General features: G+C 34.0%; 1 pseudogene; it reads left to right on the top strand.

Moving 5' to 3' along the window:
- Nucleotides 1–12,652: 12,652 nt before the first annotated feature.
- On the top strand, nucleotides 12,653–48,559 carry LOC148947960 (protein adenylyltransferase Fic pseudogene; annotated as a pseudogene).
- The last annotated feature ends 23,530 nt before the right edge of the window (nucleotides 48,560–72,089 follow it).

Below are 72,089 nucleotides of genomic sequence, written 5' to 3'. Positions count from 1 at the left end.
TATTTTACCGATTATCAACTAATAACCATATATGACGTAATAAGTGACATGACGTAATATCTAAAACCTATTGTGTACTAATAACCATATATGACTTAATTAGCGACGTGACGTCAAAATTGAAAAAATTAATTTTTATTTTATTTTCGTTTTTAGTTCAGAATCGCTAAAGTTATAAACTGCAAAAATAATTATGGTGTCTGAACAATAGATTTAATCTTTTAATTTAGACTAGAAAAATACCTGAAAATTTAAAAATTAGTTTAATTTTTTGTTAGGTTCTTGATACTTGATACGTGACATAAAAACATTCCACTAATGGTTACATAATGGTTTCAATCAAGCAAGCTATACGCAAGTTAAAAAACAGTACTACCAAAAAAACAGAGATAGCATCTTGAAAAGAAAAAAGCAAAGGTATTCAACCGACCAGGCGTATCGAGAAGTAATAATTGATAGTGACAAACAGCGTTATTATAATGATGTAGTTTATTATAATACCTAGTAAGAGATACCTAGTAAGAGACGATCACGTCCAATGTTAAGAAATATAAAAACCCAAAACTCCTAAGAAAAGAGTCCGATCAAAACAAAAAGTACACCATTAGAATCGCCTTGTCCGAAATTTCTATAAGGGAAACTTACCGCCCTTTGGCTTGAATACCAAAGAAAATATATTGGCTTGAAAATCAAGAAAATTGACTTTTACCACGTTATTCTCCACAAAGGGGATATTTTTTTCTTTCTTCTTCTTTTCCACAGATAGCTTGGCACTGGAACATCGTAGAGAGTTGTTCAATGGCTCATTTTAAAGGAAATTAATGGCGTTAAAAACTTTTTGTAATTAAAACAATGTATTTTTAAAATAGAATCAGTTTTTTACGAAAATCCGGGTTGCAGCGGTAGCTAGCAACCTAGTAAGAGACGATCACGTCCAATGTTAAGAAATATAAAAACCCATAGTTCTTAAAAAAAAGAGTCAGATCAAAACAAAAAGTACACCATTAGAACCGCCTTGTCCGAAACCCCTGCATAGTAAAATTTCTGTCCCTTGGCTTGAACAGCAAGGGAAATATATTGGCTTGAAAATCAAGAAAAGTGGCAGCTACTACAACATTCTGCCTAAACGGGATATTTTTTTCTTTTTTTTTTTGTTTTTTTTTCTTTTTTTGTATCCAGAGATAGCTTGGCACTGGAACATCGTGGAGGGTTGTTCAATAGCTCATTTTAAAGGAAATTAATTGGGTTGAAAATCTATAGTAACTAAAATAAATTATTTCTAAAAGAGAATAAATTTTTCCACCAAAAACTGCATTTTGATGTCTTTTCACACTGCAGTCTTTCAAACATAATCGTATACCAGCGGCAAGAATTGAACCCACGCCTCTGAAGAGACTGGTGGCTAACACCAGTGCCTTGGACCACTCGGCCAGGCTGCCTCTCATAAATAAATATATATGTGAATTTGGGTTGCAGCAGTAGCTAGCAACCTAGTAAGAGACGATCAGTCCAATGCTAAGAAATATAAAAACCCAAAACTCCTAAAAATAGAGTCAGATCAAAACAAAAGTACATCATTAGAAATACCTTGTCTGAAACCCTATTACAATAAGGAGCGAACTTTAACCCATACTAACTTAAGTATTAAATCAAACGGTTCGTTGTCATAGTAAAGAGCTGTGTAATGGCTCATTTTAAAGGAAACTGCTGTATATAGAAACCTTTTGTAATTAAAAAAATTAATTATTATTATAAAACAAATTATTACGATGTGGTAAAGAACTAACTCTAGGCGATAGCAACTAATTTAATTTTGAAAAGAAAGAATTACAGCAGAAACCTAAATGGTAGTATAAGTAAACTACATTTAATAACAACCGTCCACCAGGATTTGAACTCAGATCGCAGGATTCAAAGTCTTAAGTGCTAACCACTACACCAAGAAATGTTCATATAAGAAAGAATTTTAACAGTATATGATAACTTAAAGACCAAACTCTATCCATCAGTATTGTCTATCAGATCGTTTTAACGAACTTTATAGCAATTTTATACATTAAAAGACGATCATTGGAATAAGAAATTATTGCATACATTGGACTTAGTTAGCTACCTGATCGTTTGAGGTTCGTCTCTTACTATTTCAAAGAAGAAAAAGCCGTAGGCTTTTTCCTGTTTGTAATATCCGGGTTGCAGCGGTAGCTAGCAACCTAGTAAGAGACGATCACGTCAAATGTTAAGAAATATAAAAACCCATAGTTACAATAATTACAATAAAGAGCGTGTATGGGCGTGAGGAGTGGTTATATCATCATAGTAGTAGCTATAGCTGCAAATCTAGTAAAAGTCCAATTGCCAAAGCCAAAAGCGGTGGCGTAATCTTGTGAAAGTTCAGGGTTGCAGCGGTAGCTAGCAACCTAGTAAGAGACGTTCACATCCCGTAGTAAAAACAAAATAGCCCATAACTCCTAAAACTACAGTCAGATCAAAAAAGAAGTCCAAAATTAGAATTGCTTTTTCCAACACCCTTATTTAGGAAAATAACAGCCCTTGGCTTGAATAACAAGGAAAATATATTGGTTTGAAAATCAAGAAAGTGGCTGTAACCACGATATTCGGCATCTAGAGCATCTTTTTTTCTGTTATTTTTTCACCCAGATAGCTGGGCACTGGAAAATCATAAAGAGCTGTTTAATAGCTCATCTTAAAAGAAATTGCTACTTTTAGTACCTTTTGTAATTAAAAAACAAAAAGTTTTTAAAATAGTATAATAAAGATCGAACTCTTCCCTATACTAACTTGCATACGCAACTTCACTATAGTTAAGATTACAGTATTTATATTATACATCATTATAGATTATAAAAGGTTCAAATGTTCGAAGATTATAGAGTTAAAAATTTTCCCACACCGGGAATCGAACCCGAGCCTGTTAAGTGAAAGTTAACTATCCTAGCCACTAGACCATATGGAACCATAGAGAAGCATGATTTAAGAGCCATATGCATATTATTATTTCACCATACCTACAATAAAGAACGAACTGTAGTCCATAGTAACTGAATCAGGGTTGCAGCGGTAGCTAGCAACCTAGTAAGAGTACAATAAAGAACGAACTGTAGTCCATAGTAACTGAAGTATTCTAAGGAATCGTTATATAGATGGTAAATTTTCCTTAAGAAATCATCAGAGGTAAAAAATATCTCTTACCGGGAATCGAACTCGGGTCAACTAGGTGACCCGATTGCCCATGGCAAATGAAAAATTTTACTTTAAAGAACGAACTGTAGTCCGTTATAACTGAAGTGCTATAAGGAATAAAATTACATTAAAAGACGATCCCTTAAATAACAAACCATTCCATACGTTAGACTTAGTTTGCTACTTGATTGTTTAAGTTTCGTCTCTAACTATTTAAAAAAAGAAAAAGCCGTAGGCTTTTTCCTGTTTTTATTTATAGTTAAAAAACGAACTCAAGCCCAAAGAAACTGAACCATATGGTTCATTCATATTATCTCCATTATTTTAGTTAGGATTTAAATAAACAAGTTTCTTTTTTAAATTTTAAATTTAAAAGATATTTATAATAAAGAACGACCTCTTGCCTATACTAAATTTTATAGGCCACTTATATAGTATAGGTAAGGAAAGCTTACATAAAGTTACATTAAAAGACGATCATTGGAATAATCCGGGCTGCAGTGGTAGCTAGCAACCTAGTTAGAGACGATCACGTCCAATGTTAAGAAATATAAAAACCCATAACTCCTAAAAAAAAGTCAGATCAAAACAAAAGTACACTATTAGAACCACCATGTCTGAAACCCCTGTATAGGAAACTTTCCGTCATTTGGCTTGAAAAGCAAGGGTAATATATTGGCTTTAAAGTAATCCGGGTTGCAGCGGTAGCTAGCAACCTAGTAAGAGACGATCACGTCCAATGTTAAGAAATGTAAAAACCCATAGTTCGTAAAAAAGGAGTCAGATCAAAACAAAAAGTACACCCTTAGAACCGCCTTGTCCGAAACCCCTGTATAGGAAACTTTCTGTCATTTGGCTTGAACAGCAAGGGAAATATATTGGCTTGAAAATCAAGAAAAGTGGCAGCTACTACAACATTCTACCTAAACGGGATATTTTTTTCTTTCTTGTTATCCAGAGATAGCTTTGTACTGGAACATCGTAGAAAGTTGTTCAATGGCTCATTTTAAAGGAAATTAATTGGGTTAAAAACCTTTTGTAACTAAAACAAATTAAAACAGGATAAATTTTTCCACTAAAAAATGTATTTTTGATGTCTTTCCATACTGCTGTCTTTTCAAAGACATTTGATTTTTTTTTTTTTTGAAGCAATAAAAAAGTTCGTGGTAAGGTTGTATTTTAAACTTTATATTCCATAGATAGCTTAGCACTGGAACATCGTAGAGAGTTGTTCAATGCATCATTTTAAATTATAATAAAGAACGAATATTTTACCGATTATCTACTAATAACCATATATGACGTAATAAGTGACATGACGTAATATCTAAAACCTATTGTGTACTAATAACCATATATGACTTAATTAGCGAAGTGACGTAAAAATTGAAAAAATTAATTTTTATTTTATTTTCGTTTTTAGTTCAGAATCGCTAAAGTTATAAACTGCAAAAATCCGAAACCCCTGCATAGTAAAATTTCTGTCCCTTGGCTTGAACAGCAAGGGAAATATATTGGCTTGAAAATCAAGAAAAGTGGCAGCTACTACAACATTCTGCCTAAACGGGATATTTTTTTCTTTTTTTTTTCTTTTTTTTCTTTTTCTTTTCTACAGATAGCTTGGCACTGGAACATCGTAAAGGGTTGTTCAATAGCGCATTTTCAAGGAAATTAATTGGGTTAAAAATCTATAGTAACTAAAATAAATTATTTCTAAAAGAGAATAAATTTTTCCACCAAAAACTGCATTTTTGATGTCTTTTCACACTGCAGTCTTTCAAACATAATCGTATACCAGCGGTAAGAATTGAACCCACGCCTCTGAAGAGACTGGTGGCTAACACCAGTGCCTTGGACCACTCGGCCAGGCTGCCTCTCATAAATAAATATATATGTGAATTTGGGTTGCAGCAGTAGCTAGCAACCTAGTAATAGACGATCAGTCCAATGCTAAGAAATATAAAAACCCAAAACTCCTAAAAATAGAGTCAGATCAAAACAAAAGTACATCATTAGAAATACCTTGTCTGAAACCCTACTAGATAAATAATGAACGTCATCATAGTTTTATATTAGAGCTATGACGTGAATAGAGTGACGTCATAATTAGTATATAAGGAAAGTCAAAACTGAAAATTCTCTCATTCTTGATTAGAATAATGGTTAGATCGAAGCAAGCTATACGCAATTTGAAGAAAGAGTACTACACAAACAACAGAGCTAGTAACCCAAAACTCCTAAGAAAAGAGTCCGATCAAAACAAAAAGTACACCATTAGAATCGCCTTGTCCGAAATTTCTATAAGGGAAACTTACCGCCCTTTGGCTTGAATAACAAAGAAAATATATTGGCTTGAAAATCAAGAAAATTGACTTTAACCACGTTATTCTCCTCAAAGGGGATATTTTTTTCTTTCTTCTTCTTTTCCACAGATAGCTTGGCACTGGAACATCGTAGAGAGTTGTTCAATGGCTCATTTTAAAGGAAATTAATGGCGTTAAAAACTTTTTGCACTTAAAACAATGTATTTTTAAAATAGAATCAGTTTTTTACGAAAATCCGGGTTGCAGCGGTAGCTAGCAACCTAGTAAGAGACGATCAAGTCCAATGTTAAGAAATATAAAAACCCATAGTTCTTAAAAAAAAGAGTCAGATCAAAACAAAAAGTACACCATTAGAACCGCCTTGTCCAAAACCCCTGCATAGTAAAATTTCTGTCCCTTGGCTTGAACAGCAAAGGAAATATATTGGCTTGAAAATCAAGAAAAGTGGCAGCTACTACAACATTCTGCCTAAACGGGATATTTTTTTCTTTTTTTTTTCTTTTTTTTCTTTTTTTGTATCCAGAGATAGCTTGGCACTGGAACATCGTAGAGGGTTGTTCAATAGCTCATTTTAAAGGAAATTAATTGGGTTAAAAATCTATAGTAACTAAAATAAATTATTTCTAAAAGAGAATAAATTTTTCCACCAAAAACTGCATTTTGATGTCTTTTCACACTGCAGTCTTTCAAACATAATCGTATACCAGCGGTAAGAATTGAACCCACGCCTCTGAAGAGACTGGTGGCTAACACCAGTGCCTTGGACCACTCGGCCAGGCTGCCTCTCATAAATAAATATATATGTGAATTTGGGTTGCAGCAGTAGCTAGCAACCTAGTAAGAGACGATCAGTCCAATGCTAAGAAATATAAAAACCCAAAACTCCTAAAAATAGAGTCAGATCAAAACAAAAGTACATCATTAGAAATACCTTGTCTGAAACCCTATCCGGGTTGCAGCGGTAGCTAGCAGCCTAGTAAGAGACGATCACGTCCAATGTTAAGAAATATAAAAACCCATAGCTCCTAAAAAAGGAGTCAGATCAAAACAAAAAGTACACCATTAGAACCGCCTTGTCCGAAACCCCTGTATAGGAAACTTTCTGTCCCTTGGCTTGAACAGCAATGGAAATATATGGGCTTGAAAATAAATAAAATTGACTTTAACCACGTTATTCTCGTCAAAAGGGATATTTTTTTCTTTTTTTTTTGTATCCAGAGATAGCTTGGCACTGGAACATCGTAGAGGGTTGTTCAATTGCTCATTTTAAAGGAAATTAATTGGGTTAAAAATCTATAGTAAATAAAATAAATTATTTCTAAAAGAGAATAAATTTTTCCATCAAAAACTGCATTTTTGATGTCTTTTCACACTGCAGTCTTTCAAACATAATCGTATACCAGCGTCATAATCATAGTTTGTAGCCAGGTCGTCTCTTACTATTCCAATTAAGAAAAAGCCATAGGCTTTTTCCTGTTTGTAATTTCACATAAGAAAAAGAAGAGACTTCATCCGGGTTGCAGCGGTAGCTAGCAACCTAGTAAGAGACAATCACACTCCGGGCTGCAGCGGTAGCTGGCAACCTAGTAAGAGACGATCACGTCCAATGTAAAGAAGTATGAAAACCCATAGTTCCTAAAAAAGGAGTCAGTTCAAAACAAAAAGTACAACATTAGAACCGCCTTGTCCGAAACCCCTGTATAGGAAACTTTCTGTCCCTTGGCTTGAACAGCAAGGGAAATATATTGGCCTAAAAATCAAGAAAAGCGGCAGCTATTACAACATTCTGTGTAAACGGCATATTTTTTCTTTTTTCTTTCTTGTATAATAAAGAAGTACCTCTTGCCTTTGCTAAATTTTATACGTCACTTAATTATAGTATAGGTTAGTAATTCCACAGATACCTTGGCACTGGAACATCGCAGAGAGTTGTTCAATGGCTCATTTTAAAGGAAGTTAATTGTTAAATATTATAATAAAGAACGACTTCTTGCCTATACTATATTTTATACGCCACTTAATTATAGTATAGGTTAATAATTCTACAGATAGATTTGCACTGGAACATCGTAGAGAGTTGTTCAATGGTTACATCAAAAGACGATCATTGTAATAAAATACCACTGCATACATTGAACTTAGTTAGTTACATAAAGGATTGAGATGGTTCATTATAATCTGGGTTGCAGTGGTAGCTAGCAACCTAGTAAGAGACGATCACGTCCAATGTTAATAAATATAAAAACCCATAGCTCCTTAAAAAAGGAGTCAGATCTAAACAAAAAGTACACCATTAGAACCGCCTTGTCAGAAAGCCCTGCATAGAAAACTTTCTGTCATTTGGGTTGAACAGCAAGGGAAATATATTGGCTTGAAAATTATATAATAAAGGACGACCTCTTGCCTATACTAAATTTTATATACCACTTAATTATAGTATAGGTTAGTAATTCAACAGATAGCATGGCACTTGAATATTGTAGAGAGTTGTTCAATGGCTCATTTTAAAGGAAATTAATCGGGTTAAAAACCTTTTGTAATTAAAACAAATTATTTTTATTACATTAAGGAATTTTAATTATGTTCCTTAAGAAATCATCACAAGTAAAAATTTCTCATATACATAAAGGACCGATATAGCTCATCATAAATGGTGTTTGTCAATTATTAGATTAAAATTACATTAAAGAACAAACTGTAGTACATAGTAACTGTGGTATTACAGTAAAGAACGACAAGACCATGCTAACTGAAATAATCTATTTTTACATTAAAAGACCATCATTAGAATAATAAACCATTGCATACATTCAACTGAGTTGGCTACTTTATTGTTTGAGGTTTACATTAAAGAACGAACTTTCGTCCATAGTTAATGAAGTATTATAAGAAATCATTATATAGATGATGAATTTTCCTTAATGATTAATATTAGACATAAATTAAAATCTTGTTTAGTAGTTACATAAAGGACCGATATAGTTCATCATCAATGATGTTTGTCAATACAGTTTTTCTTATATAATTGGCTAGTATTATGTAAAATGCAGTAATTTTGGGGGAATTTTAACAAAACTTTTATTTGCTAACTGAAACTAGGATAATTCCTGAAAATTTTAAATAAAATAATGTTATTTAACTGCAAACTGCAAAATTATTTGTGAAATCTGAGCAATAATTTTAATTTTTTAATTCAAACCAGAAAATACCTGATTACATTAAAAGACGATCATTGGAATTACATTAAAGAACGAACTTTAGTCCATAGTTTATATTAAAGTTACATTAAATAGCGATCTACTACAACATTCAGCCTAAACGGCATATTTTTTTCTTTTTTCTTTTTTTGGTTTTCCACAGATAGCTTGGCACTGGAACATCGTATTTATAATAAAAAACAACCTCTTGCCTATACTGAATTTTATACGCCGCTTAATTATAGTATAGGTTAGTAATTCAACACGTAGCTTGCCACTGAAACATCGTAGAGATCATTTTAAAGAAATTAATGGGGTTAAAAACTTCTTGTAATTAAAAAAAATTATTTTTATTACATTAAGAAATTTTAATTATGTTCCTTAAAATATCATCATAAGTTAATATTTACAGTAAAGGACGATCTCTCTCCATAGCTCATCATAAATGGTGTTTGTCAATTATCCGGGTCGCAGCGGTAGTATAATAAAGAACGACATCTCCCCTATACTAAATTTTTATGCCACTTAATTATGGTATATGTTAGTAAAGTTTACATCAAGGACCGATATAGTTCATCATAAATAGTGTTTGTTAATACGGTTTTATTTTATATAATTATCCATTATTATTTAAAATGCAGTAATGTTTGGGGGGTTTAAACCAAAAATTTATTCGTTAACTGAAACTAGAATAATACATAAAGGATCAATATAGTTCATTATATATTTTATTCGGGTTGCAGCGGTAGCTAGCAACCTAGTAAGAGACGATCACGTCGAATGTTAAGAAATAAAAAAACCCATAGCTCCTAAAAAAAGCCGTCAGATCAAAACAAAAAGTACACCATTAGAACCGCCTTGTCCGAAACCCCTGTATAGGAAACTTTCTGTCATTTGGCTTGAACAGCAAGGGAAATATATTGGCTTGAAAATCAAGAAAATTGACTTTAACCACGTTATTCTCCACAAACGGGATATTTTTTTTTTCTTTTGTTTCCAGAGATAGCTTGGCACGGGAACATCGTAGAGAGTTGTTCAATAGCTCATTTTAAAGGAAATCTCTAGATCTAGCACCTTTTGCACTTATTTTTTTTTTAATTAATTATTTTTTACGAAAAACTTAATTTTTTATATACAATATTGATCAATGACGTCATAGTCATTGGATGTAGTTAGTATTACATAAAGGCTCGATCATCGAATTTAAGCTGAAACTAAGTAAAGGACAATTATGCCTCCATATATTCACAGTGATGTATAAGATTTCCCATTATATCTGTAAACTGTTCCACAGTTGCCGGTCCATACCTTAGAAGCTTTTCACTAAACATGCAACATTTCTTTTGGATATTACTATGAAGTTTTGCGAAAGCATCTCTAGCTGACTTTTCAACAAAATCTATTCTTTCAGAGATAATTTTAATCTTTAATTTTGAATATTTTTCGTAATCCCGGTAAAACATTCGTAAAATTTTTCTCAATTTTCAAAGATCAGCCTCTGTGTTCTTTACAGCTTGTGTAAACTGCAAAAATATCCATGGTATCCGAGCAATAGTTCGAATATTTCAATTCAAGCTAGAAAAATACCTTAAAATGTTAAAATTAGTTTTATTTTTGGCTAGGTTCTAACTACCCGATGTGGGATTGACTATGTAGTTTCAGACCAAAAAATTCCATTTTTTAATATATATTTTATTTTTCAGTTTAGAATCCGGGTTGCAGCGGTAGCTAGCAACCTAGTAAGAGACGATCACGTCCAATGTTAAGAAATATAAAAACCCATAGTTCCTAACAAAGGAGTCAGATCAAAACAAAAAGTACACCATTAGAATCGCCTTGTCCGAAACCCCTGTATAGGAAACTTTCTGTCCCTTGGCTTGAACAGCAAGGGAAATATATTGGCTTGAAAATCAAGCAAATTGACTTTTACCACGTTATTCTCCCCAAACGGGATATTTTTTTCTTTTTTCTTTCTTTTCCAGAGATAGCTTGGCACTGGAACATCGTAGAGGGTTGTTCAATAGCTCATTTTAAAGGAAATTAATTGGGTTAAAAACCTTTTGTAACTAAAATAAATTATTTCTAAAAGAGAATAAATTTTTCCAATAAAAACTGTATTTTTGATGCAGTGACGTCATAATTACTATATAAGAAACGTCAAAACTGTAAATGGTCTCATTCATGAATATCACAATAAGAGACGATAACGTCCAATGCTAACATAACAATAAAGAACGAACTCTAATTAAATTTTGTTATTATTATAATAAAGATCGAACTCTTCCCTATACTAACTTGCATATGCAACTTCACTATAGTTAAGATTACAGTATTTATATTATACATCATTATAGATTATAAAAGGTTCAAATGTTCGAAGATTATAGAGTTAAAAATTTTCCCACACCGGGAATCGAACCCGAGCCTGTTAAGTGAAAGTTAACTATCCTAGCCACTAGACCATATGGAACCATAAAGAATTACAAAAAGACGATCATTAGGATATCATACATAAGGCATTATAGTATGGTAAAGATCGACCTCTAGCCTATTTAAATTTTTACTATAGAGTTCATTACCATGAACTGTTTGATTGGTTCAAAATTCATATATCTTTGAAAAGACTGCAGCATGAAAATACATCAAAAATGTAGTTTTTTGAAAAAATTGATTCTACTTTAAAAACTATTTTATTTTTAATTACAAATGGCACTAGATGTGATAATTTCCTTTAAAATTAGCTATTATATAGCTCTCTATGATTTTTCAGTGCCCAGCTAGCTGAGGAGAAAAAAAGCGGAAAAAAAGATGCCGTTTGTGGAGAATATCGTGGTTAAAATCAATTTTCTTGATTTTCAAGCCAATATATTTTCTTTGTTATTCATTATAATAAAGAACGAACTCTTGCCTATAATAGATTAGATACTCAACTTAATTATAGTTAATGATATAGTAATGATAGGGTTTTATTGATAGCTGAACTACAAATTAAAAGAAAAAGACACCAGCTGGATTTGTTACATTAAAATATAATAAAGATCGAACTCTTCCCTATACTAACTTGCATACGCAACTTCACTATAGTTAAGATTACAGTATTTATATTATACATCATTATAGATTATAAAAGGTTCAAATGTTCGAAGATTATATTACATTAAGGAACAATCTGTAGCCCATAGTAAATGAAATAATAGAAAGAATCATTATATATATGATTATTTTAATTATATTTGTTAAGAAATCAAAATAAGTAAAAATTTCCCATGCTAGGAATTAAACTTGAGTCAACTAGGTGAGAGTTAGCTATCCCAAAACACTAGACCATGTAGGATATATTAGATTATCTGATTAATGAAATTCATGGTAGAGTGACATAAAATGCATTAATTTTTGGGGGTTTGAAAAAAATCTGATTTTTCAACTGAAACTAGATCAATTCCTTAAAATTGTAAGCAAAATAATTTTTTTAACAGCAAACTGCAAAAAAATTTCTCATATTTGAACAATAATTTTGATTTTTTAATTCGAACCAGAAAAATAGCCGAGAATTTGAAAATTGTCTTTTTTTTGGGTTCTAACTACTTGATTTTACATAAGCAATAATAAAGAAAATTCTAAAATACATTACATGTCCAAATCGTATGAAGAAGATGAAAGATCTGTTGCATCTTTTGATTTAAGTTCACTCATCGACACAGACGAATATTTAGAAATCAGAGAAAGAAAACTAGAAAATAAACCTACGAACAAAACATCAAAATTCAATAATGAAGATGATATTTCTATTTTATCTTTTAGTTTAGATTCACTAAATGACAAAGAACAATATTTAGAATGCAAAGAAAAAAAGTTAGAAAATATCTCTTGCAGCAAAAAAACTGAAGAAATGCTTATGATAAAATCGAATCAAATGAATCACTACAGAGTATGACGGAGGATAAAAAAAACGAACAAGCTGAAAACAAGATTGTAAAAGCGAAAACAGTAAAAAGGATGGACATAAGAAAGAGCAAGTCAAAAAGAAAAGATAAAGCTGAAACTGATAACGATGAAACGATTAATCCTTGTACAGAAACAGGAAAAATTAATTTAAAACAGAAAAAAACACGTTGGTACCATAATCTGAATCCTTTCTATTATTACAAAAAAGTGCTAGCAAAAGATAAGAAAGTTCAGAAGGGTGGAGAATCTAAAGGATTGCAAACAGCTGAAGTAACTGTATGGCTTGGGGATTTATATCAAATAAACGACAAAATTTATTTTTCACCTGCAATATCACAAAACAAAGATATTAAATCAGAAAATGATGAAATTAGTTCAACTACAAACGAAAATATGCAAAATCATGGAAAGCAAATTAAACAGTTAGAACCAATTGGTATAAGAAGTGACATTTAAAAGTAAAATAAAACGACCACTCAGTCAAATGATGATATCATCCCCTCGAAGGAAAAAAAGCGGAGAAATGTAATTTCTAACAACGATTTTCACTAAGCTGAAAACTTTTGGTTTTACTGTTAAAGGTTTTTGAAATGTTATAATGCCTTGTTAAAATAAATACAAATATTTTTGCAATTATCCATTTTTTGCTATTTCCAAATTTCAATGTCTATTCACACGCAGTTCATTCAAAGATATTTGATTATTACAGCAAATCTGATTTCTTACTCCGATTTCTACTAAGCTTCAAAGCTTTGTTTTTCTTTTTAAGGTTTTGGAATTGTTGTAATTCCTTGTTAAAATATTTACAGGGGTGTTCCAAAAGAAACAGTGCAGAAGGAATATGCTAATAACCCAAAGAAACAAAACTTACAAAAACATACTATATATTGCAAATATTCACAAATCTAATACCTTATCAACTAAAGTACGATTGAGGATTGACTCGTGCAGTAAGATATGATCTACAATAACTGTTGAAAGTGTGCGCCATTCACCTGCAGACATAAACGAGCGCGACGCTGCATGTTTTGAAAAACACATTCAAGTTCACCATGTTTGATGTTTTGAATAACACTTGTTGTTTTCTGCTTCAGTTCATCCGTAGTTCGAGGATTGTCTGCACACACTGAGCCTTTCAATTTCCCTCACAAATAAAAGTCAGGAGGTGTTAAATCCGGTGATCGAGGTGGCCACAAACCACGAGAGATCACACGATCCCTAAAGACATAACCAACTGCAGCCATACTGACACGAGCCGTATGTGCAGTTGCACCATTTTGCTGGAACCAGCCTTGTTGCTTTTCTTGCTCCGTCAGTTGATCAAAAAATGGCTCCAGGATGTTATGAATTTAACAATCAGATCTGATGGTGTTTTCAAAAAAGATATGTCCAATTATACGCCGCCTTGACAAAGCACACCAAACACCAACTTTTTGATCGTGGAGTGGCTTCTGAAACAGAGCATGAGGATTTATTGTAGACCACACTCTAGAGTTCTGACTGTTCATGTACCCGGACAAATGGAACCATGCTTCATCACTGAAGAATGTATGGTTTAAAATGTGTTCACCTTTCTCTAGAATAAAATTTTCAAACCACCGACAGAAGAGTACGCGTTTTTCTGAATCCTGAGGCTTCAGTTCATGAACAACATGCACTTTATATGGAAACAATTCAAAATTATCTAAATATAATATTTAAAATCTTTTGGGAAAACATTTTCACCTACATTTAAACATTTTAAATGTATAAATATCCTTTCTTGTGTTCAGTGCACAGTTTCTTTTGGAACGCCCTACCTTCTTGTCATTTTTGACCAAGGCCGTATCCAAGTGGGGGGGGGGGGGGTTAACTGGTTTGACCCCCCCCCCCCGAAATTTTTGACCGAGTCGAAAATTAGTCTTAAAAGTACCTGTAAAGACAAAACCACGGGATGTTAGACAAAGTCAATGTAAAAAATCGGATAAAACCCCCGGAACAAAAATCCTGGATCCGCTCTTGCTTTTAACCCTAAAAAAATTCCTAATTTTAAAAATCATATACAAAACAAATGCAATGATAATATTGACCTCAAAGAAAATAAAATAAATATATAAAACATAATTCTTTGTGACCCGTGGGATTAAGCCATGGCACACTAAAATAGCTGCACAGCCTTATCCAGAACTCTATCACCAGGTACATAGTGTTTTGATTTATCTTATATGTTGTTCACATACTTTTGACAAGGGAATTATAGTGACTGAAACAAAATTGTCTCTTAGTTTATAGCGGAGTAAATACAAGAATCAACACTCAAACATACAAAAGCACAAATACTTTTGCCATAACAAAATAAAATATTGCAGAGAAGTTATACCGCTAAAATTAAAATATCTGACTTGACCACCTCCGGTTTTTAGGCTGCTTGAATTGGTATATATGTAACAAGAAACTGTAAGTTGAACTTTTTTCAGTGTCACTAGTGTCAAATCGTTAGTGCTAAATAGTTTTTTTTTGTTATTATTGCGATAGGCCTATGACAAATGGTAGTACAATTACTTGAAAAATGATTAGCCTGAATTCTATGCCTTGTTATGAGTAAATGTTCTAGGCACAAATTGAATTTATGCCCATACATTGTAGTCACTTGTGGATAAAATCAAGTTTATGGCCATAACGCCAATTATGTACTCTGCGTGTAATCTAGTGAGCTGATAATGTTTCAATGATTGAATCATTTCAACCATCTAAATGATTTTATGTTATGCTCCGGTGGTATGGTAAGGTTTTCATGGAAACCGGGTTGCAGCGGTAGATAGCAACCTAGTAAGAGACGATCACGGCCAATGTTAAGAAATATAATAACCCATATCTCCTAAAAATAGAGTCAGATCAAAACAAAAAGTACACCATTAGAACCGCCATGTCAAAAAGTTCAATACAGAAAATTTTCTGTCCCTCGGCTTGAACAGTAAGGGAAATATATTGGCTTAAAAATCAAGAAAAGTGGTAGCTACTACAGCATTCTGTCTAAACGGAATCTTTTTTCTACAGATAGCTTGGCACTGGAACATCGTAGAGAGTTGTTCAATGACTCATTTTAAAGGAAATTAATGGGGTTAAAAATATTTTGTAATTAAAACAATTTTTTTTAATATAATTAGAGGTAACACTATCGCGTTGCCTATAGTAAAGACCATACGGCTAAAATGTTTTATTATTTTTTTTCCAGAGGCACTTCATGTGGAAGGGGTCGTCGTAAAAAATTCAAAAGGGAGCTCGTTCGATCGGAAATTGAGAGTTCTAGTGCCCTTTTTTAGAACCAAAATTGATTTAAAGGCAATGAACACCCCTTCTACGCCAACCATTTCCCCGAACACATCCAATCAAAGTTTTTAGGTAGCTATTTTGTTCTGCTTACTATACTTCCAGATAGAATTATGTTTTTGAGGAGGACAATCCTCCACAGCACTCAGCGCAAGGGTTGTAAGTTATGCCCTGGGGACATAAATGCTTTTTCTAAAAGGCTTTGTCGTAGAAACTTCAAAAAGGGCTCATTCGATGGGAAATTCAAAGGGCTAGTGTCCTTTTTAATACTTGATAGTGATTGGAGGGCAACTAACCCCCTCTCACGCCCACATTTTTCCTAAACACATCCAATCAAAATTTTGAAATAGCCATTCTTTTCAACGTGGTTGAAAATTCTTGAAATTAGGTCTTTGAGGATGGCAACCCCCCACAGCCCTCAAGACATTGGTTGTAAGTTATGCCCTGGGGGCATATAAGATTTTATAGAAAGCGTTGTCGTAGAAACTTCAAAAGGAGAGCATTCGATTAGAGATTTAAATGTCTAGTGCCCTTTTCAATGGTCGAGAGTGATTGGAAGGCAGCTAATACCCCTTCCACGCCCAGCATTTCCCCCAACACATCCAATCAAAATTTTGATATAGCCATTTTGTTCAACATAGTTGAAAGCCTTGGAAATTATATCTTTGAGCATGACAGTCCCTCCCAAGGTATTCTGGGCAAGGGTTAATAGTTGTTCCCTCGGGGCATATATGGTTCTAATGGAAGGAATGCTTGTATAAACTTCCGAATGTGTTCATTTCATTGGAAATTGAAATTTCTAATTCATTTTTTAAGCTCCAAAATATATTGGAGGGTAACCAGCCCCCCCCCACGCTCTTTTTTGCCAAATGCATGCGATAAAAATGTTGAAATAGCTATTTTGTAAAAAAAAGTTCAAAGATCATATAACAAAAACTCTGGTGTCGACACAAAACCCCCAGGAACCGGGGGCAGGCGTTGTAAGCTATACCCTGGGCGCATATATGGCTCTTATGGAAGGGATGCTCGTATAAATTTCAAAGAGGGCTTATTCGATTGGAAATTGAAAATTCTAGTTCACTTTTTAAGAGTTAAAAGAGATTGGAGAGCGCTTATTCACCCCTCCACGCCCTTTTTTATCAAACTCATCTGATAAGAACTTTGTGATAGCCATATTTTTAAAAATAGTTTAAAGACCATATAACAAAAACTCCGGGGTCTACACAGCCCCCCATGGCCCGAAGGCAGGCGTTGTAAGTTATGCCCTAGGGGAATATGTGGTTCTTATGGAAGGGTTGTGCGTAAAAACTTCAGAAAAGACTGTTTTGATTGGAAATTGAAAGTTCTAGTTCAGTTTTGAGAGTCAAAAGAGATTGGAGCGCAACTAGCCCCCCACGCCCCTTTTTCCCAAATACATCCGATAAAAATCTTGAGGTAGCCGTTAAGTTAAAAATTGTTCAAAAGTCAGATAACAAAAACTCATGTGTTGACACAACCCCCCCGACCCCAGGGGAAGGCGTTGTAAGTTATGCCCTAGGGCATATACGGTTTTTATAAAAGGGATACTCGTATAAACTTCAGAGAGGGCTAATTTGACTGGAAACTGAAAGTTCGAGTTAACTTTTTAATAGTCAAAAGAGATCCAAGGACAACTAGCCCCTCTCCCTCCCCATGCCTTCTTTCTCCAAACCCATCTGATAAAAAAAATTTAGATTGACATTTTGTTAAAAATAAAATAGTTCAAAGGTCGGATAAGAAAAACATAGGTGTCAATACAACCCACTAGGGCCCGGAAAAAGGCGTTCTATGTTAAGCCCTAAGGGCATGTATGGTTTTTATGAAAGAGATGATCGTACAAACTTCATAGAGATCTCATTTGATGGAAATTGAAAGTTCTAATTCACTTTTTAAGAGTAAAGATATTTAAGGGCAACTACCCCCCCATACCCTATTTTCTGTAAACCCATCCGCTACCAATTTTGAGAGTCAGTGTTTTAAACATTGTTCAAAAATTAGATAAGAAAACTCCGGTGTCAACACAACCCCCATGGCACAGAGGGTAGGCGTTGTAAGTGTTTTCCTGTGGGCGTGTACGGTTCTTATGAATAGGATGCTCGTATAAGCTTCAGAGAGGGCTCATTTGATTACATATTGAAAGTTTTAGTTCAGTTTTTAAGAGTAAAAAGACATCCGAGGCCAACTAGCTTTCCCCAAAACTCCATTTATTTTTTTCCCAGGTGCACTTCATATAGTTCATAAAACAAAAACTCCGATGTCGAAACAGCCCCCCAGGACCCGGGGGTAGGCGTTGTAAGTTATACCCTGTGGGCATATATGGTTGTTATGGAAGGTATGCTCGTATAAACTTCATAGAGGGCTCATTTTATTGGAAATTGAAAGTTGTAATTCACTATTTAAGAGTCAAAAATGATCGGAGGGCAAACAGCATCCCCCCACACTCCATTTATTTTTTTTACAGACGCACTTCATATAGAAGGGGTCGTCGTATAAATTTAAAAGGGGGCTCATTTCAAAGGGTGTTTAAACTTTTTTCACTTTGATATTGTTACTTTGATACCAATTTGGATACTTTGATGAAGATTTGATTTTTTTTTAAGTTCGATTTTGAAATAAGGAATTCTTTAAAACTTGAAACTTTTTGCAATCAAAACGAATAAAAATTAATTAAAAATACTTTAAGAAAAATAAGTTTTTCAAAGAAAGTAAAGGCCATTTTAAGCTTAATCTCAGCAGTTAATATTCAAACTCAAAACGACCAGACATTACTATTAAAGAATAAATGAAACCCAAAACGAAAGGAAATTATATAAACAATAATAGGAAAGAACATACATCAAATAATAATATAAATGAATAAATGGATCTTAAAGCGAGTAATGCTTAAATTGAATATGAAAATCAAGGTTAAAACGAAAAAAAATATTTTGCTATTGAAGTATAAATGAAAATTAAAACGAACAGAAATTAAATAAACAATCAATGCAAACAAACATCAGTAGATATTAATGTAAATAAATAAATAAATCTTAAAATGAGTGGAACTTAAATTGAATAGGCAAACACAGCTTTAAACCAACAAAGATCACTACAAAAAAGAGTTTGGGCGTCACCTTCATCTCTCGCTGTAAAAGTCTAAGGCCTATTGCGTTCATTGGCGCTTTACTGAAAAATATATGCGTCTAGAACAGTCTAGGAAAGTATAAACAACGTCGAATTGAATATTTGCAATATAATGATATTAGTTGTTGAAAGATCCATCAGTAAAATAATTTATTTCACTCTAATTTTATTTTTATTTTCAATGCTGTAAAAACTGGAAAATAGAATAATTGTAATATAATTCATTTTCAGTGAAGCGCTTATGACGCAATAGGCTTTTGGTTTTTATTTACAGATAAGGAAGGGGGCAGTATCCAATCTTTTGTTTGCAGTGAAATTATATTTGTCTTGAACAACTTTAGAAAGAACTAATAAATTAAACTGAATATTTGATGTATAATGATGTTAATTGCTGAAATCTCATCAGTTCAAAATTTTACTATAATTCTAATGCTTATTTTCAATATTAAGTACAAAAGAAAATATTTTTAATAAAATTGGTTTTCAGTAAAGCGCCGATGACGCAGTAGGTCTTAGACTTTTACAGTGAGAGGAGGGTGCGATTAACAAACTCTTGTTTACAGTGATTTTTGTTCGTTTCAAGCTTGATTTGCATATTCAATTTACAATGCAAACAATAGTAATCGATTGTTTGCCTGTTATTTCAAGCAAATTTATGGTCCTATGTCAATTTTAAATTCTTGGTCAACCTTCTTAAGACCATAGGCGGGCGGGCGTGCCTTGTTTGCCTCTCATTACAGGCAATAGGTTGCATAGGTTGCATCAAGACGCTGGGTAATTGTAGACAGAGAAAATAATTGAGAGGCAAATGTTTAAATGGCTGGGGCACGGGTAAATGGCAGGAGTATGCATGACTCTTATTGGACACATACTTGTCAGGTTAGTTATTGTTATTTTTGTTGCATTGTTATTTTGAATTGAAGTTATCAAGTATTTTGCAATAGGTTGCATAGGCTGCATCAAGACGCTGGGTAATTGTAGACAGAGAAAAGCCAAGACAGATAGTCCAATTAATTGAGAGGCGAATGTTTAAATGGCTGGGGCACGGGTAACTGGCAGGAGTACGCATGACTCTTAGTGGACACATATTTGTCAGGTTAGTTTTTGGAAAGGCATACCGGCCTAAAGTCTTAGGCATGCTGATAAAGAATTCAAAAATTGACATAAGACTTAGATTGCCTTTAATGAGAGGTAAACAAGGCACGACCTCCTATGGTCTTAAGAAGGTTGACCAAGACTTTAAAATTGACATAGGACCATAAATTTGCTTGAAATAACAGGCAAACAATCGTTTAAAGCCATCTTTATCTTTCAAATAGTACCTATTCGTTGCCTAAGCTTACTCCTTCTTTCACTGTAAAAGTACTTAAAACTTTACTGAAAACTATATGCGTCTTGGACAGTCTTGGAAAGTATAAACAACATCAAATTGAATAATTGACGTATAATGATATTAATTGTAGAAAGATCCATCAGTTCAAGAATTTATTTCACTTTAATTGTATTTTTATTTTCAATGCTGTAAGAACTGGAAAAGAAAATATTTGTAATATAATCAATTTTTAGTTAAGCATCAATAACTCAGCAGGCTTTTGGTTTTTATTTAAAATTAGGAAAGGAGGCACTATCCAAATACTTTTGTGTATGGAAACTATAATCATCTTTAACAACTTTAAAAGAGCTAATAAATTAAACTGAATATTTGATTTATAGTGGTATTAATTGCTGACAGCTCATCAGTTCAAAATTTTCCTATAATTCTAATGTTTATTTTCAATATTAAGTACAAAAGAAAAGATTTGTAATAAAATTGGTTTACAGTAAAGCGCCGATGACGCAGTAGGTTTTAGACTTTTACAGTGAGAGGAGGAGGCGATTCACAAACTCTTGTTTACAGTGATTTTTGTTCGTTTCAAGCTTGAGCTGCATATTCAATTGACGTTTCACTCGTTTTAACATTTATTTATTCACTTACATTAATATCTATTGTACGTTTGTTTGCATTGATTGTTTATTTAATTTCTGTTGATATTAAGTTTCAATTATACTTCAATAACAAAATATTTTTTTTCGTATTAAGCTTGATTTTCATATTGAATCTAAGAATTAATCGCTTTAAGATCTATTTATTTATTTATACTATTATTTGTCGTATGTTTTTTCCTATGATTGTTTATTTAATTTCTGTTCGTTTTGGGTTTCATTTATTCTTTAATAGTAATTTCTGGTCGTTTTGAGTTTGAATTTTAACAGGTATTTTTATCTGCTGAGCTTAAGTTTAAAATAGCCATGACTTTTCTTTGAAAAACTTATTTTTGCGGAATTTTTTTTTAAATTAATTACATTAAGGAACGAACTGTAGCCCATAGTAACTGAAATAATAAAAAAAAATCATTATATAGATGATTATTTTAATTAGATTCGTTAAAAAATTATCATAAGTAGAAATTTATCATACCGGTAATCGAACTCAAGCCAACTGGGTGAGAGCCAGCTATCCTAACCACTAGACCATGTAGGATATATCTGGGTTGCAGCGGTAGCTAGCAACCTAGTAAGAGAAGATCACGTCCCATAGTAAAAAAATTAAATAACCTACAACTCCTAGGAATTGAGTCAGATCAAAAAAAGAAGTACACTATTAGAACCGCCTTATCCGAAACCCTTAAATGAGAGTTTCGTTATCCATATTTTTCTTGTACAACAAGGAAAATATATTGGCTTGAAAATCAAGAAAAGTGGCTGAAACCACAATATTCTGCAAGTACGGCATCTTTTTGATTTCTGTTTTGTTTCTCTCTATACTCAGCATGCTAGGCACTGGAAAATCATAGAGAGCTTTGTAATGGCTTATTTTAAAGGAAATTTCTATATCTAGTGCCTTTTGTAATTGAAAATTAAATATTTTTTTTAAAAACAGAAACAATTCTGACAAAAAAACTGTGTTTTCATGTATAAGCTTGATGAATGAATCGTGTAGATTATAGCCAAATATGACGTAAAAAGTGAATGCAATACTTATACACGCTTATATAGCGTGTATATAATATATTAAGGAACGCTTATATAGCGTGTACACGAAATACATAAGGACAAGAATCTATTTCTTACGAAAAACTGCTTTGTCTATAACACTGTAGTAGAAAGAATTATTTTTAATATGATAAAAGGCATTTTGATATACGTTTGTGAAATGTAGTAACTATTTTAGGGTTTTTAACAATGAAATTTGTGATCCAGGTTTTAGCAGTAGCTAGCAACCTAGTAAGAGACGATCACGTCCAATGTTAAGAAATATAATAACCCATAACTCCCAAAAATAGAGTCAGATAAAAAGAAGAAGTACATCATTAGAACCACCGTGTACGCCATTAGAACTGCATTTTCCAAAACCCCTATCTAGGAAACTTTCTGTTCCCTGGCTTGAACAGCAGGGGAGATATATTGGCTTGCAAATCAAGAATAGTGGCAGCTATCGCAGCATTCTGCCTAAACGGCATCTTTTTTCTCTTTTTTTCTTTTCCACAGTTAGCTTGGCACTGGAACATCGCAAGGAGTTGTTCAATGGCTCATTTTCAAGGCCTTGTTGTTCAAGGAAGATAGTAAAAAATTAACTCAAGTCTCTATTCACTGAAATGTTTTGCATATAGAGCAACATCAGAGATTGGTGATCCGGGTTGCAGCGGAAGCTAGCAACCTAGTAAGAGACGATCACGTCCCATAGTACAAAACGAAATAGGCCATAAATCAGAAAACTAGAGTCAGATCAAAAAAAGAATTACAGTATTAAAACGATCTTGTCTAATACCCCTATATAAGAGACTAATGGTTCCTTGGCTTGAATAATAAGAAAAATATATTGGTTTGAAAAATCAAGAAAAATGTTTGCAACCACGATATTCTGCACCGATGGCATCTTTTTTTCCGTTTTTTTTTCACCTCAACTAGCTCAGTACTGGAAAATCATAGAGCTGCTTAATAGCTCATTTGAATGTAAATTGATGTATTTAAAAACCTTTCATAATTAACAAAAATAAATTCGAAAACAAAATTATAATTTTGACAAAAAACCGCATTTTCTATAGCTCTATAGTAGAAAATATTATGCTTGCCTCCTGGAACCGAATTTTTTTGGCTTGACTCTTAGAGCGCTTATCTTTATATCTGGGTTGCATCAGCAGCTAGCAACCTAGTAAGAGACAACCACGTCCAATGTTAAGAAATATAATAACCCAAAACTCCTAAAAATACAGTCAGATCAAAACAAAAGTACACCATTGCAACTGCCTTGTCCGAAACCCATATATAGGAAACCTTCTGTCCCTTGGATTGAACAGCAAGGAAAACACATTGGCTAGAAAATCACGAAAAGTGGCAGCTACTACCCTATTCTGCCTAAACAGAATCTTTTTTATCTTTTTTTTGTTTTCCACAGATAGCTTGACAATAGAACATCGTAGCCAATGACTCATTTGAAAGGAAATTAATGGGGTTAAAAAACTTTTGTAATTAAATAAATTTATTTTAAAATAGAGTCAATTTTTTTACGAAAAACTGCATGTTTCATGTTAAAGATTGATCAATGACGTGATACTCGTAGTTTGTAGCCAGGTTGTCTCTTACTATTCTAATTAAGAAAAGCCATAGGCTTTTTCCTGTTTGTAATTTCACATCAAACAAAAACATTTATATTAGAGAACAACCAGATTAATATTAAGTTCATCATATTTTTTGTCTTTCCGTTAATTAATAAGAGATGATTTTAATACAAATAATAATTTATTTTTAACCCACATCATATACAAAAATGATAATCGTGGAGTATCAAGAAAAAAGTAGATAGCGCATTACAGACATGAGCACATAAAACTTAAAAACTTCGCAAGAGCAGAGTAACCAAAGAAACGAAAAACGTTGAAGATACAAAAAAAACTATTTATTATAAATAATAGACCAAGACTTAATACAGCGGACCAGGACTTAATGGAGCATCATTTAATAATTTAGAACTTTGAGACATGATAATTTAGAAATTTAGAACATGAGATTCTGATTTCTATACCATGGAGGCAGATACAATAGGAAGCGGGTAAACCGGAAATAATATGAATGCAGTGATCTGATGTCTTTTTGGTGAAAAATAGGGTAAATTCCAGTCAGAGACAAAACCGAATGATCTGTAAAAATCAAATATAATTTAGCAAGAGACTTTTTATTGTATCTACTTCGATTTGCAACAATTTTAGAATAACTTAACTGAATTTTCTTCTGGCAATCAGTGACGACAAGCTTTCGGAAAGATATTAGTGTTTTACTAACATTGATACCCAGCCACCGGAAAGAAGGAACCGACGGCCTAGAAAAGATCCACAAACTAGAGGGGTCATATTATTACTAATAAATGAGAGATATTCACTCTTCGAAAGAGTAAGAGAAAGTCCAATGGTATGAAGTTTAGATGCTATTTTTGAGACAGACAGGGAAACCGAAACCCCTGTTTTAGTCCTACTGATCAAAAAGATATCATCTGCATAAGCAAGATAAGAGATGTTAACGGATTTAAGAATGCAAGTGGGTGGGATAGAAAAAAGATCCAGATGATATACAAAATTCAAAAATAAAAGGAGAAAGGACGGCACCCTTCCGGACCCCAAGCCTTACTGGAATTCTGCTTTCGGAAACACTCATATCCGTTTTTATCCGCAAAAAAAAAATTGGAATACCAATACCTAAGAAGAAAAATTACCGAAATGTTAATACCGTGACTAAAAAGGGACTAATAACTTGGGAATGGGTAACAGTGTCAAAGGCTTTGGAAAGATCCAAGGCACTTAAATATAACTCCAATCCATGTTTAGTCCCCTCAGTAAGAACATTGGCCAAAACTCGATATGCTTGCTGGCAACCTACCCCAGCTGAAAACCCGATCTGTTTTTCACCGAATTTTGCCAAGATTTAATTATAATAAAGAACGAATATTTTACCGATTATCTACTAATAACCATATATGACGTAATAAGTGACATGACGTAATATCTAAAACCTATTGTGTACTAATAACCATATATGACTTAATGAGCGACGTGACGTAAAAATTGAAAAAAATAATTTTTATTTTATTTCCGTTTTTAGTTCACAATCGCTAAAGTTATAAACTGCAAAAATATTTATGGTGTCTGAACAATAGTTTTAATCTTTTAATTTAGACTAGAAAAATACCGGAAAATTTAAAAATTAGTTTAATTTTTTGTTAGGTTCTTGATACTTGATACATGACATAAACATTCAACTAATGGTTACATAATGGTTTCAATCAAGCAAGCTACACGCAAGTTAAAAAAACAGTACTACCAAAAAAACAGAGATAGCATCTTGAAAAGAGAAAAGCAAAGGTATTCAACCGACCAGGCGTATTGAGATGCGAAAATTGATAGTGACAAACAGCGTTATTATAATGATGTAGTTTATAGACATGCAAAAATTGAGTATTTATATTATGACAATTTATCCGGGTTGCAGCGGTAGCTAGCAACCTAGTAAGAGACGATCACGTCCAATGTTAAGAAATATAAAAACCCATAGTTCCCAACAAAGGAGTCAGATCAAAACAAAAAGTACACCATTAGAATCCGAGTTGCAGTGGTAGCTAGCAACCTGGTAAGAGACGATCACGTCCAATGTTAAGAAATATAATAACCCATAACTCCTAAAAAAAGAGTCAGATCAAAACAAAAAGTACACCATTAGAATCGCCTTGTCCGAAATTCCTATAAGGGAAACTTACCACCCTTAGGCTTGAATAACAAAGAAAATATATTGGCTTGAAAATCAAGAAAATTGACTTTAACCACGTTATTCTCCACAAAGTTTATAATAAAGAACGAATATTTTACCGATTATCTACTAATAACCATATATGACGTAATAAGTGACATGACGTAATATCTAAAACCTATTGTGTACTAATAACCATATATGACTTAATGAGCGACATGACGTAAAAATTGAAAAAATTAATTTTAGTTCAGAATCGCTAAAGTTATAAACTGCAAAAATATTTTTGGTGTCTGAACAATAGTATTAATCTTTTAATTTAGAATAGGAAAATACCTGAAAATTTAAAAATTATAAATAAAGGACCGATATAGTTAAGCATACATGGTATTTGTCAATTAGGTTCTTTTATAAAATTATCCATTATTATGTAAAAGGCAGTAATTTTTGGGGGGTTTTAACAAAAAATTTATTTGTTAAATGAAGCTAGAATAATTCCTGAAAATTTTACATATAATAATTTTATTTAACAGCAAACTGCAAAAATATTTATGATGTATGAGCAATAATTTTAATTTTTTAATTCAAACCAGAAAAATTCCTGAAAATTTTAAAATTATTATGGTTTTAATTTCGCCTAAAGTGACTCGATACACCATTTTATCGGATGTAAATCATAATATTTCCCATACCAGGAATCGAACATGAGCCAACTGGGTAAGAGTTTACAGTAAATCCGGGTTGCAGCGGTAGCTAGCAACCTAGTAAGAGACCTTCACGTCCAATGTTAAGAAATATAAAACCCATAGTTCCTAAAAAAGGAGTCAGATCAAATTCAAAAGTACACCATTAGAACCGCCTTGTCCGAAACCCCTGTATAGGAAACTTTCAGTCCCTTTGCTTGAACAGCAAGAAAAATATATTGGCTTGAAAATCAAGAAAAGTGGCAGCTACTACAACATTCTGCCTAAACGAGATATTTTTTTCTCTTTTCTTTCTTTTCCACAGATAGCTTGGCACTGGAACATCGTAGAGAGTTGTTCAATGGCTCATTTTAAAGGATATTAATTGGGTTAAAAATCTATAGTAACTAAAATAAATTATTTCTAAAAGAGAATAAATTTTTCCACCAAAAACTGCATTTTCGATGTCTTTTCACACTGCAGTCTTTCAAACATAATCGTATACCAGCGGTAAGATTTGAACCCACGCCTCCGAAAAGACTGGTGGCTAACACCAGTGCCTTGGACCACTCGGCCAAGCTGCCTCTCATAAATAATATATATGTGAATCTGGGTTGCAGCAGTAGCTAGCAACCTAGCAAGAGACGATCAGTCCAATGCTAAGAAATATAAAAACCCAAAACTCCTAAAAATAGAGTCAGATCAAAACAAAATTATATTAAAGGACGAACTATAGCCCATAGTTACTGGAATCCGGGTTGCGGCGGTAGCTACCAACCTAGTAAGAGACGATCACGCCCCATAGTAATTACAGTAAATAAAATAAGATTATAGTTGCTCTGGGTTGCAGTGCTAGCTAGCAACCTAGTAAGAAACGATCAGGCCCCATAATAAAATCTAAATTAACCCATAACTCTTAAAAAATCCGGGTTGCAGCAGTAGCTAGCAACCTAGTTAGAGACGATCACGTCCAATGTTAAGAAATATAAAAGCCCATAGCTCCTAAAAAAGGAGTCAGATCAAAACAAAAAGTACACCATTAGAACCGCCTTGTCCAAAACCCCTGTATAAGAAACTTTTAGTCATTTGGCTTGAACAGCAAGGGAAATATATTGGCTTGAAAATCAAGAAAATTGACTTTAACCACGTTATTCTCCACAAACGGCATATTTTTTCCTTTTTTTTCTTTTCCACAGATAGCTTGGCACTGGAACATCGTAGAGAGTTGTTCAATAGCTCATTTTAGAGGAAATTAATTGGGTTAAAAATCTTTAGTAACTAAAATAAATTATTTCTAAAAGAGAATAAATTTTTCCACCAAAAACTGCATTTTTGATGTCTTTTCATGCTGCAGTCTTTTCAAAGATATTTGATTTTTGTACATCCTGGTTGCAGCGGTAGCTTGCAACCTTGTAAGAGATGATCACGTGCAATGTTAAGAAATATAAAAACCCATAGTTCTTAAAAAAAGAGTCAGATCAAAACAAAAAGTACACCATTAGAACCGCCTTGTCCGTAACCCCTATATAGGGAACTTACTGTCCCTTGGCTTGAACAGCAAGAAAAATATATTGGCTTGAAAATCAAGAAAATTGACTTTAACCACGTTATTCTCCCCAAACGGGACATTTTTTTCTCTTTTCTTTTTTTGTATCCAGAGATAGCTTGGCACTGGAACATCGTAGAGGTTTGTTCAATAGCTCATCCTAAAGGAAATTAATTGGGTTAAAAATCTATAGTAACTAAAATAAATTATTTCTAAAAGAGAATAAATTTTTCCAATAAAAACTGTATTTTTGATGCAGTGACGTCATAATTACTATATAAGAAACATCAAAACTGTAAATGGTCTCATTCATGAATACATAATGGTTAGATCAAAGAAAGCTACACGCAAGTTAAAAAATCAGTACTGAAAAATCAAGAAAAGTGGCAGCTACTACAATATTCTGCCTAAACGGGATATTTTTTCCAGAGATAGCTTGGCACTGGAACATCGTAGATAGTTGTTCAATAGCTCATTTTAAAGGAAATTAATTGGGTTAAAAATCTATAGTAAATAAATAAATTATTTCTAAAAGAGAATAAATTTTTCCACCAAAAACTGCATTTTCGATGTCTTTTCACACTGCAGTCTTTCAAACATAATTACTTTAAAGAATCCGGGTTGCAGCGGTAGCTAGCAACCTAGTAAGAGACGATCACGTCCAATGTTAAGAAATATAAAAACCCATAACTCCTAAAAAAAGAGTCAGATCAAAACAAAAAGTACACCATTAGAATCGCCTTGTCCGAAATTCCTATAAGGGAAACTTACCGCCCTTTGGCTTGAATAACAAAGAAAATATATTGGCTTGAAAATCAAGAAAATTGACTTTAACCACGTTATTCTCCACAAAGGGGATATTTTTTTTTTCTTCTTCTTTTAAACAGATAGCTTGGCACTGGCACATCGTAGAGAGTTGTTCCATTGCTCATTTTAAAGGAAATTAATGGCGTTAAAAAATTTTTGTAAGTGAAACAGTGTATTTTTAAATATAATCGGTTTTTTACGAAAAATTGCATATTTTATATTAAAGATTAATCAATGACGTCATAATCATATACCAGTGGTAGGATTACCAGTGGTAGGAACCCACACCTCCGAAGAGACTGATGACTAACACCAGCGCCTGGGACCACTCGGCCAAGAAAAATATCCCACAAACGGGATATTTTTTTCTTTCTTCTTCTTCTTCTTCATTTCCACAGATAGCTTGGCACTGGGACATTGTAGAGAGTTGTTCAATGGCTCATTTTAAAGGAATCCGGGTTGCAGCGATACCTAGCAACCTAGTAAGAGACGATTACCTCCACTGTTAAGAGATATAAAACCCCCAACTCCTAAAAAAAGAGTCAGATCAAAACAAAAAGTACACCAGTAGAACCGCCTTGTCCAAATCCTCTATAAAGGAAACTTACTGCCCTTTGGCTTGAATAACAAAGAAAATATATTGGCTTGAAAATCAAGAAAATAGACTTTTACCACGTTATTCTCCACAAACGGGATATTTTTTTCTTTCCGCTTGATTTTCCTGCTCAGCTAGCTGGGCACAGGAAAATCATAGAAAGCTGTATAATAGCTCATTTTAAAGGCAATTGCAGCATCTAGTGCCTTTTGTAATTAAAAATAAAATACTTTTTAAAGTAGATTACAGTAAAGAACGATCGCTCATGCATAGTAACTGATATATGGTGGTTCCAGAGGTAGTTACTTGTGGTTCATCTCTTACTATTTCAAAGAAGAAAAAGCCGTAGGCTTTTTCCTGTTTGTAATGATATAGCATAAAACGAAACCCAAGTTGTAACTGACGTCATCCTGGTTGTTATAGTAAAGAACGAACTCTTGCCCTTAGTTACCTACTATGTCATGTCAAATTAGCTAATTAATATCATCTAATTTTGTTTAAAAATAATTCCCACACCGGGATTCGAACCCAAGACAATTAATTGAAAGCCAACTACCCTAAACCACTAAACCATATGAGATATATATAGAAAGCTAATTAATTGTTTTATGATCTCTTATAGCATAAATTCCATCGGATATAGCTGAAACCTAGTAAAGAACAAACCACGGCACATAGTAACTATTTCCGGGTTGCAGCGGTAGCTCGCTACTTAGTAAGAGACGATCACGTCCAATGTTAAAAAATATAAAAACCCCTAGCTCCTAAAAAAAGAGTCAGATCAAAAAAAAAGTACACCATTAGAACCGCCTAGTCCAAAACCCCTATAAAGGAAACTTACTGCTCTTTGGCTTGAATAACAAAGAAAATATATTGGCTTGAAAATCAAGAAAATTGACTTTAACCACGTTATTTTCCACAAACGGGATATTTTTTTCTTTTCGCTTTTTTTTCTCCTCGCCTAGCTGGGCACTGGAAAATCATAGAGAGCTGTATAACAGCTCATTTTAAAGGAAATTGCAACATCTAGTCACTTTTGTAATTAAAAATAAAATAGTTTTTAAAGTATTTTATTTTTAATTACAAAAGTAATTAATTTTGCAGAAAATTGTACCTTCTTTACTGAGTTACCTGTAGTTTTTATAAAATCATATTACTTTCATAACAACATTTTTTACTATCCGAGTTGCAGCGGTAGCTAACAACCTAGTAAGAGACGATCACGTCCAATGTTAAGAAATAAAAAAAACCATAGTTCCTAGAAAAGGAGTCAGATCAAAACAAAAATTACACCTTTAGAACCGCCTTGTCCGAAACCCCTGTATAAGCAACCTTCTGTCCCTTGGCTTGAACAGCAAGGGAAATATATTGGCTTTAAAATCAAGAAAATTGACTTTAACCACGTTATTCTCCCCAAACGAGATATTTCTTTCTTTCTTTCTTTTGTTTCCAGAGATATCTTGGCACTGGAACAACGTAGAGGGTTGTTCAATGGTTCATCCTAAAGGAAATTAATTTGGTTAAAAACCTTTTGTAACTGAAATAAATTATTTCTAAAAGAGAATCAATTTTTCCACTAAAAACTGTATTTTTGATGCAGTGACGTCATAATTACTATATATAATAAACGTCAAAACTGTAAATGGTCTCATTCATGAATACATAATGGTTAGATCAAAGCAAGCTACGCGCAAGTTAAAAAATCAGTACTACAAAAAAAAACAGAGATAGTAATTACATAAAGGATCGATGTGGTTCATTATAAATTATAATTACAGTAAAGATCGAAAATTACAGTAAAGATCGATCTCTCGCCCATGGTATTTGATATATGGTGGTTCAAGAGGTAGCGGCCAGCTATCCAGATTTCAGCAGTAACCGGGTTTCAGAGGCAGCTGCAGCCCAGATTCTCTTTCCCAGTTTATGACACAAACAAGTAATTTGTTATTATGTTATTTTGTTTATTAGTTATTGGCACTGGAACATCGTAGAGGGTTGTTCAATAGCTCATCCTAAAGAAAATTAATTGGGTTAAAAATCTATAGTAACTAAAATAAATTATTTCTAAAAGAGAATAAATTTTTCCACCAAAAACTTCATACTTACATTTAAAGACGATCACTGAAATAACAAACAATTGTATACATTGGAATTAGTTAGCTACTTGATTGTTTGAGGTTCGTCTCTTACTATTTAAAAGAAGAAAAATCCGGGTTGCAGCGGTAGCTAGCAACCTAGTAAGAGATATAATAACCCATAACTCCTAAAAATAGAGTCAGATCAAAACAGAAAGTACACCATTAGAACCGCCATGTCTGAAACCCATATATATAGGAAACTTTCTGTAGCTTGGCTTGAAAAACAAGGGAAATATATTGGCTTGAAAATCAAGAAAAGTGGCAGCTAATACAGCATTCTGCCAAAGCGGCATCTTTTTTCTTTTTTTCTTTTCCACAGATAGCTTGGCACTGGAGTATCGTAGAGAGTTTTTCGATAGCTCATTTTAAAGGAAATTTCTAGATTTCGAACCAATTGTAATTAAAAATATTAAATAGAATCAATTTTTTACGAAAAACTTCATTTTTCATAGACCAAGACCCAGACTAATAACTTACTTGAAAACGATAGGTTATATGCTTTCGATTATATTCCCCTAAAAGTGTGTAAATTTTCATGCACTTATGCCATTATTAAGAGCATAAAAGTACCTGATAACTCAACTGCAAAGGTAGTGGAAAAAGTGGAGGAATTACAGGTGAAGATTGGCACCGTGGTTTTATGGACTGACTTAAAAGTCTATCAGTAAGAACCCCAATAAGTAAAAACCTATGACGGACAACTGCTTTCAACTGTCACAGTGTAGGAGCTTTCTTTAACAACCTGGATTGAGGCCTATATAAACACATGTTCAGACCACAAGGCATTGGCAGTTTTGACGAATCAGGTATGAGAAAATCCACAAGCCTGGTAAAATCATTGCACAGCGAGGTCAGAAGTAAGTAGGGAAGGTCACGTCAGCAGAAAGAGGTCAGTTGACCACGATTTATGCTGGTGCTAATGTATTGGGAACACAATCCCTCCTTTACTTATTTCCCCACAAAAACAGTGTCCAGAAATTTTACTCAGGGGAGCTTTACCAGGAACCATTATGATCAGCTCAGACAATACTTCTGGCTAAATGATTACAGTAAAGATCGATCTCTCGCCCATGGTATTTGATATATGGTGGTTCAAGAGGTAGCGGCCAGCTATCCAGATTTCAGCAGTAACCGGGTTTCAGAGGCAGCTGCAGCCCAGATTCTCTTTCCCAGTTTATGACACAAACAAGTAATTTGTAATTATATAGGCCAAGTAATTATATAGGCCACTTAACTATAGTATAGGTTAGTAAATCACTGAAATAACAAACCATTCCATACATTGGACTTAGCTACTTGATTGTTGGAGTTTCGTCTCTTACTATTTAAAAGAAGAAAAAGCCGTAGGCTTTTTCCTGTTTGTATTTATAGTTAAAAAACGAACTCAAATCCAAAGAAACTGAACCCTGTGATTCATTCATATTATCTTCATTATTTTAGCTAGAATGTAAATAAACAAGTTTCTTTTTTAAATTTTAAATTGAAAAGATAGTGCTTTTAATTCAACATATTAAAAGTTCTCCCCAACGGGGAATCGAACCCCTTCTCTCAGGTAACAAGTGGGTATGCTTACCATTAGACTATTTAAGACTTATAAAAATAAAAGTTACATATAAGATATGATAATAATTTTTTAATCCGGGTTTAATATTAATCCGGGTTGCAGCGGTAGCTAGCAACCTAGTAAGAGACGATCACGTCCAATGTTAATCCGGGTTGCAGCGGTAGCTAGCAACCTAGTAAGAGACGATTACGTCCAATGCTAAGAAATATAAAAACCCATAGCTCCTAAAATAGGAGTCAGATCAAAACAAACAGTACACCTTTAGAACTGCCTTGTCCGATACCCCTGTACAGTAAACGTTCTGTTATTTGGCTTGAACAGCAAGGGAAATATATTTTCCGGGTTGCAGCGGTAGCTAGCAACCTAGTAAGAGACGATCACGTCCAATGTTAAGAAATATAAAAACCCATAGTTCCTAACAAAGGAGTCAGATCAAAACAAAAAGTACACCATTAGAACCGCCTTGTCCAAAACCCCTCTATAATAAACTTTCTGTCCCTTGGCTTGAACAACAAGGGAAATATATTGGCTTGAAAATCAAGAAACTTGACTTTAACCAAGTTATTCTCCCAAAACGGGATATTTTTTTTCTTTCTTTTCCACAGATAGCTTGGCACTGGAACATCGTAGAGGGTTGTTCAATGGCTCATCCTAAAGGAAATTAATTGGGTTAAAAATCTATAGTAACTAAAATAAATTATTTCTAAAAGAGAATAAATTTTTCCACCAAAAACTTCATACTTACATTTAAAGACGATCACTGAAATAACAAACAATTGTATACATTGGAATTAGTTAGCTACTTGATTGTTTGAGGTTCGTCTCTTACTATTTAAAAGAAGAAAAATTACAGTAAAGATCGATCTCTCGCCCATGGTATTTGATATATGGTGGTTCAAGAGGTAGCGGCCAGCTATCCAGATTTCAGCAGTAACCGGGTTTCAGAGGCAGCTGCAGCCCAGATTCTCTTTCCCAGTTTATGACACAAACAAGTAATTTGTTATTATGTTATTTTGTTTATTAGTTATTATGCAAACTGCGAGAATATTCATGATGTCTAAAAAATAATATTATTTTTTTAATTTCAACTGCAAAAATACCTGAAATTATAATAAAGAACGAGCTCTTGCCTATAATAAATTGCACAGACAACTTAACAATAGTTCAGATTACAGTATTTATATTATGAAAAAGCAAAAGGTATGAGAAAAACTGCAAAACTTGGTAAACTGAAAAATTATTTAGGATGTTTTAGTAACAATTTCACTTTATGAAAAGAAAGTAGATACATTCCTAACAATGTTTAAATGTTCACATTAAGGGACGATCATTGCAATAACAAACCATTGCAGTCTTTGGACTTAGTTAGCTACTTGATTGTTTGAGGTTCGTTATTATAATAAAGAACGACCTCTTGCCAATACTAAATTATATAGGCCACTTAACTATAGTATAGGTTAGTAAATCACTGAAATAACAAACCATTCCATACATTGGACTTAGCTACTTGATTGTTGGAGTTTCGTCTCTTACTATTTAAAAGAAGAAAAAGCCGTAGGCTTTTTCCTGTTTGTATTTATAGTTAAAAAACGAACTCAAATCCAAAGAAACTGAACCCTGTGATTCATTCATATTATCTTCATTATTTTAGCTAGAATGTAAATAAACAAGTTTCTTTTTTAAATTTTAAATTGAAAAGATAGTGCTTTTAATTCAACATATTAAAAGTTCTCCCCAACGGGGAATCGAACCCCCTTCTCTCAGGTAACAAGTGGGTATGCTTACCATTAGACTATTTAAGACTTATAAAAATAAAAGTTACATATAAGATATGATAATAATTTTTTAATCCGGGTTTAATATTAATCCGGGTTGCAGCGGTAGCTAGCAACCTAGTAAGAGACGATCACGTCCAATGTTAATCCGGGTTGCAGCGGTAGCTAGCAACCTAGTAAGAGACGATTACGTCCAATGCTAAGAAATATAAAAACCCATAGCTCCTAAAATAGGAGTCAGATCAAAACAAACAGTACACCTTTAGAACTGCCTTGTCCGATACCCCTGTACAGTAAACGTTCTGTTATTTGGCTTGAACAGCAAGGGAAATATATTTTCCGGGTTGCAGCGGTAGCTAGCAACCTAGTAAGAGACGATCACGTCCAATGTTAAGAAATATAAAAACCCATAGTTCCTAACAAAGGAGTCAGATCAAAACAAAAAGTACACCATTAGAACCGCCTTGTCCAAAACCCCTCTATAGTAAACTTTCTGTCCCTTGGCTTGAACAGCAAGGGAAATATATTGCCTTGAAAATCAAGAAAATTGACTTTAACGACGTTATTCTCCCCAAACGGGATATTTTTTTTCTTTCTTTTCCACAGATAGCTTGGCACTGGAACATCGTAGAGGGTTGTTCAATAGCTCATCCTAAAGGAAATTAATTGGGTTAAAAATCTATAGTAACTAAAATAAATTATTTCTAAAAGAGAATAAATTTTTCCACCAAAAACTTCATACTTACATTTAAAGACGATCACTGAAATAACAAACAATTGTATACATTGGAATTAGTTAGCTACTTGATTGTTTGAGGTTCGTCTCTTACTATTTAAAAGAAGAAAAAGCCGTAGGCTTTTTCCTGTTTGTAGTCAGTTTATTACCCGGGTTACAGCGGTAGCTAGCATTACAATAAGGAACTAACAGTAACCAATAGTAACTGAAGTATTTAATAATTGGGTTAAAATTTTTGAAGCAATCAAGCAGTTCGTGGTAAATCCGGGTTGCAGCGGTAGCTAGCAACCTAGTAAGAGACGATCACGTCCAATGTTAAGAAATATAAAAACCCATAGTTCCTAACAAAGGAGTCAGATCAAAACAAAAAGTACACCATTAGAACCGCCTTGTCCGAAACCCCTGTATAGGAAACTTTCTGTCCCTTGGCTTGAACAGCAAGGGAAGTATATTGGCTTGAAAATCAAGAAAATTGACTTTAACCACGTTATTCTCCCCAAACGGAATATTTTTTTCTTTTTTCTTTTTTTTTTCTTTTCCACAGATAGCTTGGCACTGGAACATCGTAGAGAGTTGTTCAATAGCTCATCCTAAAGGAAATTAATTGGGTTAAAAATCTATAGTAACTAAAATAAATTATTTCTAAAAGAGAATAAATTTTTCCACCAAAAACTGCATTTTTGATGTCTTTTCACACTGCAGTCTTTCAAACATAATCGTATACAAGCGGTAAGATTTGAACCCATTCCAGTAAGGACCAGTAAGTATATCTCGTAGTAACTGATGCAACAGGGAAAAGAAAAAGAAGTGTGTGGTATATGTGACGTCATACATGGTTAAATTTGATTTTAAAAAAATCCATGCAGCTAAAGCAAAAAGCCTGAAAAATGTTTCAGGCAATGTTTCAAATAACATTAAGGAACAAACTGGTTCAGTTATATCTGTTGGTTCTGGTTAATTTTAAATGGGGACTATGTAAGTTTATTTGGTATCATGGCTGTAAAGATGGCCTAAACCTAGTAAAGAACAAACCATTGCACATTTTGGGCTCAGTTAGCTGCCAGATTATCTGAAGTTCGTCTCTTACTATTCCAAATAAGAAAAAGCCTATTCCAAATAAGAAAGGGTTTTTCCTGTTTGTAGTTATATTAAGAATCGGTCTTGTTAAATATCCGGGTTGCAGCGGTAGCTAGTAATCCGGGTTGCAGCGGTAGCTAGCAATCCGGGTTGCAGCAGTAGCTAGACACCGAGAAAGAGACGACCACGTCAAATGTTAAAAATACAATAATCCATAACTCCTACAAATAGAATCAGATCAGAATAAAAAGTACACGATTAGAACCGCCTTGTCTGTAACCCCAATATAGGAAACTTTCTGTCCCTTGGCTTGAACAACAAGGGAAATACATTGGCTTGAAACCCCAGAAAAGTGGTAGCTTTTTCAGCATTCTGCCTAAACGGCCTCTTTTTTTTCTCCACAGATTGCTTGGCACTGGAACATCGCAGTGAGTTGTTCAATGGCTCATTTTAAAGGAAATTAATGGGGTTAAAAATAATAATAAAGAACGACCTCTTGCCTATACTAAATTTTATAGGCCACTTAACTATAGTATAGGCTAGGACATTTATTATATTTAAGGTCAATATATTAAAATTTTCCACTAAAAGACGGTCATTGGAATAAAAACCCAAAACATACATTTGATTTAGTTAGCTACTTGATTGTTTGAGGCTAGTCTCTTACTATTTCAAAGAAGAAAAAGCCGTAGGCTTTTTCCTGTTTGTACCTGTTTGCAACCGTAGGCTTTTCCGGGTTGCAGCGGTAGCTAGCAACCTAGTAAGAGACGATCACGTCCAATGTTAAGAAATATAAAAACCCATAGTTCCTAACAAAGGAGTCAGATCAAAACAAAAAGTACACCATTAGAACCGCCTTGTCCGAAACCCCTGTATAGGAAACTTTCTGTCCCTTGGCTTGAACAGCAAGGGAAATATATTGGCTTGAAAATCAAGAAAATTGACTTTAACCACGTTATTCTGCACAAACGGGATATTTTTTTCTTTCTTCTTTTGTATCCAGAGATAGCTTGGCACTGGAACATCGTAGAGGGTTGTTCAATAGCTCATTTTAAAGTAAATTAATTGGGTTAAAAACCTTTTGTAACTAAAATAAATTATTTCTAAAAGAGAATAAATTTTTCCACCAAAAACTGCATTTTCGATGTCTTTTCACACTGCAGTCTTTCAAACATAATCGTATACCAGCGGTAAGATTTGAACCTAGGCCTCCGAAGAGACTTGTGGCTAACACCAGTGCCTTGGACCACTCGGCCAGGCTGCCTCTCATAAATAAATATATATGTGAATCTGGGTTGCGGCAGTAGCTAGCAATATAGTAAGAGACGATCAGTCCAATGCTATGAAATATAACAAAACTCCTAAAAATAGAGTCAGATCAAAACAAAAGTACATCATTAGAATTACCTTGTCTGAAACCCTACTAGATAAATATTGAATGTCATCATAGTTTTATATTAGAGCTATGACGTGAATAGAAAAACACGAAAATTTATTGTTGTTTCTGAAGACGTCATGAAATAATATCATTGCTCTATGACGTCAACAAAATCATTACGCTGTGACGTCATAATTACTACTTAAGAACTACAAAGATGAAAATGTTCTCATTCATAATTACATAATGGTTTCAATCAAGCAAGCTATACGCAAGTTGAAAAAACAGTATAATAAAGAACGACCACTAGCCTCTACTATATTTTATAGGCCATCCGGGTTGCAGCGGTAGCTAGCAACCTAGTAAGAGACGATCACGTCCAATGTTAAGAAATATAAAAACCCCTAACTCCTAAAAACAGAGTCAGATCAAAACAAAAAGTACACCATTAGAACCGCCTTGTCTGAAACCCCTATAAAGGAAACTTACCGCCCTGCGGCTTGAATAACAAAGAAAATATATTGGCTTGATAATCAAGAAAATTGACTTTAACCACGTTATTCTCCACAAACGGAATATTTTTTTCTTTCTTTCTTTTCCACAAATAGCTTGGCACTGGAACATCGTAGAGAGTTGTTCAATGGCTCATTTTAAAGGAAATCTTTAGATCTAGCGCTGTTTGTACTTAATTTTTTTTTTATTAATTTTTTTTACAAAAAAAATAATTTTTTATATACAATATTAATCAATGACGTCATAGTCTTTGGATGTAGTTAGTACATAAAGTCTGGATCATCGAATTAAAGCTGAAACTAAGTAAAGAACAATTATGCCTCCATATATTCACAGTGATCTATAAAATTTCCCATTACATCTATAAACTGTTCCACAGTTGCCGGTTCATACCTTGGAAGCTTTTCACTAAACATGCAATCCGGGTTGCAGCGGTAGCTAGCAACCAAGTAAGAGACGATCACGTCCAATGTTAAGAAATATAAAAACCCCTAACTCCTAAAAACAGAGTCAGATCAAAACAAAAAGTACACCATTAGAACCACCTTGTCCGAAACCCCAATAAAGCAAACTTACCGCCCTGCGGCTTGAATAACAAAGAAAATATATTGGCTTGATAATCAAGAAAATTGACTTTAACCACGTTATTCTCCACAAACGGGATATTTTTTTCTTTCTTTCTTTTCCACAGATAGCTTGGCACTGGAACATCGTAGAGAGTTGTTCAATGGCTCATTTTAAAGGAAATCTCTAGATCTAGCGCTATTTGTACTTAATTTTTTTTTTAATTAATTTTTTTTACGAAAAACTTCATTTTTTATATACAATATTAATCAATGACGTCATAGTCTTTTGATGTAGTTAGTACATAAGGTCTGGATCATCGAATTAAAGCTGAATCCGGGTTGCAGTGGTAGCTAGCAACCTAGTAAGAGACGATCACGTCCAATGTTAAGAAATATAAAAACCCATAGTTCTTGAAAAAAGAGTCAGATCAAAACAAAAAGTACACCATTAGAACCGCCTTGTCCGAAACCCCTGCATAGTAAAATTTCTGTCCCTTGGCTTGAACAGCAAGGGAAATATATTGGCTTGAAAATCAAGAAAAGTGGCAGCTACTACAACATTCTGCCTAAACGGGATATTTTTTTCTTTTTTTCTTTTTTTTTCTTTTTTTGTATCCAGAGATAGCTTGGCACTGGAACATCGTAGATGTTTTTTCAATAGCTCATTTTAAAGGAAATTAATTGGGTTAAAAATCTATAGTAACTAAAATAAATTATTTCTAAAAGAGAATAAATTTTTCCACCAAAAACTGCATTTTGATGTCTTTTCACACTGCAGTCTTTCAAACATAATCGTATACCAGCGGTAAGAATTGAACCCACGCCTCTGAAGAGACTGGTTGCTAACACCAGTGCCTTGGACCATTCGGCCAGGCTGCCTCTCATAAATAAATATATATGTGAATTTGGGTTGCAGCAGTAGCTAGCAACCTAGTAATAGACGATCAGTCCAATGCTAAGAAATATAAAAACCCAAAACTCCTAAAAATAGAGTCAGATCAAAACAAAAGTACATCATTAGAAATGCCTTGTCTGAAACCCTACTAGATAAATAATGAACGTCATCATAGTTTTATATTTTACAGTAAAGAACGATCTCTATCCCATACTAACTGATATATGGTGGTTCCAGGTGTAGTTACATATAGGACGAATATAGCTCATCATAAGTGGTGTTTGTCAATTATCCGGGTTGCAGCGGTAGCTAGCAACCTAGTCTGGGTTGCAGCGGTAGCTAGCAACCTAGTAAGAGACGATCACGTCCAATGTTAAGAAATATAAAAATCCATAGCTGCTAAAAAAATCAGATCAAAACAAAAAGTACACCATTAGAACCGCCTTGTCTAAAACCCCTGTACAGGAATCTTTCAGTTCCTTGGCTTGAACAGCAAGGGAAATATATTGGCTTGAAAATCAAGAAAATTACATTAAAATACGATCATTTGAATAACATACCACTGCATACATTGACTTAGGTAGCTACTTGATTACTTGAGGATCGTCTCTTACTATTTCAAAGAAGAAAAAGCCGTAGGCTTTTTCCTGTTTGTAATGATATAGCATAAAAAGAAACCCAAGTTGTAACTGACGTCATCCTGGTTGTTATAGTAAAGAATTATAATAAAGATTCATTAAAAGACGATCATTGGAGTAATCCGGGTTGCAGCGGTAGCTAGCAACCTATTAAGAGACGATCACTTCAAATGTCAAGTCTGGATCCATCCGGAGAAACATCAAATACAGAGATAATGAAGAGTATTGTCAAAATACTATCAAGTCAGCATCAATCCGGAGAAACATCAACTACAGAATATAATAAAGAAAGTGAATAATTTTTTGAAAGTGAAAATATATGCAATTTGTTCGTTAAGTTATTATTTCTTTTTATGATAATTTTTTTATTGTTATTATTATCGAACCTACAGTCCTATTAAATTGAAAAAGCCTTATTCGAACAGGAATCCGGGTTGCAGCGGTAGCTAGCAACCTAGTAAGAGACGATCACGTCCAATGTTAAGAAATATAAAAACCCATAGTTCTTAAAAAAAGAGTCAGATCAAAACAAAAAGTACACCATTAGAACCGCCTTGTCCGAAACCCCTGCATAGTAAAATTTCTGTCCCTTGGCTTGAACAGCAAGGGAAATATATTGGCTTGAAAATCAAGAAAAGTGGCAGCTACTACAACATTCTGCCTAAACGGGATATTTTTTTCTTTTTTTCTTTTTTTTTTCTTTTGTATCCAGAGATAGCTTGGCACTGGAACATCGTAGAGGATTGTTCAATAGCTCATTTTAAAGGAAATTAATTGGGTTAAAAATCTATAGTAACTAAAATAAATTATTTCTAAAAGAGAATAAATTTTTCCAATAAAAACTGTATTTTTGATGCAGTGACGTCATAATTACTATATAAGAAATTATAATATAGAACGACCTCTTGCCTATATTAAACTTTGTAGGCCACTTAGCGGTAGTACAGGTTAGTAAAGTCCAGGTTGCAGCGGTAGCTAGCAACCTAGTAAGAGACAATCACGCCCCATTGTAGAAACTAATGTAACCGATAACTCCTGAAAAAAGATTCAGATCAAAACAAAAAGTACACTTTTAGAACCGCCTTTTCCAAAACTTCTATATAGCAAACTTCCCGTCCTTTGGCTTGAATACATAAAGGACCGATTCAGTTCATCATAATCCGGGTTGCAGCGGTAGCTAGCAACCTTGTAAGAGACGATCACGTCCAATGTTAAGAAATATAAAAACCCATAACTCCTAAAAATTTATAATAAAAAACGAACTCTAGCCTATACTAAATGGATAACATAAAGGTTATATTTAAATAAGTCCATTAGAAGAACTAACAATTGTATATATTGGACTTTTTAGCTACCTGATTCTTTGAGGGTCGTCTCTTACTATATCAAAGAAGAAAAATCCATAGGCTTTTTCCTGTTTGTCCGGGTTGCAGTATAATAAAGAACGACCTCTTGCCTATACTAAATTTTATACGCCACTTAATTATAGTATAGGTTATCATTAGAAGAACAAACTGTTGCATACAATGGACTTACTTAGCTGCCTGATTCTTTGAGAGTCGTCTCTTACTACTCCAAAGAAAAAAAAGCCGTAGGATTTTTCCTGTTTGTAATCAGGTTTACATAATCTGGGTGGTCAATCCGGGTTGCATTACATAGTTCATAGTAACTGAAGCTATATTAAAATCTGGGTTGCAGCGGTAGCTAGCAATCTGGGTTGCAGCGGTAGCTAGCAACCTAGTAAGAGACGATCACGTCCAATGTTAAGAAATATGAAAACCCATAGCTCCTAAAAAAGGAGTCAGATCAAAACAAAAAGTACACCATTAGAACCACCTTGTCCGAAACCCCTGTATAGGAAACTTTCTGTCATTTGGCTTGAACAGCAAGGGAAACATATTGGCTTGAAAATCAAGAATATAATAAAGAACGAACTCTTTCCTATACTAAATCCGGGTTGCAGCGGTAGCTAGTCACGTCCAATGTTCTCCACAAACAGGATATTTTTTTCTTTCTTCTTTTTCTTCTTCTTCTTTTCCATAGATAGCTTGGCACTGGAACATCGTAGGGAGCTGTTCAATGGCTTATTTTAAAAGAAATTAATTGGGTTAAAAACCTTATGTAACTAAAACAAATTATTTTTAAAACAGGATAAATTTTTCCACTAAAAACTGTATTTTTGATGCCTTTTCGTACTGCTGTCTTTTCAAAGATACTTGATTTTTGAAGCAATCCAACAGTTCGTGGTAAAGTTGTATTTAAACTTTATATTCCATAGATAGCTTGGCACTGGAACATCGTAGAGTGTTGTTCAATGGCTCATTTTAAAGGAAATCTCTAGATCTAGTGCTATTTGTACTTAATTTTTTTTTAAATTAATCCGGGTTGCAGCGGTAGCTAGCAACCTAGTAAGAGACGATCACGTCCAATGTTAAGAAATATAAAAACCCATAGTTCCTAACAAAGGAGTCAGATCAAAACAAAAAGTACACCATTAGAACCGCCTTGTCCGAAACCCCTGTATAGGAAACTTTCTGTCCCTTGGCTTGAACAGCAAGGGAAATATATTGGCTTGAAAATCAAGAAAATTGACTTTAGCCACGTTATTCTGCACAAACGGGATATTTTTTTCTTTTTTCTTTTGTATCCAGAGATAGCTTGGCACTGGAACATCGTAGAGGGTTGTTCAATAGCTCATTTTAAAGTAAATTAATTGGGTTAAAAACCTTTTGTAACTAAAATAAATTATTTCTAAAAGAGAATAAATTTTTCCACCAAAAACTGCATTTTCGATGTCTTTTCACACTGCAGTCTTTCAAACATAATCGTATACCAGCGGTAAGATTTGAACCTAGGCCTCCGAAGAGACTGGTGGCTAACACCAGTGCTTTGGACCACTCGGCCAGGCTGCCTCTCATAAATAAATATATATGTGAATCTGGGTTGCGGCAGTAGCTAGCAATCTAGTAAGTGACGATCAGTCCAATGCTATGAAATATAACAAAACTCCTAAAAATAGAGTCAGATCAAAACAAAAGTACATCATTAGAATTACCTTGTCTGAAACCCTACTAGATAAATATTGAATGTCATCATAGTTTTATATTAGAGCTATGACGTGAATAGAAAAACACGAAAATTTATTGTTGTTTCTGAAGACGTCATGAAATAATATCATTGCTCTATGACGTCAACAAAATCATTACGCTGTGACGTCATAATTACTACTTAAGAACTACAAAGATGAAAATGTTCTCATTCATAATTACATAATGGTTTCAATCAAGCAAGCTATACGCAAGTTGAAAAAACAGTACTACACAAACAACAGAGATAGTAACTTGAAAAGAAAAAAGCAAAGGTATTCAACCGACCAGGCGTATCGAGAAGTAATAATTGAGAGAGCAAAACAAAACAGCAAGATGTGTTATCACAATGATGAAGATTATAGACATGCAAAAATTGAGACAGCCAAACAAAAGATCAAGGAGAGTTATCACAATGATGAAGATTACCGCATCAAATATAAGAAAAACCAAAAGCAAAGGTATTCAACCGTCCAGGTGTATCGAGAAGCAAAAATTGAGACAGCCAAACAAAAGATCAAGGAGCGTTACTGGGGTGACAAAATCTATAATAAAAAAATTAAATTCTCTGCGAGGTTGTACCGAAGAACGCATAAGGACAGAGGGAAAAATTACATTCAGAAATACAAGAAGATGGCAAAAATGCAGGCTGATCTTTGTAAATTGAGAAACATTTTACGCATGTTTTATCGGAATCAAGAAAAGTATTCAAAATTACAGATTAAAATTCTCTTTGAAAGAGCGGATGCTGTTGAAAAGTCGGCTAGAAATTCTTTGGCAAAGCTTCATAGTAATATCCAAAAGAAATGTTGTCAGTTTAACGAAAAGCTTCCAAGGTATGGATTGGCAACTGTGGAACAGTTTATAGATGCAATGGAAAATGTTCGACAACACAGTGAATATACGGAGGCGTACTTCTTAGAAAATTCGTATATTAATTTTGGAAGGAGCAATTGCAGTTTATGTAGCAGCAATAAAAATATATATACAAGCATACCTATCAACAGCGAAGGAAAAGCAATGTTTTTCAATTATGGCGAAAACGAGCCTGTTAGGGTTATTAGTAAATGTGTTTGTAAGACTAATGATTTAGAACAAATTCCTGGAACACCGACTCAAGAAAAAAGCATTTCTAACTGTGTTTTAAACAGTTCGTTTAGTTCTACTGAATATTTGGCAAAAAATTCTCTGTGTAGTAGAACAAACTGTCCTGAAAAGTACGAGACAACTATTGAAAAATGCTCTAGAACTAGATCTGACAAGGAAATTATGATGGCTGAAGTCACCTATAACAATCCGAGTAAACATTCAAAACCAAAAATTGGGCAGCAGGTTACTTGGCAATGTCACCCTGATATCTGCAAGCTCTATCCGATGGATATTGAATTATGTCAAATTCTTTTTGTTATCCGGGTTGCAGCGGTAGCTAGCAACCTAGTAAGAGTATAATAAAGATCGAACTCTTCCCTATACTAACTTGCATACGCAACTTCACTATAGTTAAGATTACAATATTTATATTATGCATCATTATAAATTATAAAAGGTTCAAATATTCGAAGATTATAGAGTTAAAAATTTTCCCACCCCGGGAATCGAAGCCGAGCCTGTTAAGTGAAAGTTAACTATCCTAGCCACTAGACCATATTGAACCATAAAGAAGTATGATTTAAGAGCCATATGCGTATTATTATTTCACCATACCAATTATAATAAGGCCAAAACAAAATCGTCGACTTGCAACCTTACTTTTGACACATTAGTTAAATCTTCATCAGGCTTAAAAAATGTTTTGCTAGTTTTACATGAAAGAACGAACCTTAGTCCATATCCGGGTTGCAGCGGTAGCTAGCAACCTAGTTACAATAAAGAACGACACCTTGCCCATGTTAACTTAAACATAAATAGGGATTATGTAATTTCCATATACAATAAAGAACGACACCTTGCCCATGTTAACTAAAACATAAATAGGGATTATGTAATTTCCAATAGTATCATCACTATAGTTAAGATTAAAATATTTATATTATGCATCATTATAAATTATAAAAGGTTCAAATATTCGAAGATTATAGAGTTAAAAATTTTCCCACCCCGGGAATCGAACCCGAGCCTGTTAAGTGAAAGTTAACTATCCTAGCCACTAGACCATATTGAACCATAAAGAAGTATGATTTAAGAGCCATATGCGTATTATTATTTCACCATACCAATTATAATAAGGCCAAAACAAAATCGTCGACTTGCAACCTTACTTTTGACACATTAGTTAAATCTTCATCAGGCTTAAAAAATGTTTTGCTAGTTTTACATGAAAGAACGAACCTTAGTCCATATCCGGGTTGCAGCGGTAGCTAGCAACCTAGTTACAATAAAGAACGACACCTTGCCCATGTTAACTTAAACATAAATAGGGATTATGTAATTTCCAATACAATAAAGAACGACACCTTGCCCATGTTAACTAAAACATAAATAGGGATTATGTAATTTCCAATAGTATCATGGCTGTAGAGATGGCTGAAACCTAGTTACAATAAAAAACGATCATTGGAATAACAAAAATTGAATACCTTTGGTTACACTAAAGAACGATCTTTCTCCCATAGTAACTGATGTGTTACATTAAAAGACGATCATTGGATTAAAAAGTTATTGCATGCATTGGACTTAGTTGGCTACTTGATTGTTTGAGGTTCGTCTCTTACTATTTCAAAGAAGAAAAAGCCGTAGGCTTTTTCCTGTTTGTAATATTTTCCTGTTTACATAAAGGCTCGATCATCAAATTTAAGCTGAAACTAAATAAAGGACAATTATGCCTCCATATATTCACAGTGATGTATAAGATTTCTAATTACATCTGTAAACTGTTCCACAGTTGTCGGTCATGATTTTTCATTACATCTGTAAACTGTTCCACAGTTAATTTTGAAAATTATAATAAAGAATTACGAAGGTTAGTAATTTCACAGATGGCTTGGCACTGGAACATCGTAGAGAGTTGTTCAATTTTTACAGTAAAGAGCGATCTCTCTCCCATACTAACTGATATTTTGTGGTTTTACAGTAAATCTGGGTTGCAGCGGTAGCTAGCAATCCGGGTTGCAGCGGTAGCTAGCAACCTAGTAAGAGACGATCACGTCCAATGTTAAGAAATATAAAAACCCATAGTTCTTAAAAAAAGAGTCAGATCAAAACAAAAAGTACACCATTAGAACCGCCTTGTCCGAAACCCCTGCATAGTAAAATTTCTGTCCCTTGGCTTGAACAGCAAGGGAAATATATTGGCTTGAAAATCAAGAAAAGTGGCAGCTACTACAACATTCTGCCTAAATGGGATATTTTTTTCTTTTTTTTTTCTTTTTTTTTTCTTTTTTTGTTTATAGTAAAGAACGAACTATAGCCTATAGTAATTGAACTACAAAGCACTCCATTAGACTAATATGAAGGATGGGTCTACTTAATTATAGTCTTACTACAGATTGATCAATGATGTCATAATCGTTGGTTGTAGCCAGGTCGTCTCTTACTATTCCAATTAAGAAAAAGCCAAGGGCTTTTTCCTGTTTGTACTCAAACAGTTCATGGTATCGAACTTTATAGTAAGATCTGGGTTGCATCCGGGTCCAGCGTGCTTTAGATTTAGCACCTGGCCTTCCAGACATTTTGAACTCTTATGGTGAATATCTGGAGAGAACAAGACATAGTTTAATGGTAGCAGATTTTTATTACCAAAGAGCCCTAAGTATATCCCCTTGCCATTCCCGAGCTTTAGAAAACCACAAGAGAACGCCGCCTTTAGTAGACAAACTTGACGAGTGTTTGCTACAGAATACTGCAGGAAAGAAAGATGAAATTGTGACGTTTCCCGATGAAGCAGTTTTTAAAGAAGTTTCAAATGATATTAAGTCTCGCTATGTTTAACATACAGCCGGGATTGAAGGTAATACTATGACTTTAGCACAGATACGTTTGGTACTTGAAAATCGAAACCCTATGCCCAATAAAAGCTTAATTGAATACAATGAGATTCTTGGAATTGATAACGCTTTAAAATATCTCTGGAGTGCTCTGGTTAACAAACCAGGCGATATATCAGAGGAGGACATATTACAAATACATAGTTATGTGCTGGGTCTGGTAGACTCCAGTGAAAGTGGGGTTTACCGTCATACCCAGGTGTCTGTTAACGGTCATAAGCCTCCACCTCCACAAGAAGTAAGGTTTCTCATGACTGAATTTATCAACTGGCTCAACTCAACTGACGCAAGAAGCTTACATCCAATTAAATACGTTGCACTTGCTCATTTTAAGCTGGTATCAATTCACCCATTTACTGATGGCAATGGAAGAACTTCCAGACTTCTAATGAATCTAATGATAATGCGAGCTAAATTTCCTCTCGTAATTATCGATAAAGAAGAAAAGAGTTCGTATTTCCAAGCTCTAGAAATTGCTCATCAGGGTGATGTGCGTCCTTTCATAAGGTTTGTTGCTTACTCTGTAGAAGAAACGCTAAATGTGTTTCTTCTGGCCATGTCACACCCAGTATTTCATCTTGCAGTAGAGATAGAAAATGTCTAGAGCATCCACTGTGGAGCAAACGTATTTAAATTAATCGGTCTTCCTGTGAATGTTGAGGACCGGTTCCCGATCGCTCCCCTGTGAGGACCGAGTCCAAGCGTAAAAGACACATTAGCTGTTTGTGAGTATAAAAGACTCAATTGTTTTTATTGTAGTTTCAACTCGTTTTCAAGTTGGGTCTGATTGCTCGTTTTAATTTGTGTGAGTTTTGTTCATTCATAGTAATTCGTCTTCGTCTTAAATTTGTTTTGTTATATGTCTTATTGCTGCCCTTTATAAATTCCAATATCATTCTTTGCTTTTTATTTTGCTCTTTGATTTGTTGCTTTTGTAGATGTTTGAGCATTTCTAGATAAATTTGACAGCAGAAGAATTCTTCCAATTGCACAAACAACAGATATAGAATTCATACAAGAAACAAAAAAGCAGTAGCTTTTCAATGTAAATCAACTGAATAAAAAGATTGAGCTGGTTAAAATATACTATTACTGCTAAATCTTTGCAGCACCAAACCGCATAAGGTCTGCTCAACTGTACACGCTCCTCCTCCATCTCAATCTGTTCAAGGCTTCTTTACCATTTCAAAAGATCTAGATGTCACAGTTTCTGTTTTCACAGTTTTTAGCACACTAACCAAAGATAAAAAAAAAAAAATGGTTACACACGGCCTTTAGTATGAGGAAATGGAAAAAGAACACCATCTTCCCACGAAAATAAAACACAAGTTCTCTTACCTCTGCTCCTCCCACAGAGAACGTTTTTTTGAATTGCTCGACAGAATTACCCAAGTCGTATGAAAAAACAAAATATGCTTACCAAACCCAAAACATCATTCCAACTAGAACATCATTGCCAAAGCACCAGACGAAGAAAAGAAATTACCAAGATAAGGCGCTATACTCAGTAAAACAAGACTTTCGAAGAACCTCTGGAAATGGTTTCATTTTCCCCAGGTATTATTAACTCACTTTGTAAACTTTTATAATTCTCTGATCCAGTGTAACAACTTGTACGTTGAGGACAAAAAAGCCTTTGAGCCTTACACCGTGAGAACAAAGGCAATAAGGCAAACAATTATGGGGTGAAACACACTACTGTGAGATAGCCATTTTGTTGAAAATAGTCTGGAGAACATATAGCAATGCCTCCTGGGTTGGCATATCCCCCCAGAGCCCAGGGGCAAGGATTGTAACTTATGGACTGGGGGCATATTAGGATTTAATGGAACGGGTAATCGTATAAACTTCAGATGGGGCTTGTTTAGTTTGAAATTGGAAGTTATATTACCCTTTTTAAGAGTCGAAAGGAATTTGAGAGCAACCACACCCACCACTTCCCCGATTTCCTCCGATCAAAATCTTAAGATAGCAATTTCGTTCTGTGTAGTAAAAGGGTCTGGAAATTATTTCTTTGAAGATGACAAGCCCAACCCCTCATATCCCTCATGGGAAGGGCTGTAAACTATGCCCTGGAGGCATATAAGGATTTTATAGTAAGGATGGTCGTAAATACTTCATAGGGGCTCATTCGATTGGTAATCAGAAGTTCTAGTGCCCTTTTTAAGAGTGAAAGTGATCAGATAATATCTACCCCCCCCCCAAACCTCATGTGGGCAACTAGCCCCCCCCCCAAATACCCCGCTTTTCCCAAAACGCATCTGATTTAGACCAACCAGCCCCTTCCCCTCTATCATTTCCCAAAACAAACATCCCAGCAAAGTTTTGAGACGAATATTTTACAGCATGTTGAAAGGCTCAGTAATTGAGTTTTTGGGGATGTCAACCTCCCCCCCCCCTTGAGGCCTCAGGACCAGGGCGATAAGTTAGGCAATTTATCCATTGCTTACACATAGTATATCTTGAAAAATGTAAAAAAAACTAGCATATGTTGAAAAAGGTAAAAAGATAAGGATATGGAGAAAATGTATGTATGTCTGACCTCTACTTTCCCAAAATAAAAGGGCATTAAGATGAGTCTCTCATGGAATGTTGAGGCGAGCATTGAACTAAATTAAAACATGTTGTGTGTATATGGTTTGTCAAATGTGTATATGGGTTATAACTCAGGGATGAATAAGTGTATTAATTTGAAACTTCAGGAAATGATAGGGGAGATGATCAATTAGCCAAAAAGGCAGTATTTGCACGTTACAGCTACTACAACTGCCACTGCTGCTACCACAATAGCTACTACTACCACTACTATCACTAGAACTACTACTTCTGTAGCAAGTAGGCTACTACTAAGGCTGAGGATATTAAAATAAATATCTGAGGAAACATTGAGGGGAAAGTTGAACTAAATCAAAAGATGCTATGTGCAGACAGATTGATACTATGGGCGTATCAGCAATATTTTTTGAACAGCTTATCGTATCAAGAGGAGACTTCAGAGATATCATGAATGGGAAGTTCAGTTGACCAAAAGGCACCTGCCACTGCTGCTACTTTTGTTACTACTACTAATAATATCACGCTGTTACTGCTGCTACTGTTCCTACTACTACCATTAATACTATGATACTAGTACAATTAAGGCTACGCTTCTAAAGGGGAAAATTTGACAGAGTATTGAAGGGGGAATTTGAACTAAATCAAAACAAAACTATGTGCATGCAGATTGTCAACAGGGCTTACATGTAAGTATGTATGTATTTCCAAAAAAAGCCATCGGGCCATAGGAAAAAAACAGAAAATAACATAACAAAACCAACAAAAAAACACAAATAAATAAAAAAAACACAAATAAATCAAAAAGAAAAAAAAAACCTACATATATATGAATCTTCACAAAAATATTTATAAAGAGATACATCTTTCACGATGTATCAGCTCTTCAGCAACATACTTAGACAGATTCCTTAATGTCATTTTAACTCATGATCCTACAATACCTTCCACCCACCTTCTGCCAACACTACCAAAAACCCTCATTTCTCGAATCCGCCAATTCCTTACAATTCCCCAAAAAATGAAAAATATCCTCATCATCTTCCCCAAATTTACAGTAAAGAACGATCTTTCACCCATAGTAACTGAGATATGGTGGTTCCAGGGATATCCGGGTTGCAGCGGTAGCTAGCAACCTAGTAAGAGACGATCACGTCCAATGTTAAGAAATATAAAAACCCATAGTTCCTAAAAAAGGAGTCAGATCAAATTCAAAAGAACACCATTAGAACCGCCTTGTCGGAAACCCCTGTATAGGAAACTTTCAGTCCCTTGGCTTGAACAGCAAGGGAAATATATTGGCTTGAAAATCAAGAAAAGTGGCAGCTACTACAACATTCTGCCTAAACGGGATATCTTTTTTTCTTTTTTTCTGTTCCACAGATAGCTTGGCACTGGAACATCGTAGAGAGTTGTTCAATGGCTCATTTTAAAGGAAATTAATTGGTTTAAAAATCTATAGTAACTAAAATAAATTATTTCTAAAAGAGAATAAATTTTTCCACCAAAAACTGCATTTTTGATGTCTTTTCACACTGCATTATCCGGGTTGCAGCGGTAGCTAGCAACCTAGTAAGAGACGATCACCTCCAATGTTAAGAAATATAAAACCCCCCAACTCCTAAAAAAAGAGTCAGATCGAAACAAAAAGTACACCATTAGAACCGCCTTGTCCGAATCCTCTATAAAGGAAACTTACCGCCCTTTGGCTTGAATAACAAAGAAAATATATTGGCTTGAAAATCAAGAAAATTGACTTTTACCACGTTATTCTCCACAAACGGGATATTTTTTTCTTTCCGCTTGATTTTCCTGCGCAGCTAGCTGGGCACTGGAAAATCATAGAAAGCTGTATAATAGCTCATTTTAAAGGCAATTGCAACATCTAGTACCTTTTGTAATTAAAAATAAAATACTTTTTAAAGTAGAATCAATTTTGTCAAAGAAATTGCATTTTTGATGTATTTTCATACTGCAGTCTTTTCAAAGATATTTGAAATTTGAAGCAATCAAACAGTTCATGGTAATGAACTCTATAGTAATAATAGCTACTTGTCTCAATAGTAACCGAAACTCCAGGAACCAAGATTTTCGTTTTTGGCTTAATCGCTAAAATTATTATGTAAACTGCAAAAATATTTATGATGCCTAATCAGTAATACTAAGTTCTCAATTTAAACAACAAAAATACATGAAAATTTTATAATTAGTTTTTCTTTTTGTCTCCTGGAAGAAAAATTTTTTTCATCTCAGTTCAAAGTTATTATTGTATCCTGGAACCAAACTTTTTTTGGTTTGTAACCCGTAAAGTACGTATCTCCATATTATTGTCTTATAATTGCAATTATTTTAGTTTTCAGTCCAGAATCGCTAAACTTATTATGTAAACTGCAAAAATATTTATGGTGTCTAACCAATAATACTAATTTTGCAATTCAAACAAGATAAATACCTGAAAATTTAAAATTAGTTTTTTTATGCTAGGTTTTAGATACTCGACACGGGGTATTGTGTACTTAATAATTTTAAACCTTGAAAAAATATGGTCTCACTTGAAATGAAAAAAAGAAAGAATAACCACAAACAATATCAAAATAGAGCAATCCAAATTTTTACTAATAAAAAACTTTACTACACAAAAAATAAAGCTAACATCCTGAAATATCAGAAAAGTTTATTTAAAAGAGATAAAAATGCCACCAAACGCAATAAAGCTCGAGCACGCGTAAGGATTGCTGCTAAGATGTCTTGTGATCCAGGATTTAAGAAAATGAAATATGACAGAGAAAAACAGAGTTATCTTACGGATCAGGGGTATCGAGAAGGGAAAATTGAGACAGCCAAACAAAAGAGCAAGGAACTGTATGATAACGATATAGATTACCGAAACAAACATAAGAAAAAAGTTGCTACCAGAATAATGGGTAGATACTGGGGTGACAAAAGCTATAATGAAAAAATTAAATTCTCTGCGAGGTTGTACCAAAGAACGCATAAGGACAAAGGGAAAAATTACATTCAGAAATACAAGAAGATGGCAAAAATGCAGGCAGATCTTTGTAAATTGAGAAACATTTTACGCATGTTTTATCGGGATCACGAAAAGTATTCAAAATTACAGATTAATATTCTCTTTGAAAGAGCGGATGCTGTTGAAAAGTCGGCTAGAAATGCTTTGGCAAAGCTTAATAGTAATATCCAAAAGAAATGTTGTCAGTTTAACGAAAAGCTTCCAAGGTATGGATTGGCAACTGCGGAACAGTTTATAGATGCAATGGAAAATGTTCGACAACACAGTGAATATACGGAGGCGTACTTCTTAGAAAATTCGTATATTAATTTTGGAAGGAGCAATTGCAGTTATGTAGCAGCAATAAAAATATATATACAGGCATACCTATCAACAGCGAAGGAAAAGCAATGTTTTTCAATTATGGCGAAAACGAGCCTGTTAGGGTTATTAGTAAATGTGTTTGTAAGACTAATGATTTAGAACAAATTCCTGGAACCCCGACTCAAGAAAAAAGCATTTCTAACTGTGTTTTAAACAGTTCTTTTAGTTCTACTGAATATTTGGCAAACAATTCTCTGTGTAGTAGAACAAACTGTCCTGAAAAGTACGAGACAACTATTGAAAAATGCTCTAAAACTAGATCTGACAAGGAAATTATGATGGCTGAAGTCACCTATAACAATCTGAGTATACATTCAAAACCAAAAATTGGGCAGCAGATTACTTGGCAATGTCACACTGATATCTGCAAGCTCTATCCGACGGATATTGAATTATGTCAAATTCTTTTTGATATCCTTGAAAATAATATAGCTTTAAATCCGGGTTGCAGCGGTAGCTAGCAACCTAGTAAGAGACGATCACGTCCAATGTTAAGAAATATAAAAACCCATAGTTCCTAACAGAGGAGTCAGATCAAAACAAAAAGTACACCATTAGAACCGCCTTGTCCGAAACCCCTGTATAGGAAACTTTCTGCCCCTTGGCTTGAACAGCAAGGGAAATATATTGGCTTGAAAATCAAGAAAAGTGGCAGCTACTACAACATTCTGCCTAAACGGGATTTTTTTTCTTTTTTTTTCTTTTTTTCTTTTCCACAGATAGCTTGGCACTGGAACATTGCAGAGGGTTGTTCAATAGCTCATTTTAAATGACATTAATTGGTTTAAAAATCTATAGTAACTAAAATAAATTATTTCTAAAAGAGACTAAATTTTTCCACCAAAAACTGCATTTTCGATGTCTTTTCACACTGCAGTCTTTCAAACATAATCGTATACCAGCGGTAAGATTTGAACCCACGCCTCCGAAGAGACTGGTGGCTAACACCAGTGTCTTGGACCACTCGGCGAGGCTGCCTCTTATAATTTGGGTTGCAGCAGTAGCTAGCAACCTAGTAAGAGACGATCAGTCCCATAATAAGAAATATAAAAACCCAAAACTCCTAAAAATAGAGTAAGATCGAAACAAAAGTACATCATTAGAACTACCTTGTCTGAAACCCTACTAGATAAATAATGAATGTCGTCATAGCTTTATATTAGATCTATGACGTGAAAAGAAAAACACGAAATTATGTTGTGGTTTCTGAAGACGTCATGAAATAATATCATTGCGCCATGACGTCATCATGAAATAAAATCATTACGCCGTGACGTCATAATTACTACTTAAGAACTACAAAGATGAAAATGGTCTCATTCGTGAATTACATAATGGTTAGATCAAAGCAAGCTGCACGCAAGTTAAAAAAACAGTAATACACAGACAACAGAGATAGTATCTTGAAAAGAGAAAAGCAAAGTTATTCAACCGACCAGGAGTATCGAGAAGTAAAAATTGAGAGAGCCAAACAAAAGATCCAGGAGCGTTATCACAATGATAAACTTTATAGAGAAGCAACAATTGAGCAGGCTAGACAAAAGAGCAAGGAACGGTATGGTAATGATAAAGATTACAGAGAAACTAGAATTGAGCAGGCTAGACAAAAGATCAAGGAGTGTTATCAAAATGATGAAGATTACAGAGAAGCAATAATTGAGCAGGCTAGACAAAAGATCAAGGAGCGTTATCACAATGATAAACTTTATAGAGAAGCAACAATTGAGTAGGCTAGACAAAAGAGCAAGGAACGGTATGATAATGATGAAGACTACCGAAACAAACATAAGAAAAAAGTTGCTACCAGAAAAATGGGTAGATACTGTGGTGACAAAAGCTCTAATGAAAAAATTAAATTCTCTGCGAGGTTGTACCGAAGAACGCATAAGGACAAAGGGAAAAATTACATTCAGAAATACAAGAAGATGGCAAAAATGCAGGCTGATCTTCGTAAATTGAGAAATATTTCACGCATGTTTTACCAGGATCACGAAAAGTATTCAAAATTACAGATTAAAATTCTCTTTGAAAGAGCGGATGCTGTTGAAAAGTCAGATAGAAATGCTTTGGCAAAGCTTCATAGTAATATCCAAAAGAAATGTTGTCAGTTTAATGAAAAGCTTCCAAGGTGTGGATTGGCAACTGCGGAACAGTTTATAGATGCAATGGAAAATGTTCGACAACACAGTGAATATACGGAGGCGTACTTCTTAAAAAATTCGTATATTAATTTTGGAAGGAGCAATTGCAGTTTATGTAGCAGCAATAAAAATATATATACAAGCTTACCTATCAACAGCGAAGGAAAAGCAATGTTTTTCAATTATGGCAAAAACGAGCCTGTTAGGGTTATTAGTATATGTGTTTGTAAGACTAATGATTTAGAACAAATTCCTGGAACACCGACTCAAGAAAAACGCATTTCTAACTGTGTTTTATTACAGTAAAGAACAAACTTCCTGCCCATAGTAACTAAAATAAGATTATAATTATTTATGTTAAAGATTGATCAATGATGCCATAATCGTAGGTTGTAGCCAGGTCGTCTCTTACTATTCAAATTAAGAAAAAGCCATAGGCTTTTTCCTGTTTGTAATAGAGTAATCCAGGTTGCAGCGGTAGCTAGCAACCTAGTAAGAGACGATCACCTCCAATGTTGAGAAATATAAAAACCCATAACTCCCAAAAAAAATTCAGATCAAAATAAGAAATACACTATTAGAACCGCCTTGCCCAAAATCCGGGTTGCAGCGGTAGCTAGCAATCCGGGTTGCAGCGGTAGCTAGCAACCTAGTAAGAGACGATCACGTCCAATGTTAAGAAATATAAAAACCCATAGCTCCTAAAAAAGGAGTCAAATCAAAACAAAAAGTACACCATTAGAACCGCCGTGTCCAAAACCCTTATATAGGATCCGGGTTGCAGCGGTAGCTAGCAACCTAGTAAGAGACGAACACGTCCAATGTTAAGAAATATAAAAACCCATAGTTCCTAACAGAGGAGTCAGATCAAAACAAAAAGTACACCGTTAGAACCGCCTTGTCCGAAACCCCTGTATAGGAAACTTTCTGTCCCTTGGCTTGAACAGCAAGGGAAATATATTGGCTTGAAAATCAAGAAAAATGGCAGCTACTACAACATTCTGCCTAAACGGGATATTTTTTTCTTTTTTTTTCTTTTCTTTCTTTTCCACAGATAGCTTGGCACTGGAACATCGTAGAGGGTTGTTCAATAGCTCATTTTAAATCCAGGTTGCAGCGGTAGCTAGCAACCTAGTAAGAGACGATCACGTCCAATGTTAAGAAATATAAAAAACTATAGTTCCTAAAAAAGGAGTCAGATCAAAACAAAAAGTACACCATTAGAACCGCCTTGTCGGAAACCCCTGTATAGAAAACTTTCAGTCCCTTGGCTTGAACAGCAAGGGAAATATATTGGCTTGAAAATCAAGAAATCCGGGTTGCAGCGGTAGCTAGCAACCTAGTAAGAGACGATCACCTCCAATGTTAAGAAATATAAAACCCCCCAACTCCTAAAAAAGAGTCAGATCAAAACAAAAGGTACACCATTAGAACCGCCTTGTCCGAATCCTCTATAAAGGAAACTTACCGCCCTTTGGCTTGAATAATAAATAAAATATATTGGCTTGAAAATCAAGAAAATTGACTTTTACCACGTTATTCTCCACAAACGGGTTATTTTTTTCTTTCCGCTTTTTTCCTGCTCAGCTAGCTGGGCACTGGAATATCATAGAGAGCTGTATAATAGCTCATTTTAAAGGCAATTGCAACATCTAGTGCCTTTTGTAATTAAAATCCGGGTTGCAGCGGTAGCTAGCAACCTAGTAAGAGACGATCACGTCCAATGTTAAGAAATATAAAAACCCATAGTTCCTAACAAAGGAGTCAGATCAAAACAAGAAGTACACCATTAGAACCGCCTTGTCCGAAACCCCTGTATAGAAAACTTTCTGTCCCTTGGCTTGAACAGCAAGGGAAATATATTGGCTTGAAAATCAAGAAAATTGACTTTAACCACGTTATTCTCCCCAAACGGGATATTTTTTCTCTTTTCTTTTTTTCTTTTCCACAGATAGCTTGGCACTGGAACATCGTAGAGGGTTGTTCAATAGCTCATTTTAAAGGAAATTAATTGGGTTAAAACCTTTTGTAACTAAAATAAATTATTTCTAAAAGAAAATAGATTTTTCCACCAAAAACTGCATTTTTGATGTCTTTTCACACTGCAGTCTTTCAAACATAATCGTATACCATCCGGGTTGCAGCGGTAGCTAGCAACCTAGTAAGAGACGATCACGTCCAATGTTAAGAAATATAAAAACCCATAGCTCCTAAAAAAGGAGTCAGATCAAAACAAAAAGTACACCATTAGAACCGCCTTGTCCGAAACCCCTGTATAGGAAACTTTCTGTCTCTTGGCTTGAACAGCAAGGGAAATATATGGGCTTGAAAATCAAGAAAATTGACTTTAACCACGTTTTTCTCCCCAACCGGGATATTTTTTTCTTTTTTTTTTCTTTTTTTTTTCTTTTTTATCCAAAGATATCTTGGCACTTGAACATAGTAGTGGGTTGTTAAATAGCTCATTTTAAAGGAAATTAATTGGGTTAAAAATCTATAGTAAATAAAATAAATTATTTCTAAAAGAGAATAAATTTTTCCAATAAAAACTGTATTTTTGATGCAGTGACGTCATAATTACTATATAAGAAACGTCAAAACTATAAATGGTCTCATTCATGAATACATAATTATAATAAAGATCGAACTCTTCCCTATACTAGCTTGCATACGCAACTTCACTATAGTTAATATAGTTAAGATTACAGTATTTATATTATACATCATTATAAATTATAAAAGGTTTTTATAATAAAGAACGACCTCTTGCCTATACTAAATTTTATACGCCACTTAATTATATTACTATAAAGAACGACACCTAGCCCATGTTAACTGAAACATAAATAGGGATTATTTTATTTCCATCAGTGTCATGGCTGTAGAGATGGCTGAAACCTAGTAAAGAACAAACCATTACAGTAAAGAACAAACTTACAACCCATAGAAAATAAAATAAGATTATAATTTCATTTTAAAGATTGATCAATGATGTCATAATCGTAGGTTTTAGCCAGGTCGTCTCTTACTATTCCAATTAAGATAAAGCCATAGGCTTTTTCCTGTTTGTAATACAGTAAGGATTTCAGTAAAGGGGCGATTACAATAAAGAACGACACCTAGCCCATGTTAATTGAAACATAAATAGGGATTATTTTATTTCCATCAGTGTCATGGCTGTAGAGATGGCTGAAACCTAGTAAAGAACAAACCATTCTCCTTGTCCGAAACCCCCTGTATAGGAAACTTTCTGTCCCTTGGCTTGAACAGAAAGGGAAATATATTGGCTTGAATTATAATAAAGATCGAATTCTTCCCTATACTAACTTGCATAGGCAACTTCACTATAGTTAAGATTACATTATTTATAAGAGTTTTATAATAAAGAACGACCTCTTTCCTATACTAAATTTTATAGGCCGCTTAACTATAGCATAGGCTAGTACAGTTATTATTAAGGCCAAAACTCTTCCCTATACTAACTTGCATAGGCAACTTCACTATAGTTAAGATTACAGTATTTTTATTATACATCATTATAAATTATAAAAGGTTCAAATTGTTCGAAGATTTATTAGAGCTATGACGTGAATAGTTATAATAAATTTTATAATAAAAGACCACAAAAAACAATGGTCTCATTCAACTAATGGTTACATAATGGTTACATCGAAGAAAGCTACACACAAGTTAAAAAAAACAGTACTACACAAAAAAAACAGAGATAGCATCTTGAAAAAAGAAAAGCAAAGGTATTCAACCGACCAGGCGTATCGAGAAGTGATATAATCAAGAGCCAGTCAGATGACAGACATAAGAACAAAAAATTACAGTAAAGAACGATCTCTCGCCAATAGTAACTGATATACGGTGGCGCCAGGGGTAGCTACAAGTACATAATAGGATCGATAGGGTTCATCGTAAATGCAGAATATGTAAGTTTCATCAAATATTTCCGGGTTTCAGTGGTAGCTAGCGACCTAGTAAGAGACGATCACGTCCAATGTTAAGATATATAAAAACCCATAGCTCCTAAAATACAATAAGGAACGAACTTTAACCCATAGTAACTTAAGTATGAAATCAAACGGTTCGTGGTCATAATAAAGACCTGTGTAATGGCTCATTTTAAAAGAAACTGCTGTATATACAAACCTTTTGTAATTAACAAAATTAATTTTACATTAAAAGACGATCATTGGAATAAAAACTTATTGCATACATTGGACTTAGTTAGCTACTTGATCGTTTGACGTTCGTCTCTTACTATTTCAAAGAAGAAAAAGCCGTAGGCTTTTTCCTGTTTGTTACAATAAAGAACGACACCTAGCCCATGTTAACTGAAAGCTTTTTCTTTCTCCTCAGCTAGCTGGGCATTTACATCCGGGTTGCAGCGGTAGCTAGCAACCTAGTAAGAGACGATCACGTCCAATGTTAAGAAATATAAAATCCCATAGCTCCCAAAAAAGGAGTCAGATCAAAACAAAAAGTACACCATTAGAACCGCCTTGTCCGAAACCCCTGTATAGGAAACTTTCTGTCCCTTGGCTTGAACAGCAAGGGAAATATATTGGCTTGAAAATCAAGAAAATTGACTTTAACCACGTTATTCTCCCCAAACGGGATATTTTTTTCTTTTTTTTTTCTTTTGTATCCAGAGATAGCTTCGCATTGGAACATCGTAGAGGGTTGTTCAATAGCTCATTTTAAAGGAAATTAATTGGGTTAAAAATCTATAGTAACTAAAATAAATTATTTCTAAAAGAGAATAAATTTTTCCAATAAAAACTGTATTTTTGATGCAGTGACGTCATAATTACTATATAAGAAACGTCAAAACTGTAAATGGTCTCATTCATGAATACATAATGGTTAGATCAAAGCAAGCTACACGCAAGTCAAAAAATCAGTACTAAAAAATCAAGAAAAGGGGCAGCTACTACAACATTCTGCCTAAACTGGATATTTTTTTCTCTTTTCTTTGTTTCCAGTATAATAAAGATCAAACTCTTCCCTATACTAACTTGCATACGCAACTTTACTATAGTTAAGATTCCAGTATTTATATTTATTTTTACATTAAAAGACGATCACTGAAATAACAAACCATTCCATACATTGGACTTAGTCAGCTACTTGATTGTTTGAGTTTCGTCTCTTACTATTTAAAAGAAGAAAAAGCCGTAGGCTTTTTCCTGTTTGTATTTATAGTTAAAAAATGAACTCAAGTCCAAAGAAACTGAACACTGTGATTCATTCATATTATCTTCATTATTTTAGCTAGAATGTAAATTAACAAGTTTCTTTTTTAAATTTTAAATTGAAAAGATAGTGCTTTTAATGCGGGTTGCAGCGTTATAGTAAATTACAGTAAAGACCGAGTAACTGATATATGGTGGTTCCAGGGGTAGCTGCAAGATATCCAGATTGCAGCGGTATCTGGGTTGCAGCGGTAGCTAGCAACCTAGTAAGAGACGATCAGTCTAATGCTAATCCAGGTTGCAGCGGTAGCTAGCAACCTAGTAAGAGACGATCACGTCCAATGTTAAGAAATTATTACAGTAAAGAACGAACCTTAGCCCATAGTAGCAGAAATAAGAATATCTAGGTTGCAGCGGTAGCTAGCAACCTATTAATTACATAGTCCGGGTTGCAGTGGTAGCTAGCAACCTCGTAAGAAACGCCAAATTAAAAGATGATCATTAGAAGAACAAACCATTGCTTATATTGGACTTAGCTGCCTGATTCTTTTAGGTTCGTCTCTTACTATTTCAAAGAAGAAAAAGCCGTAGGCTTTTTCCTGTTTGTAATAATACATTAAAAGATAACCATATGTGACGTAATAAGTGAATGCAATATTTATACACGTTCTTTCGACAAGTATTGCATTAAACAACGAGCTATAACCTATAGTAATCCGGGTTGCAGCGGTAGCTAGCAACCTAGTAAGAGACGATGACATCCAATGTTAAGAAATATAAAACCCATAGTTCCTAACAAAGGAGTCAGATCAAAACAAAAAGTACACCATTAGAACCGCCTTGTCCGAAACCCCTGTATAGGAAACTTTCTGTCCCTTGGCTTGAACAGCAAGGGAAATATATTGGCTTGAAAATCAAGAATATTGACTTTAACCACGTTATTCTCCCCAAACGGGATATTTTTTTCTCTTTTCTTTTTTCTTCTTTTCCACAGATAGCTTGGCACTGGAACATCGTAGAGGGTTGTTCAATAGCTCATTTTAAAGGAAATTAATTGGGTTAAAAATCTATAGTAACTAAAATAAATTATTTCCAAAAGAGAATAAATTTTTCCACCAAAAACTGCATTTTTGATGTCTTTTCACACTGCAGTCTTTCAAAAATTATAATAAAGATCGAAATCTTCCCTATACTAACTTGCATACGCAACTTCACTATAGTTATTTTACAGTAAATAACGAACCTTAGCCCATAGTAACAGAAACAAGATTTTATAATAAAGAACGACCTCTTGCCTATACTAAATTTTATACGCCACTTAATTATAGTATAGGTTAGTAATTCAACAGATAGAATGGCACTGAAACATCGTAGAGAGTTTTTCAATGGTTCCGGGTTGCAGCGGTAGCTAGAAACCTAGTAAGAGACGATCACGTCCAATGTTAAGAAATATAAAAACCCATAGTTCCTAACAAAGGAGTCAGATCAAAACAAAAGTACACCATTAGAGCCGCCTTGTCCGAAACCCCTGAATAGTAAACTTTCTGTCCCTTGGCTTGAACAGCAAGGGAAATATATTGGCTTGAAAATCAAGAAAATTGACTTTAACCACGTTATTCTCCCCAAACGGGATATATTTTTCTCTTTTCTTTTTTTTTTTTCTTTTCCACAGATAGCTTGGCACTGGAACATCGTAGAGGGTTGTTCAATAGCTCATTTTAAAGGAAATTAATTGGGTTATAAATCTATAGTAACTAAAATAAATTATTTCTAAAAGAGATTACAGTAAAGAACGATCTTTCTCCCATACTAACTGATATATGGTGGTTCCAGGTGTAGTTACATCCGGGTTGCAGCGGTAGCTAGCAACCTAGTAAGAGACGATCACGTCCAATGTTATATAATAAAGATCGAACTCTTCCCTATACTAACTTGCATACGCAACTTCACTATAGTTATTATAATAAAGAGCGAACTCTTGCCTATACTAAATTTTATACGCAATTTAATTGTAGTATTGGTTAGTAATTCAACAGATAGCATGGCACTGGAACATTAGTAACTATATATGACATAATAAGTGACATATACTTATAGCATAGGTTAGTAATTCCATAGATAGCTTGGCATTGGAACATTGTAGAGAGTTGTTCAATACCTTATTTTAAAGGAAATATAATAAAGATCAAACTCTTCCCTATACTAACTTGCATACGCAACTTCACTATAGTTAAGATTACAGTATTTATATTTCCGGGTTGCAGCGGTAGCTAGCAACCTAGTAAGAGACTATCACGTCCAATGTTAAGAAATATAAAAACCCCTAACTCCTGAGAAAAGAGTCAGATCAAAACAAAAATTTTACATAAAGGTTCGATCATCGAATTTAAGCTGAAATTAAGTAAAAGACAATTATGCCGCCATATATTCACAGTGATGTATAAGATTTCCCATTACATCTGTAAACTGTTCCACAGTTGCCGGTCCATACCTTGGAAGCTTTTCACTAAACATGCAACATTTCTTTTGGATATTACTATGAAGCTTTGTTATAATAAAGAACGATTATAAATATATTATAATCACATTGATAAGCTTATTATATTATAATACATTAAAGAACAAACTTCCAGCCCATTGTAGCTAAAGTAAGATTATAATTAATGTTAAAGATTGATCAATGTTACAGTAAAGAACGATCTCTGGCCCATAGTAACTGATATAAGGTGGTTTATATTATCAGGGTTTATTATAATAAAGAACGACCTCTTACCTATACTAAATTTTATACGCAATTTAATTGTAGTATAGGTTAGTAATTCAACAGATAGCATGGCACTGCAACATTGTAGAGAGTTGTTCAATGGCTCATTTTGAAGGAAATTAATGGGGTTATACAATAAAGAATGACACCTAGCCCATGTTAACTGAAAGCTTTTTCTTTCTCCTCAGCTAGCTGGGCACTGGAAAATCATAGATAGCTGTATAATAGCTCATTTTAAAGGAAATTACTACATCTAGTGCTTTTTGTAATTAAAAATAAAATAGTTTTTAAAGTAGAATCAATTTTGTCAAAAAACTTCATTTTTGAAGTATTTTCATACTGCATTGTTTCCAAAGATGTTTGAATTTTGAAGTTACATTAAAAGACGATCATTGGGATAAAAAACCATTGCACATATTGAAATTAGTTAGCCCTTTGATTTTTTGAGGTTCGTCTCTTACTATTTCAAAGAAGAAAAAACCGTAGGCTTTTTCCTGTTTGTTACTAGGTAGCTAGAAACCTAGTAAGAGACGATCACGCCCCATAGTAAAATCCGGGCTGCAGCGGTAGCTAGCGACCTAGTAAGATACGATCACGTCCAATATTAAGAATTGCAGCGGTAGTTAGCAACCTAGTAAGAGACGATCACGTCCAATGTTAAGAAATATAAAAACCCATAGCTCCTAAAAAAGGAGTCAAATCAAAAAAAAAGTACACCATTAGAACCGCCTTATCCGAAATCCCTGTATAGTAAACTTTCTGTCCCTTGGCTTGAACAGCAAGGGAAATATATTGTCTTGAAAATCAAGAAAAGTGGCAGCTACTACAACATTCTGCCTAAACGGGATATTTTTTTTTCTTTTCCAGAGATATTATAATAAAGAACGACCTCTTTCCTATACTAAATTTTATAGGCCACTTAACTATAGTATAGGCTAGTACAGTTATTATATTTAAGGTCAATATATTAAAATTTTCCACTAAAAGACGGTCATTGGAATATTACAATAAGGAACGAACTGAACCCATAGTAACTTAAGTATTAAATCAAACAGTTCGTGGTCATAATAAAGAGCCGTGTAATGGCTCATTTTAAAGAAAACTGCTGTATATAGAAACCTTTTGTAATTAACAAACTTAATTATTATTATAAAGCAAATTGTTACGACATGGTAAAGAACTAACTCATGGCGATAGTAACTAATTTAATTTTGAAAAGAAAGAATTACATCTGGAAACCTAAATGGTAGCATAAATAAGCTACATTTCTTAAGAACTGTCCACCGGAATTTGAACTTAGATCGCCGGATTCAAAGTCTTATGTTTTAACCACTACACCAAGAAACGTTCATTTAAGAAAGAATTTTAACGGTATATCATAACTTAAATACCGAACTAAGTGCTAACCACTACACCAAGAAACATTCATATAAAAAAGATTTACACAAAGGATCTATATCAAAATTAGGGATTTTGTAAGTTTTCCAGGTTGCAGCGATAGCTAGCAACCTAGTAAGAGACGATCACGTCCAATGTTAAGAAATATAAAAACCCATAGTTCCTAACAAAGGAGTCAGATCAAAACAAAAAGTACACCATTAGAACCGCCTTGTCCGAAACCTCTGTATAGGAAACTTTCTGTCCCTTGGCTGGAACAGCAAGGGAAATATATTGGCTTGAAAATCAAGAAAATTGACTTTAGCCACGTTATTCTCCCCAAACGGGATATTTTTTTCTTTTTTTTTCTTTTTCTTTTCCACAGATAGCTTGGCACTGGAACATCGTAGAGGGTTGTTCAATAGCTCATTTTAAAGGAAATTAATTGGGTTAAAAATCTATAGTAACTAAAATAAATTATTTCTAAAAGAGAATAAATTTTTCCACCAAAAACTGCATTTTTGATGTCTTTTCACACTGCAGTCTTTCAAACATAATCGTATACCTTACAATAAAGAACGAACTTTAGTCCATAGTAACTGAAGTTATCCGGGTTGCAGCGAATAGTTTTCGTAATCCCGGTAAAACATTTGTAAAAATTTTTTCAATTTACAAAGATCAGCCTGCATTATAATAAAGAACGACCTCTTACCTATACTAAATTTTATACGCCACTTAATTATAATATAGTTTAGTAATGTAACAGATACCATGGCACTGGAACATTGTAGAGAGTTTTTCAATGGCTCATTTTGAAGGAAATTAATGGGGTTAAAAACTTTTTGTAATTAAAACAATTATTTTTATTTTTACTGTAAAGAACGAACTTCAGCCCATAGTAACTAAAGTAAGATTATAAATTTAAGACTAAAACAAATACTTTGTTTGCTTTGGTATGAAATACTGGCAGCGTTGGGATTTGAACCCACACTTCGAAAGATACGGGTGGCTAAAACCAACACCTTAGACCTCTCGGCCAAGCTGCCTCGGATAACTATGTGTATATCACGTATAGTGACAAAAATGACTACCCAGTATCAAATCATACAGTTCGTAGCAATACGGGTTTATATTAAAAGGCGATCATTAGAAGAACAAACAATTGGATACATTGGACTTAGTTCGCTGCCTGATTTTTTAAAAATTGTCTCTTACTACTCCAAAGAAGAAAAAGCCGTAGGCTTTTTCCTGTTTGTAATCAGGCCTTACATAATCTGGGTTGTCAAACAGTTCGTGTTATATTATTCCCTATACTAACTTGCATAGGCAACTTCACTATAGTTAAGATTACAGTATTTATATTATACATCATTATAATTTACAGTAAAGAACGAACTTCAGCCCATAGTAAATAAAATAAGGTTATAATTTATGACTCAAACAAGTAATTTATTTTCTTTGGTCTAGTATGTTGTCAGCGGTGGGATTTGAACCAATCCTCCGAAGTGACGGCTGGCTAGCACCAGCGCCTTAAACCACTTGGCCACGCTACCTCACATAGCCAACCACATAACCAACCAACCACCAGCGCCAACCATGCTGCCTCATTGGAAAAACCAACCATTGCATACATTGGACTTAGTTAGCTAATTGAGTATTACATTAAAGAACGAACTTTATCCCATAATAATCAAACAGTCAATTAGCTAACTAAGTCCAATGTATGCAATGGTTGGTTTTTCCAATGATCGTCTTTTAATGTTTCGGTTACTATTTAGAGTTCCGGTTACTATTGAGACGAGTGGCTCTTACTATAAAGTTCGTTACCACGAGCTGTTTGATTACTATACAGTTCATTACCACGAACTGTTTAAGTTCTTCAAAAATCAAATATCTTTGAAAAGACTGCAGTATGAAAAACATAAAAAAATGCAGTTTTTTGTAAAAAGTGATATTTTTAAAAAAATTGGTCTTTTGATTAAAGAAGGGACTAGAACTTTTAATTTCCGTTTTGAACGAACCCTCTTTTAACATTCTAGGACCACTGGGTCGATACAATCACCCCTGGTAAAAAGAAGAAACAAATTAAAACGAATCCATGATCTTTCTTCTGACAAAAAATACAAAATTCCATGTTTTTGCAGATAGGAGCTTGAAACCTCTACAGTAAGGTTTTTTGATACGCTGAACCTGATGGTGTGATTTTCATTAACATTCTATGACCTTTAAGGGGTGTTTTCCCCTATTTTTGAAAATAAGGCAAGTTTTCTCAGGCTCATAACTTTTGATGGGTATAACTAAACTTGATGAAACTTACATATTTTTAAATCAGCATAATAATCCGATTCTTTTGATGTATTTATTGGTATCAAAATTCCGTTTTTTAGAATTTCGATTACTATTGAGACGAGTTGCTTTTACTATACAGTTCATTACCACGAACTCTTTGAAATTTTCAAAGCGCGTATTTCAACTTTTGGTTAATATGGATTGTGTTTCGCCTCAGAAGCTGACCAATATAGTTCTATGTACTTTACATCCCCAACAAATAATTTAGATTTTTTGTACTAAATTTAGGAAGCCTGACTATGTGACTGCGCGAGGAATGTCCAGACACATCATCAAACCTATAATTACTTTCGTACTAATAGTTGCTGTAGCGCATTGGCTAGTGAGCTCTCCTCCTGACAAGGAAGATAGAAGTTCGAGTTGCTCTACAGTAACAATTGAATCCTACAGGAACAATGTTTCTTTGGGAAGTTTTAAGTGAACAAGCGGTTCTTGAGGAAGAATTGCCCTGGGACAGGTGGGATTATTTTATAGTAAAGAAAATAAGTTTCCTATACTAAAATTTAAGGGCCACTTAACTATAGTATAGGCTAGTACAGTTATATTTAAGGTCAATATATTAAAATTTTCCATTAAAGGGAATAAAAACACATTACATAAATTTGACTTAGCTACTTGATTGTTTGAGGCTAGTCTCTTACTATTTTAAAGAAGAAAAAGCCGTAGGCTTTATATCAATTAGAAAGAGTTCTACCTTTAAAATGAGTTACGTAGTGCGTTGAGTCGCTTGAAACTTATAAGTGAGAAAGAAAATTATTACCTGGAAATCCCTGTTGTTAAATAAATTTACCTAAAGGATCGACGTAGTTCATCATAAAATTTATATTAAAGAACGACATTATATACATGATGACGCAACACAAATCATCCGGGTTGCACCGGTAGCTAGCAGCCTAGTAAGAGACGATCACGTCCAATGTTAAGAAATATAAAAACCCATAACTCCAAAAAAATCCGGGTTGCAGCGGTAGCTAGCAACCTAGTAAGAGACGATCACGTCCAATGTTAAGAAATATAAAAACCCATAGTTCCTAACAGAGGAGTCAGATCAAAACAAAAAGTACACCATTAGAACCGCCTTGTCCGAAACCTCTATAAAGGAAACTTACCGCCCTTTGGCTTGAATAACAAAGAAAATATATTGGCTTGAAAATCAAGCAAATTGACTTTTACCACGTTATTCTCCACAAAAGGGATATTTTTTTCTCTTTTCTTTCTTTTCCAGAGATAGCTTGGCACTGGAACATCGTAGAGGGTTGTTCAATAGCTAATTTTAAAGGAAATTAAATGGGTTAAAAACCTTTTGTAACTAAAATAAATTATTTCTAAAAGAGAATAAATTTTTCCACCACAAACTGTATTTTTGATGCAGTGACTTCATAATTACTATATAAGAAACTTCAAAACTGTAAATGGTCTCATTCATGAATACATAATGGTTAGATCAAAGCAAGCTACACGCAAGTTAAAAAATCAGTACTACAAAAAAAAACAGAGAAAGTAATCCAGGTTGCAGCGGTAGCTAGTTTACAGTAAAGAACGAACCTTAGCCTATAGTAGCAGAAATAAGAACATCTAGGTTGCAGCAGTAGCTAGCAACCTATTAATTACATAATCCGGGTTGCAGTGGTAGCTATATTAGTTAGCTGCCTGATTCTCTGAGTTTCGTCTCTTACTATTCCAAAGAAGAAAAAGCCGTAGGCTTTTTCCTGTTTGTAATAATATACGGGTTGCAGCGGTAGCTAGCAACCTAGTAAGAGACGATCATTTACAGTAAAGAACGATCTCTCGCCCATAGTAACTAATATACGGTGGTTCCAGGGGTAGCTAAAAGCTATCCAGAATGTAGTAATATCCGGGTTTCAGTGGTTCCGGGTTGCAGCGGTAGCTAGCAACCTAGTAAGAGACGATCACGTCCAATGTTAAGAAATATAAAAACCCATAGTTCCTAACAAAGGAGTCAGATCAAAACAAAAAGTACACCATTAGAACCGCCTTGTCCGAAACCCCTGTATAGGAAACTTTCTGTCCCTTGGCTTGAACAGCAAGGGAAATATATTGGCTTGAAAATCAAGAAAATTGACTTTAACCACGTTTTTCTCCCCAAACGGGATATTTTTTTCTCTTTTCTTTTTTTTTTCTTTTCCACAGATAGCTTGGCACTGGAACATCGTAGAGCGTTGTTCAATAGCTCATTTTAAAGGAAATTAATTGGGTTAAAAATCTATAGTAACTAAAATAAATTATTTCTAAAAGAGAATAAATTTTTCCACCAAAAACTGCATTTTTGATGTCTTTTCACACTGCAGTCTTTCAAACATAATCGTATACCAGCGGTAAGATTTGATATAATAAAGAACAACCTCTTGCCTATACTAAATTTTATACGCCACTTAATTATAGTATAGGTTAGTAATTCAATAGATAGCTTGGTACTGGAACATCGTAGAGAGTTGTTCAATGGCTCATTTTAAAGAAAATTAATGGGGTTAAAAACTTCTTGTAGTTAAAACAAATTATTTTTATTATTACATAAAGGACCTATAGAGTTCATCATACATGGTGTTTGTCAATACGGTTTTTTTTTATATAATTATCCATTATTATATAAAATGCAGTAATTTTTTGGGGGGATGTAACAAAAAATTCATTTGTTAACTGAAACTAGAATAATCCTGAAAATTTTAAATAAAATAATTTTATTTAACTGCAAACTGTAAAATTATTTATGATGTCTGAGCAGTAAATTTAATTTTTTAATTCAAATTAGAATCATAGGCAACGCAACAGCGCTGCCTAAGTAAAGAACAATGTTTTCACAATGTATTATTTTTTTATTTTTTGGGGTTTCATGTTAATGAATGATCAATGAGGTCAAGATCGTAGGTTGTAGCCAGGTCGTCTCTTACTATTCCAATTAAGAAAAAGCCTTAGGATTTTTCCTGTTTGTAACTTCACATCAAACAAATAAAAGATCAGATCAGACCGAGAACAGATCAGATCAGACCGACAAAAGTTAGAGTAATTAAATTAAAAAAGTTCGTATTTTCAAACAGTTCGTGGTTATTATAATAAAGAACGACCTCTTGCCTATACTAAATTTTATACGCCACTTATTTATAGTATAGGTTAGTGATTCAACAGATAGATTGGTACTGGAACATCGTAGAGAATTATTCAATGGCTCATTTTAAAGGAAATTCATGGGGTTAAAACTTCTTCTAATTAAAATAAATCGTTTTTAGTACCTTGAGAAATTTTAATTATGTTTCTTAAGAAATCATCATAACTTAAAATTTCCCATACAATTTATAATAAAGATCGAACTCTTCCCTATACTAACTTGCATAGGCAACTTTAATATAGTGAAGATTACAGTATTTATATTATACATCATTATAAATTATTAAAAGGTTCGAATGTTCGAAGATTATAGAGTTTAATAAAGATCGAACTCTTCCCTTTACTAACTTGCATAGGCAACTTTACTATAGTTAAGATTACAGTATTTATATTATACATCATTATAAATTATAAAAGGTTCAAATGTTCGAAGATTATAGAGTTAAAAATTTTACCACACCGGGAATCGAACCCGGGCCTGTTAAGTGAAAGTTAACTATCCTAGCCACTAGACCATATGGGACCTTAAAGAAGTATGATTTAAGAGCCATATGCATATTATTATTTCACCATACCAATTATAATAAGGCCAAAACAAAATCGTCGACTTGGAACCTTACTTTTGACACATTAGTTAAATATTCATCAGACTTAAAAAATGTTTTGCTAGTTTTACATGAAAGAACGAACCTTAGCCCATAGTAGCAGAAATAAGAATATCTAGGTTGCAGCGGTAACTAGCAACCTATTACATAATCCGGGTTTAAGTGGTAGCTAGCAACCTAGTAAGAAACGCCAAATTAAAAGATGATCATTAGAAGAACAAACAATTACTTATATTGGACTTAGTTAGCTGCCTGATTCTTTGAGGTTCGTCTCTTACTATTCCAAAGAAGAAAAAGCCGTAGGCTTTTTCCTGTTTGTAATAATACATTAAAAGATAACCATATGTGACGTAATAAGTAAATGCAATATTTATAAACGTTCATCTTTCGACAAGTATTGCATTAAACAACGAGCTATAACCTACAGTAATTATAGTAGAGATCCGGGTTGCAGCGGTAGCTAGCAACCTAGTAAGAGACGATCATGTCCAATGTTAAGTCCGGGTTGCAGCGGTAGCTAGCAACCTAGTAAGAGACGATCACGTCCAATGTTAAGAAATATAAAATCTGGGTTGCAGCGGTAGCTAGCAACCTAGTAAGAGACGATCATGTTCAATGTTAAGAAATATAAAAACCCATAGCTCCTAAAAAAGGAGTCAGATCAAAACAAAAAGTACACCATTAGAACCGCCTTGTCCGAAACCCCTGTAT

This window comes from Artemia sp. Qi Xiang Cuo, chromosome 10 (genome assembly GCF_049724085.1).
Source record: "Artemia sp. Qi Xiang Cuo chromosome 10, ASM4972408v1, whole genome shotgun sequence".
In the NCBI taxonomy this organism is placed as follows: Eukaryota; Metazoa; Arthropoda; class Branchiopoda; order Anostraca; family Artemiidae; genus Artemia; species Artemia sp. Qi Xiang Cuo.
Note: the sequence above shows the minus strand (reverse complement) of the source record. Positions and strands in the feature narration are given on the sequence as shown.